Source organism: Oryx dammah, unplaced genomic scaffold (genome assembly GCF_014754425.2).
Source record: "Oryx dammah isolate SB20612 unplaced genomic scaffold, SCBI_Odam_1.1 HiC_scaffold_28, whole genome shotgun sequence".
NCBI classification, from domain to species: Eukaryota; Metazoa; Chordata; class Mammalia; order Artiodactyla; family Bovidae; genus Oryx; species Oryx dammah.
Genome location: NW_024070212.1, coordinates 17,897,732 through 17,958,679, shown reverse-complemented (window position 1 = coordinate 17,958,679; position 60,948 = coordinate 17,897,732). Strand labels below are relative to the sequence as shown.

At 44.5% G+C, this 60,948-nt stretch overlaps 2 protein-coding genes across 2 annotated transcripts in view; both read right to left on the bottom strand.

Annotated features, from left to right (window-relative positions):
- Nucleotides 1-16,232: 16,232 nt before the first annotated feature.
- S100A10 (S100 calcium binding protein A10) lies at nucleotides 16,233-28,328 on the bottom strand. The gene is made up of 3 exons (XM_040230661.1): nucleotides 28,207-28,328; nucleotides 20,934-21,086; nucleotides 16,233-17,484 (listed from the first exon to the last, which is right to left on the bottom strand). Exons 2-3 carry the CDS (start codon nucleotides 21,063-21,065, stop codon nucleotides 17,323-17,325), a joined length of 294 nt encoding a protein of 97 aa, XP_040086595.1. The 5' UTR covers nucleotides 21,066-21,086; nucleotides 28,207-28,328; the 3' UTR covers nucleotides 16,233-17,322.
- A 29,570-nt stretch (nucleotides 28,329-57,898) lies between these two features.
- S100A11 (S100 calcium binding protein A11) overlaps nucleotides 57,899-60,948 on the bottom strand; it is a 4,967-nt gene continuing 1,917 nt past the window's right edge. The window contains exons 2-3 of the mRNA XM_040230643.1: nucleotides 59,243-59,395; nucleotides 57,899-58,216 (exon numbers count right to left, since the gene is read on the bottom strand). Coding sequence (XP_040086577.1) covers nucleotides 58,061-58,216; nucleotides 59,243-59,395 — 309 coding nt within the window. The 3' untranslated portion in view covers nucleotides 57,899-58,060. The remainder of the gene's footprint in view (nucleotides 58,217-59,242; nucleotides 59,396-60,948) is intronic.

Genomic DNA, 60,948 nt, shown 5'->3' with positions numbered 1-60,948 from the left:
ACGAGTTGGCTCTTCACATCAGGTGGCCAAAATTTTGGAGCTTCAGCTTCAGCTTCAGCATTAGTCCTTCCAATGAATATTCAGGGCTGATTTCCTTTAGGATTTATTGGTGTGATCTCCTTGCAGTCCAAGAGACTCTCAAAAGTCTCAAACACCACAGTTCAAAAGCATCAATTCTTCAGAGCTCAGCCTTGTTTATGGTCTAACTCTCACATCCACACATGACTACTGGAAAAACCATAGCTTTGACTATACGGACTTCTGTTGGCAAAGTAATCTTCTTTTTAATACGCTGTCTAGGTTGGTCATACCTTTCTTTCAAGGAGCAAGCATCTTTTAATTTCATGGCTGCAGTCACCATCTGCAGTGACTTTGGAGCCCCCCAAAATAAAGTCTCTCACTGTTTCCTTTGTTTCCCCATCGTGACAGAACTGGATGCCATGATCTTTGTTTTTTGAATGTTGAGTTTTAAGCAAGCTTTTTCACTCTCCTCTTTCACCTTCATCAATAGGCTCTTTAGTTCCTCTTTGCTTTCTGTCACCTGCATATCTGAGTTATTGATATTTCTCCTGGCAATCTTGATTCCAGCTTGTGTTTCATCCCGCCTGGCATTTCACATGATATACTCTGCATATAAGTTAAATAAGCAGGGTGACAATATACAGCCTTGACGTAATCCTTTTCCAATTTTGAACCAGTCCATTGTTCCATGTCCAGTTCTAACTGTTGCTCCTTGACCTGCATACAAGTTTCTCAGAAGGCAGGTAAAGTGGTCTGGTATTCCTCTCTCTTTAAGAATTTTCCACGGTTTGCTGTGATCCACACAGTCAAAAGCTTTAGAGTAGTCAATGAAGCAGATATAGATGTTTTTCTGGAATTATATTGCTTTTTCTATGATCCAGTGAATGTTGGCAATTTGATCTTTGATTCCTCTGCCTTTTCTAAATCCAGCTTGAACATCTGGAAGTTCTCAGTTCATGTACTGTTGGAGCCTGACTTGGAAAATTTTGAGCATTACCTTGCTAGAGTGTGAGATGAGTGCAATTGTGAGGTGGTTTGAACATTCTTTGGTATTGTTTTTCTTTGGGATTAGAATGAAAATTGACCTTTTCCAGTCCTGTGACCACTGCTAAATTTTATAAAGTTGTTGGCATATTGAGTATAGCACTTTTACACCATCATCTTTTAGGATTTGAAATAGCTGAACTGGAATTCCGTCACCTCCACTAGCTTTGTTTGTAGTGATGCTTCTTAAGGCCTGCTTGACTTCACATTCCAGGATGTCTGGCTGTAGGTGAGTGATCACACCATTGTGGTTATCTGGGTCGATAAGATCTTTTTTGTGTATTTCTTCTTTGTATTCTTGCCACCTCTTCTTGATATCTTCTGCTTCTGTTACTGCTGCTGCTGCTAAGTCACTTCAGTCGTGTCTGACTCTGTGCGACCCCATAAACAGCAGCCCAATTGCTGGAATATGGGAAAACAATTGACTTTTTTATATTAACCTTGTATCCTGCAACCTTGCTATAATCACTTATTTATTTTAGGAGATTTTTTGTCAGTTCTTTTGGATTTTCTACATAGATGATTATGTCATCTACAAACAAAAAATTTTATTTCTTCCTTTCCATTAGCTAGAACTTCCAATATGATGTTGAAAAGCAGCGGTGATAGGGGAAATTTTTACCTTATTCTTGATCTCTGTGGGAAAGCTCCATGTTTCTCAGCATTAAGCATATTAGCTATAGAGTTTTTTGGTTGATGTTCTTTGTCAAGTTGAGAAAATTCCCCTCTATTCCTAGTTTATTGATAGTTTTTGTTATGGATAGGTGCTAGATTTTTATCAAATGCTTTTTCTGTATCTACTGATGTGATTAGTGATTTTATTTTTCTTTAACCTGATTTGGTAGATTATATTACTTGTTTTTTGAGTGCTGAATCAACCTTGCCTATCTGGATAGATTTCCTTTGGTCATTGTATATAATTCTTTTTATACGTTGTTGAGTTTGATTTGCTAATATAGTTGGCCCTTGAACAGTATGAGGGTTAAGGGCGCTCACCGTTTCCCCAGTCAAAAATCTGTGTTTAAATTTATGTAGTCAGCTCTCTGTATCTATAGCTCCACATCTATGGATTCAGTTGACTGTGGATCGTGTAGCACCATAGCACATATCTATTAGAAAAAAAATCCATGCATAAGTGGACCTGGGCAGTTTAAACCTGTGTTGTTCAAGAGTCAACTATATTTTGTTGAAGATTTTTGAATCTGTGTTCATGAGATATATTGGTCTGTAGTTTGTTTTCTTGTAATGCTTTTGTCTGGTCTTCTTATTAGGGTAATGCTGGCCTCCTGAAATGAGTTAGGAAGTATTCCCACTGCTTCTATATTCTGAATTGGTGTGTTTCCTTACGTATATGATAGAATTCACCGCTGAAACCGTCTGGGACTAGTGCTTTTAGGTTGTCTGGTTCCGATTCTTGCTCTGTCTTTTCATACTGTATTTTTTGGTTTTTAGTTTGTCTTATAATTCCTTCTTGATACCCAGATATGATGTACTAGGTAAAAGGAAATAGGCCTTTAGTAATGTAGGCTTCCCTGGTGGCTCAGATGGTGAAGAATCTGCCTACAATGCAAGAGACCTGGGTTGGATCCCTGGGTTGAGAAGATCTCCTGGAGAAGGGAAGAGTATTCCTGCCTGGAGAATCCCCTGGACAGAGGAGCCTGGGGCCTACAGTCCGTGGGGGTCACAAAAAGCTGGACCTGACAGTGACTATCACTGTTATTTTCCACGTCGTGGTAAGATGGGGGCGGGGGAGGGGAAGCAGTCTGTAGTCCTGGTTAGTCTCAGTCTCTCAGTGAGCCTGTGACCCAGACTGTGAACTCTGCACGCACTTCCCAGGTCCCTCCTACCTCCCTTCAGGTGGGACAGGGCGGCTGGAACAGGCTGAAGTCTAGCATTTCCTTCTCTTAACTGTGGAAGGCTAGAGTCCGCTAGAGATGGGTGTTTCCCTTCCCTCAGGTCAGTTAGGCTCTGAGAAACCCCAGAAAACTCTGGTTTAATGGTTTTTTTCTGAGGACAAATCTTGTTAAGAAAAACAGAATACTCTGGCATATTTCATAACGGTCCTGTTTCTCTTGCCCCTGCTGGAAGCACTTTGGGATTTTTCTCCAATATTCACTGTGAGAACCTGGTGGAACTTCAGGGGGTAAACGTTTAGAAGTGTCGGGGCCTCCCAATGCCTGGGCCTCCTTGGAGTTTTTGTCTCTCAGACTTGCCCACATCGAGCCTCCAGGAGTTTGTCAGTTACAGTTCAGAGTTTCCTATGCTGACACTGATTTTTATGGACTTTTCTGCTGGAGTCAGTTGTGATTCTCTATATTCTCCTATTGACCTATCCAATTTGGGGAGTAGTGGTTTTCCCTGTGACCCGACTTATCCCATGGATCTAAGAAGAGCTGTTGATTTTTCAGTTAGATCAGCTTTTTACTTGTTAAGATGGAGTGGTGACTTCCAAGCTTCTTACATGCCAGACTGTGAAAGTGAAAGTGTTAATTGCTCAGTCGTGTCCAACTCTTTGCAACCCTATGGACTGTAGCCCACCAGGCTTCTCTGTCCACGGGATTTCCCCTAGGCAAGAATATTGAAGTGGGTTGCTATTTTCTTTTCCAAGAGATCTTCCCAACCCAGGGATCGAAGCTGGGTCTCCCACATTGCAGGCAGATTCTTTACCATCTGAGTTACCAGGGAAGACACATGCCAGACTGGAAATTCATAATTATAGATTTTATGCTGAGTTTGAGAGGGCTGTGGTACATCCAAGTGGGGTTGTTACTACATTGCTAGTAACTGAATGGGAAAGGAGGTGTGGTAAATAAAATTACCCAAGGCAGAGTTAATGTGGGAAAAGAAGAAGGCCTAGGCAATATCCTTAAGAAAGATCAACATTTAAAGAAGAAGAGGAGATGCCAACAAGGGATAATATGAATAAACCTGAGAGGTAGGAAGAAAATCAGAAGAATTTGACCTTGTGTAACCCAAAGGGAGAATGTTTTAAAAAAAGGAATAGCCAACAATAGTAAAGCCTGCTGAAAGGTAAATATATTAAAGGCTAAAAATTATCTATTGGAGGGAGCTTTTTGGTAGATTAATTCAGTGAAAGCATTTTTGGTAGAGTGGTGTGGGTAGACCAGGAAGAGTTGAGAAGGAGGAGGTGAGGAATGAAATATGGATAAGAGGGAGTATTTTTACTTCTAATAGGAAGACTTAAGCACATAAACATTGATGGAAATGAGTGGAATGAGCTGGTAGAGGGAGTGATGGAAGAAGATATAGAAAAGAGTGGATGACTGTTGGAGTGGAATTTCTTAGAAGTCAGGGAGGATCTGAGAAAGCAAAACACAGGAGGAGGGATTAACCTTAGAGGGGAAGAGAGATATCTGGACTATTTTAAAAGGAGAAAGACAGGAAGGAATCAATGTGGGTTATATATTACGTCATTTAGTCATCATAAAACTCTCTGCTACTGCTAAGTCACTTCAGTCGTGTCCGACTCTGTGAGACCCCAGAGACGGCAGCCCACCAGGCTCCCCTGTCCCTGGGATTCTCCAAGCAGGAACACTGGAGTGGGTTGCCATTTCCTTCTCCAATGCATGAAAGTGAAAAGTGAAAGTGAAGTTGCTCAGTAGTGTCCGACTCCTAGCGACCCCATGGACTGCAGCCTACCAGGCTCCTCCGTCCATGGGGTTTGCCAGGCAAGAGTACTGGAGTGGGTTGCCATTGCCTTCTGCAACAAAACTCTCTAGGGGTGGATATTGTTTTCCCCAATTTTTAAGTTACCCTGGAAAGTTAAATAACTTGCTCAAAGTCACAAAGGGGAACCTAGGTTGCTTTGAACTCAAACTATGATGCTCATTTGCCTGTGGTATATATAAGCTTAAGTTCCCCATAGGAAGTGCCCTGAAAGTGATTAAAATTTACTTATGCCTTTAATTAATGACTTTATAAGTTAGAATGGAAAGAACTTTTACTGACACAAATATGCAGTGTCATTTGGTAGAGATTGAGCAAGAGAGGCTGCCTTTAATTAATGTTTGACCAACTTGGTGCCAAAGGTCTGACTTTTCTTCTTGAGCAAGACTTTGCTAGAATGAACAGTCTAGCAAGAAATACCAACATGTATATTTAATATAATTATCTCCTTTATTCCTAACAATCCTGTCACTTGGATATAATTGGGTCTATATTACAAATGAGAATACTGAAGCTCAAAGAGGTCAAGGAGCTTGCCAAAGCCACAGAGGAGGTGGTGAAGTAGAGCTGAACCCAAGTCTTTCTGAGTCCAAAGCTCTTGCTCTTTCAACAGAGTTACTTCATGTAGCTTGAGGGTAGGGAGGGACCTGCTGGTTGGAAGATGAATTATGTGGTTTTGTAATAACCCCTGGCATATAACTGGTCCACCAAGATTTTATCTTTCTCTTTTCAGCTACTTAAACTTACGCTGAGCAAAAGTTGTAAGGCTAATAATAGTCAATATTTATCGTAATCTTAGAGCAACCCAACAAGGTAGGTTCTATTATTGTCTCCATTTTACACAGGAGAAAACTGAGGCACAGAGAGGTTGAGTAACTTGCTCATGGTTACAGAGCCAGAATTTGAACCCAGTGTGGACTCTAAATAATGATATTGCCTCGCAGGCTGGGACTGTTGGTCTCTAATGAGGCGAGTGGATGTCCCAGGTGGTGCTAGAAGTAAGGAATCAGCCTGCCAGTGCAGAAGATGCAAGAGACACAGATTCAATTCCTGGGTCGGGAAGATCCCCTGGAGTTCAGTTCAGTTCAGTTGATGAGTCATGTCCGACTCTTTGTGACCCCATGAATCACAGCACGCCAGGCCTCCCTGTCCATCACCAACTCCCAGAGTTCACTCAAACTCATGTCCATCAATTCGGTAATGCCATCCAGCCATCTCATCCTCTGTCATCCCCTTCTCCTCCTGCCCTCAATCCCTCCCAGCATCAGGGTTTTTACCAATGAGTCAACTCTTCGCATGACGTGGCCAAAGTATTGGAGTTTCAGCTTTAGCATCATTCCTTCCAAAGAACACCCAGGATCAACCTCCTTTAGAATGGACTGGTTGGATCTCCTTGCAGTCCAAGGGACTCTCAAGAGTCTTCTCCAACACCACAGTTCAAAAGCATCAATTCTTTGGTGCTCAGCTTTCTTCACAGTCCAACTCTCACACCCACACATGACTACTGGAAAAACCATAGCCTTGACTAGACGGACCTTTGTTGGCAGAGTAATGTCTCTCCTTTTCAGTATGCTATCTAGGTTGGTCATAACTTTCCTTCCATGGAGTAAGTGTGTTTTGATTTCATGGCTGCAATCACCATCTGCAGTGATTTTGGAGCCCCCCCAAAATAAAGTCTGACACTGTTTCCACTGTTTCCCCATCTATTTCCCATGAAGTGATGGGACCAGACGTTTTCTGAATGTTGAGCTTTAACCAACTTTTTCACTCTCCTCTTTCACTTTCATCTAGAGGTTTTTTCGTTCCTCTTCACTTTCTGCCATAAGGGTGGTGTCATCTGCATATCTGAGGTTATTGATATTTCTCCCGGCAATCTTGATTCCAGCTTGTGCTTCTTCCAGCCCAGCATTTCTCATGATGTACTCTGCATAGAAGTTAAATAAGCAGGATGACAATATACAGCCTTGACGTACTCCTTTTCCTATTTGAAACCAGTGTGTTGTTCCATGCCCAGTTCTAACTGTTGCTTCCTGACCTGCATATAGGTTTCTCAAGAGGCAGGTTAGGTTGTCTGGTATGCCCATCTCTTTCAGAATTTTCCACAGTTTATTGTGATCCACACAGTCAAAGGCTTTGGCATAGTCAATAAAGCAGAAATGGATGTTTTTCTGGAACTCTCTTGCTTTTCCATGATCCAGCAGATGTTGACAATTTGATTTCTAGTTCCTCTGCCTTTACTAAAACCAGCTTGTACATCTGAAAGTTCACGGTTCATGTATTGCTGAAGCCTGGCTTGGAGAATTTTGAGCATTCCTTTACTAGCATGTGAGATGAGTGCAATTGTGCGGTAGTTTGAGCATTCTTTGGCATTGCCTTTCTTTCGGATTGGAATGAAAACTGACCTTATCCAGTCCTGTGGCCACTGCTGAGTTTTCCACATTTGTTGGCATATTGAGTGCAGCACTTTCACAGCATCATCTTTTAGGATTTGAAATAGCTCAACTGGAATTCCATCACCTCCACTAGCTTTGTTCATAGTGATGCTTTCTAAGGCCCTGTGAATTGACTTCACATTCCAAGATGTCTGGCTCTAGATGAGTGATCACACCATCATGATTATCTGGGTTGTGAAGATCTTTTTTTGTACAGTTCTGTTGTGTATTCTTGCCACCTCTTAATATCTTCTGCTTCTGTTAGGTCCATACCATTTCTGTCCTTTATCAAGCCCACCTTTGCATGAAAAGTTCCCTTGGTATCTCTAATTTTCTTGAAGAGATCTCTAGTCTTTCCCATTCTGTTGTTTTCTTCTATTTCTTTACATTGATCGCTGAGGAAGGCTTTCTTTTCTCCTCTTACTATTCTTTGGAATTCTGCATTCAAATGCTTATATCTTTCATTTTTTCCTTTGCTTTTTCATCTCTTCTTTTCACAGCTATTTGTAAGGTGTCCCCAGATAGCCATTTTGCATTTTTGCATTTCTTTTCCATGGGGATGGTCTTGAACCCTGTCTCCTGTACAATGTCATGAACCTCCATCGATAGTTCATCAGGCACTCTATCTATCAGATCTAGGCCCTTAAATCTATTTCTCACTTCCACTGTATAATCATAAGGGATTTGATTTAGGTCATACCTGAATGGTCTAGTGGTTTTCCCTACTTTCTTCAATTTAAGTCTGAATTTGGCAATAAGGAGTTATGATCTGAGCCACAGTCAGCTCCTGGTCTTGTTTTTGCTGACTGTATAGAGCTTCTCCATCTTTAGCTGCAAAGAATATAATCAATCTGATTTCAGTGTTGACCATGTGGTCAACTCCCCTGGAGTAGGAAGTGGCAACTACTCCAGTATTCTTGCCTGAAAAATTCCATGGACAGAAGAGCCTGGTAGGCTACAGTCCATGGGGCCACAAAGAATCGGACATGACTGAGCACACATAGAAATTAGACTTGACTCTCAGATCTGTTTTTCTGACTTCTTCCCTGTCTTAATTTGACTAGAGATATAAATTTTGGAATCAGACTTAGGTATGAATCACAGCTCTACCACTTAAAACGTTGTGTGATCATGGACAAATTACTTAACTTCTCTGCCACTCAGTTTCCTCATCTGTGATATGGGGACAATAATAATACTCTATTCAAAGAGTTGCTGTGAGGATTGAGACAAAGCATTTTAAGAGCTCAGCAGAATGCCTGGCCAGTAGAAATTGGGCGATAGGTGGTACCTATTCTTATCAATAAGTTATAAAGTTGACAGTAACAGGCAGGATTTGAGTTCAGTTCTACTTGACTCCAGAGCCCCCAAAATAAGTACTGTATCAAGTACCTCCCAAGTGTTCTCATCACAGCCTTTGCAAGCCCCTCCCCCAGGCTTCTGTGGTGTTGTCAATGGACCGCTCAATCTTCTGTCCACTTAAGCATTTCCTTTGACCCTTCCTCTTGCTGTTCCCACTATGATGAGTAGTCAGTGATGAAAAGGCAGAACCAGACTGAGAGTTGGAGGCCAGTGAAGGAGGGATAAGAAGACAAAACATGGTTGATGAAGTGTAAGTTGAAGGCATAGGAGTGGCCAAGGTCACACACCTAAGCCCTGTGTTGCTGACAGGTCCCAGCAGGAAATGTGCAAAGCCGATGGGCTAATGCCAGGTCCAAGTAAGGATGTGGTTTAGACAAATGCTTCTATATAATGATTTGTTGTAACTGGGCTTCTTTTGAAAGTCTGCCACCCTAGCCCCCAGCCCCAATAGGTTAAGCTTGCATAGATTTTGAAGGTGCATCTAATACTTCTATTTTCTGTCCATTTTAATCAGTCATTGAGTTCTGTTGCATTTTTATTTATTTATTTGGCTGTGTCAGGTCTTAGCTGTGGAGTACAGGTTCTTCATTGTAGAGAAATCCTTAGTATCCTGACCAGGGATTGAACCCTTGTCCTCTGCACTGGAAGGCAGATTGTTAACCCTAGACCACCAGGGAAGTCCTAAGTCCTGTTACATTTTTAAAAGACTTTTTGAGTGTGTGTTCTGGCCCCTTAATCTGCCATCTGAGAATGCCTGGAGAGGGTGGTGCTCCCTAGGAAGCTGCAGTCATGTAGAAGTTTCTAGATTTTACAGGGTGGTCTGAGAAAACAGATTAGGGAGAATCTATGTTAAGGAAGGAAGTCAAAGTTGTTCTTATGCAGAGAGTGGGTTTGCCCCAGTCTTAAAGCTGAAGCAGGCTGTAAATAAGAGCATAAACAAAGAAGTCAGACATAGTGGAGATGGGAGATTGATGAGCCTAGAGGGTCAGGGCAAATGGTGGAGGTCTAATGACAGAAGGGGTGTAAACATCTGAAAGATTGCCATGTGGAGGTGTTTGTATTACTTGGGGTGAGCCTAGCTGCTCAACATAGATTTCTCAAGCAGGTCCTCCAAAGTGCTGGTCATAGCAGAGAAAAGTAAACACCTGTGTGTAGAAGGAAATTTTCTTAGAAGTCCTGTGTTTTACAATGATGCTCTGTTTTAATATTTAAAAAAATTTAAATGACACCATTAAGTGAAGTGGGCACTCCAGAAGAGTGCTCCCTACTTAAGCTATGACATATTACAATTTTTTGACCAGGCTGTGTGGCCTGCAGGATCTTAGTTCCCCAACCAAGTATCAAACTTGTGTCCCCTGCAGCGGAATCATGGAGTGCTAACCACTGGGCCACTAGGAAAGACCCTAAGCTATAACTTGAAGAAACTTTGTCATTTACCTTCACCCAAAATCCCTGGCCATAGTGTGAAGAAGCACAGGTTAAGGGGCTCCTTGAAAGTGAAAAGTAAAAAGTGAAAGTATTAGTCACTAAGTTGTGTCCGACTCTTTGCAATGCCATGGACTGTAGCCCATTAGGCTCCTCTGTCCATGGAATTTTTCAGGCAAGAATATTGGGTTGGGTGGCCATTTCCTCCTCCATGGGATCTCCCCCATCCAGGGATCAAACTGGGGTCTCTCGCATTGTGGGTAGATTCTTTACCATCTGAGCCACCAGGGGATCCTTGCTGCTGCTGCTGCTAAGTTGCTTAGGTCATGTCAGACTCTGTGCCACCCCATAGACAGCAGCCCACCAGGCTCCCCCATCCCTGGGATTCTTCAGGCAAGAACACTGGAGTGGGTTGCCATTTCCTTCTCCAATGCATGAAAGTGAAAAGTGAAAGTGAAGTCACTCAGTCGTGTCCGACTCTTAGCGACCCCATGGACTGCAGTCTACCAGACCCCTCTGTCCATGGGATTTTCCAGGCAAGAGTACTGGAGTGGGGTACCATTGCCTTCTCCCAGGGGATCCTTAACAAATCCTAATTACCTGCTGTTCATTGTATGTATACAATGTGAAGAGTGGCTTTTGAAGAATAAATTCTTCTTCAATTCCAATACCCATCCTCGATTTAGATGTCCTTCTATCTATGTGCACCCACCTCATTCTTACATTCTTGCCTCAAGTATACTAGCCTTACTCTTTAACAAATCTTACTCTGATTATTACAATATGCACTTAACAGCTTAAAAAAATAATATTAAGCTTTCATTATTAGAACAATACAGGTTTACTAAAGATAGGAAAGTTCTTTGAAATATTTTTTAAAAGCAGAGAATTTCATTAATTCTTTGTATCTCTACATGCACTCAAGTTCTAATGATGCAAAAGAGCACATAAATATTCTCCTTCCCAGTTCCTGTTCCCCCAGCCATCCTGTTCTTTCTGCAAAGCATCCAGTTTCATCAGTTTCCTGTATATTCTTTTTGGATATGTTTTTTGCATATTTAAGTAGTTGTATGCATATATTCTCCCCTGTTATTTCTCCACAAGTTGTCATTTAATAGACATATAGACAGACAGACGCCCATTGTTCTGTATTTTTTTACTCTAATACTGTGTCTTGGAGACCATGAGCACATTGAAATCTTCCTCAGTTTTTCATGACAGTCCAGTGAGCAGTAGACTGTTAATCAGCAGGCCTCTGGGCTCTCCCACGTCTGTCATTTGCATCACATCAATTGTGCGGAAATACCACTCCCTTGTTCTCATACCTTGATCAATCCGACCCCCAACCCCATTAGCGGTGAGGAGGTCCATGCCCTGCTCCGTCTGACAGCACTCCCGTCCCAGGTTGCAGCCCTGCCAGGCTTCTCACTGTTCCTTCTTGCCTTGTCCTCATTTTCTGTGTGCTCTTCTCTGCTCTTCCCAGCCTTCCTTGCCTCAAACGGATCTTCCTCTCTGTCGTTTCTGGCCAGAGTGCTTCCTCCATGACACCCCTAGCCCTCAGAGCTAACCACAAAATCTGCCTGCAGTGTGGGAGACACAAGAGACGTAGGTTCAATCCCTGACTCCAGCATTCTTGCCTGGAAAACCCCATGGACAGAGGAGCCTGGTGGGCTACAGTCCAGAGGGTCACAAACAGTCAGACATGACTGAGGGATTAAGCACACAGCACACACACACTGTCTTGTCACTGTGATAGGAACAGTGCTTGCTCCACCAGTCTGTAAACGTTGTAGGCCAGTGACCACATTTTCTTTGTCATTTACTATTTCCTGAAGTGCTTTAAATCACATCGTTGAAGGGAAATTTCAATATTTGTAAAATTCGTAAGAAGGTCAAGAAACTGGGCTCTGTGCGCTGACTCATCCAGGATGGGGTAGGGCAGAATGCAGTCCTCCCTGCAGAGACCAAAGCTGAATCACCTCCCTCCTCCTTCTAGAAAAACAGGCTTGAGGCTAAGTGCTATTAGTGCTCATCAGAGCCTTGATGGATGTGCCCAGAAGAGCTTGAAAGGAACAGGCTGAACTTTTGCAGGAAGAACCCACAATGCAAGGGCTAGTCATTGATTAGCTGCTGTGCATAATGTAACAGATAGGATTTTTACACTGAGCAGTACAAGTTCTGTGTCTGGAGAGTTAATTGATATTATTCCACTTTTGGTCAATCTTATTGACAGGATGATGTAAAAATGTTAAAACTTTAATAATAACAGACTATTTTTACTTTTACATAACCTCTTCCAGACTTTGCCCTAAAAAAATATTGGATAGCTGCAGTCAGAATGAACATACCGTTTTTCAGATAAATGGGAATTTGGGTGGGAAACAAGGTGACTTCATGTTCTATGGAGATGGCTTTCTCACCCAGACCTTATGACTCCATCTTCTTGATCATCTCCCTCTCTTAGTTTTGGCTTCCCAGGGGGCTCAGTAGTAAACAAACAAAACCCGATAATATGCCTGCCGGAGGAGACATAGATAGGAAATGTAGGTTTGATCTCTGGGTTGGGAAGATCTCTGCAGAAGGAAATGGTAACCCACTCCAGTATTTTTGCCTGGATAATCCGATGAACAGAGGAGCCTGGTGGGCTACAGTCCATGGGGTTGCAAAGAATCAGACACGAATAAGCACACAACACTCACTCACTCACACTCTTGGTTTTGGCATGACATGTCAGAGCTCAATTTTTTTCCTTCCTCCTCTGTTCTCAGAGTTAGAGAAAGATAAATAAGAGTCCCCACCCTGCTTTATCTTTTGTAAACTGGAATGTGACTGGAATGTGAGAGCTGGAGGAAAGTGAGAGCTGGAGGAAAGTGGAACATTCTTAAGAACACATTTTCTGCTGATTACCTCCTTTTAAACAAGAGGCTCATCTCTGTCTCCCAAAGGAGTAGACATAACTGAGACCTTAGATTTTTGGAGTTTTTCATCCAGTGACCTCATCCACCACACTTCTCATATCATTTAGTATTTCCCAGTTGTCATTCACTTATCACTCCCTACCTTTCCGGTGCTACCTATGTGTACTTTCTCACGCGATACACTCCATTCTAGGCCTGCTGGACTATGCATGGCCTCCTCCCAGGTGTTTGGATGTTTCTTTGTGCTATCACTGCCATGTCTGGAGATGCAACAGGAGTGGTTAAAACCTTAGATGGTCTAGATTCAAATTCTGTCTCTACCACTTATCAGTTTGGTATCCTGGTCAAACCACCTGTAAAGTAATAGCACCTGCTTCATAAGTTGGGAGGTGTGTGTGTGTGTGTGCTTGGTCATATCTGGCTCTTTGCAACCCCATGGACTGTAGCCCACAAGGTTCCTCTGTCCATGGGATTTCCCAGGCAAGAATACTGGAGTGGGTTGCCATTTCCTTCTCCAGGGGATCTTCCTGACCCAGGGATCACAATGAGTTAATATTTACAAAGCACCAGAACAGAGCCTGGGTTGTAGTAAGAATGTTATTATCCGAATTTCTTCTAGTCTTTGAAGACCAGATAAGATCCTACCTCTTATACAAAACCTTCTCTGATTAATCTTGCTGAGCTCACAATGATCTCTTACTCCTTTGAATATTATAACGTGTGATATTTAATTTACTGAAACAGCACCTTGATACAGCTGCAGAATAAAAAGGAAGGAAGAGGAAGGAAGGAAAGAAGGAAGAAAGAAGGATAATATCTGAATTCAAATCTTGACATTGTAACTTACTGTGGGACTCTGAGGGAGTTGCTTGAGTCTTGGTTTTTCCATCTGTAAAATGGCTATTTAATACCATAACAGGGTTATTATGAGGGCTAAGTAAGATAATGCTTGAGAAGTATCTTATACACATCTTGACTCATGGTAAACCCTCAATAAATACACATGCTCTTTTTAAAAATATTATTTAGAGTTTTGTTTCCCAGATTATAAAAGTAGAATTGTTGTAGAAAATGTAGATAACGTAGCAGGGTATAGAGAGGAAAGTTAAAATAACCTCATAAACTTCTTTGTGGAGACAATTTCCCTAGACAGTAACTCCTACCTTGGAAATTAAAACACAGGTGGGTATATTTCCTTTGGTCTTTTCCTGTGAGTGTGTGCTGACAGACATACGTTAAAAAGGGAAGAATCCCATTATAAACCAGTTTTACCGTCTGCTATACTTTATATAGGCAATTCTCTGACTTATTTAGTGTTCTTCACTCATGGTTTTCCTGAGTCATATATTCTGTGTACATCTATACTTATTTAACCAAAACTGTATTGCTGGATGTGGAGGCTATATTGGAGTTTTAACTAAAGAATGCTGCATTATATACCTTTGCATATGAATTGTTGTCACTATCTTTGATTACTTTGTTATGAAAAATGCTTAAGAATAGAAATATTGGATCTAAGAAAACACATCAGAGGATCCTGGGGCCTTCTGCCAACTTTTGCCTCTTCTAGAATTTGTATAAATTACATTCTTGCCAAAAGTGACCAAGGGTGTCCATCACATCTCACCTTTGCCAATCTTTAACTTTTTGTCTGTTTTATCTGTTTACTTTAACAGGATTATAATCTCCCTGAGCAGGCCATGCTGCTTCTTTGTATCTACCACAGAACATTGCCTGGTGTCGTTCATATAGTAGCCCTCGTGAATATTTGCCAAATGACTGCATTTCTATTCACAACTATTCCTCTGTGGTTAAAGGGCCAGAGAAGGTACCAGAACAATCACTTTCAGATTGGTCAAATTGAGAGAGAAGTTTATATACTTGCCCTTGGTCTCCCACTGAGATGAGTAGAAAAGTATGAAGTCACAGGTAATTGGCTCATGATCAGAGGCTAAGAGAGAACATGAGTTGTTTTTCAGGGTCAGCTCTGCAGCATGTTTGAAACTGGCTTTCTGTACTGCTATCCATTCTTCCTTCACAACTGGGTGTGGAGAGGGGCGGGATCTGCTTTTACAGCTTTGCTGTGTGGCAGAATGAAGGGAATTTTCCAGATAGTTCCTTTTGATGGCTGTTGGCACAATTGCAGCTTTGCCTCTGGGAGCCATTAGGCTGTGGCCCCGAAAACCTGGATAGCTGTTTCAGCAGGTCAGATTGTGAGAGCCCTGTGTTTTTGTTGGCATGGAGAGCCATTTAGGATTTCAAACCATGAATAGCCTTAAAATTTTCCCTGTTGTAGCTCCCTACTAAGTGCTTTGAGTAGTGGGGCTAAAGTGAGGAAAACTGTTATTGTCTCTTTTCCCTTCCAGTCCTCCCCTCATAAATGCACACCCCAAATATAGTGACCCAGATGATTTCCTGGCACTTTTCTGAATGTCAGAGTTTCTGAGGCCATCTTCTGGGAATAATGCATTGCTTTAGAGATCCACTGTGAAGATGAATGATACCTCCTCTCCCAGCCCCAGAGCCCTCTCTGCTGGCATAGTTCTCTTTTCAGGTAAAGAGGCATAGAGTGTGAAAGCTTGCTATAGACTTGGGGACATCTAAGCGCATAATATCTCTGTGCTAGTTTCACCTGCCCATTTGCAAGCTGAACACCAGTTTTATAATGCCCAGTAAACAGTTGCCCCCAGAGGCAAGTGGTATAAACTAAAAGGGTAAATCCAGGCTGATACACATTCTCATGGAGAGTTTGCTTTACCAGGAAGGGCCAGTGTGCTCTTCTATTCCCTGTAGCTCTCAGTGGTTTCCATAGAGCAAGTATCTTTAAACTATAGATTGGAAGACTTCTCTTAGAATTAAGAATTGTCACTGTGGCAGATGTAGTGGACTAGCATGCCAACTCCTAGTGTGTAGAGGTTGGAAAATATAAAGCTTTATTTCCTAGATTCCCTTGCAGTTTGGGTTTTGATGGGATTGAGGTTCTGCTAATTAGATCCACTTCTTTGAGACTTGGATGCGGGAACCAAGTCACATGTGGAAAGAGCCATATGTGGCAGTGTCGAGCCATGGTTGTGTGGTTCTGGAGCAGCTAGCTTTAGCAACGGCTTCCCAGCTCAGCAGGCAGCTTCCTGAGCTAAGCAGCTCCCTGGGTGGCCCCGATCTATGGCACGGATTTGGGAATCACTCCTGGAGTCACTTCCTCAGCTAGCCAACTCCCCTCTTCCATTTAATATCTTGTAGTAAATCCCTCTTTGTAAACCTGCTGACATAACTCTGTAGCTGCAAAGCTATCCATTGTCTTATCTTGTTCTTTTATTGGCTGAGACAAAATAAAATGATGGAATTTGACCTTTGACCTTGATTTCATTACAGATATCCTTTCACCAAAGATAGTTTTGGACTATCCTGTTCCCTTTTACATGCTTTTCCTGGTGATAGTGGATGACCTTACATTGAACTTTTTCCCAGAATTATGTCAGTTGAACTGTTTAATTGGTACAATTCCATGTGCCAATTCATACCTCATCTTTCCATAAAGAATATTATATTATTAATAAGTATAGCTGTTTAATAATAGCTATGGAATGCATATATGCTGAAGCTTGTAACAGACACAGAAAGGATTAGGAGAAACACTTTGCTGTTTATCAAGACATAAGTACGGGCATATCAATTTCAACAAAACAGCACTACCCTCTTATATAAATCATGGCTACGTTAATTCTAGACATTACAATACAATCATGGCATCTCATGACAACTCAAAAAATGTTAATGCGATATTGTTCCTGAATTATCACACTAGTCTCTGATTTTAATTAGTTGTCTAATGGACTTATTTTTACCCTAGTTTACTGAAACATTGCTATGAAAAATGGACTAAAGATATTTCAGGCATACAGGGTGCTGGTTGGAAAGGCACTGATTTAACTGGGCAGGACTATGCTCAGAAATTATAAAGTTGGAATATATTCCTGAAGTGCGTTCTTTTAATCCTTGAAGGTTTTGTCCTTCAGCTAGACACAGCTACAAGGCAGGTCAATTTGAGAAGTTAGACTGCAAGCCTGAGTGGAGAATGCTTTCTCATCTTGCAGATTCTGTGGAAAGAGCTCTGCCTCATGCCAGATGCTCAAGGACATGTAGGAAAAAGCATTTCTGAAGAAGGAATAAGCATTCTGTCTGCAATTCAGAACTAAAAAAGGAGTTTGTTTATTGAGAGCAAGATGATGCAAGCAATATAAAAATCAAAAGCTTATCTGGCTTTAATTGACTTTTCTTTCTCTGCTTCTCAAAATGGAGTTGGATTTTATTTGTACATTTTCTATGGGTCCCATCTGCTCAGAAATCCTTATACAGGGGAAGCTTGGGGCAGATTCCTTAAGTGACCCTTTATGAGAATTCTTATCAGGGTGGGAGTAATTACTCAATGCTGCCTACTTCTTCCCCTTCTGCTTCATGTGTACTACAAAATAGTCATTGCATGCGATGGTGAGCCCAGCGATTAGCGAAAAGAAGCTCTGGAAGCCCACTTTGCCATCTCGACACTGGTCCAGGTCCTTCATTATTTTGTCCACGGCCAGAGGGTCTTTTTGATTCTGAAAAAAAGAACAGAAGCAAGAACCGTCAGTCAGTGGTTGCAGTGACGAGCTTCTTTGATTTGTTCTGCTGACTACTGTCTGTATAATCTCCTCATTATTTGAATTCTTGCTTTAGATCACAGTGATATTTGGAGGTCTTCTAAACGTACTTCTCTGCTTTGAGACAGCATTTCAGTAAATTCATATTTATTGCAGGCTAGGAAAGAGGTTTCCATGGCATTCTTTTATGTAACTCAGGGACTAGAAACAGTCTGTTTCTAGAAAGAGGAGATATAGTGCCAGAGAAGGGAGATCCACGACTCTGAATTCTCAGTCCACTTAAAATCTGACCTGCTTTACTCACAGTCCAACTGTTACCACAAATTTTTTTTCTTTTTTTTTTTAAATTGGAGGATAATTGCTTTACAATATTGTGTTGGCCTCTGCCATACAAATTATTTTGAAGGTATGGACCATGGAGTTAAGTGTTAAGTTGCTTAGTTGTGTTCGACTCTTCCCAAAGCCATGGACTGCAGCCCGCCAGGCTTCTCTGTCCATGGAATACTCCAGGCAAGAACACTGGGGTGGGTAGCCATTCTCTTCTCCAGGGGATCTTCCTGACCCAGGTATCGAACCTGGGTCTCTTGCACTGCAGGCAGACTCTTAACCATCTGAGCCATCAGGGAAGTCTGTTACCACAGTTTTTAAATTTACATTCTCTTAACAAATTTTCATTCCTTATAGCATGGTCAAGTCCTTAAAAAAGAAACTCCTCATGAAAGACCTCATGAGATGACTTGGGGAGTAAATTTCAGATCTTTGTCCTATGGATTTTGAGGCAATGCTAACGATACCCTGGGATGGGTTAGATTTAAAGAGGAAAGGCAGTTGGTCCTCTTTTCTTGGCACAGCTGAGGCCAACCTAGTGTGACTTAATATCATATTAGGCAGGTGAGTAAGTCACATACCTTGGCGGACCTTCATGTGACAGCTAAGAATTGAGGCTGGACTAGAGTGTCTCTAAAATTGCTTCTGTTCTTAATGAGTTGGCCAATCTATGTCATACTATCCTCTTTGCTGGATGTTTTACATTGGATGTGTTTCAAAAGTAGAACGTGTGACGGAGTCATAAAACTCCCCACAACTCTCAATGCCTTAGCACAAATGCATGGAACTGGAATGAACAGGTAAGATCCCTTTTGTTTTTTCTTTTCCCTTGCTTTCATGGGTAATTGGTTTAATCACTCCTTTTCATAGTGTTGATGCTTAGAAGTGGGAAAGTGTAGTTTCTCCTGTAGGGTCCATGCCATCAATCAAAAGTAAATATGGCCATTTACAGGTATTAAAGGGTTCAGGGGGACTTTCCTGGTGGTCCAGTGTTACGACTCTGTGCTTTCAATGCAGGAGGGTGGGTTTGATCCCTGTTCAGGGAAATAAGATCCCACATGCTGTGTAGTACAACCAAAAAAAAAAAAAAAAAAACCCACTAAGGGCTCAGGTAAAGCATTTATGAATCCTGTTGACTGCATACTTGAGTAAGGGAACTGATACACACTGTCTCAAGTGTGGTGGATGTTTATATAAACTGCGCTCAGAAACCCTTTAAGGTTAGCAGCAGCATTTCCAACATGCTCTAAGCAGTCAACTATAACCTGTCTATGCAGCTACCTCCCTCTTTTGGTGGGTTTCAGTTAATTCTGGTCTCAACCCCAGCTTCCTGGCTGTGGTCACAAGCAGTGCAATTTGGATGACATAAGGGATCAGGTTTAGAAACAAAACACTCTGTCAGTGTAGCCAGTGTGGGTGTGCCTGGAATTATGACCCCATGCTTAGAATAAAATTGTACTGCCGTGTTCAAAACTGTGTTGAACACTTTATCGAACCACAAAGCCTTTAGGAAGGGTCTTTGTCTCATGTGATAGTCATCCTGGCTTCTAACTTATGTAGCAACACAATTAACGAGTGTTTAGAAGCAGACTGAGAGCTTCTTTGTGTGATGGGCAGGTTTACAATGAGCACATTTTGTCCTTGAATTTTATGCTTGCCTAGAAGGATCACAGAAAGTGAAAGTGGTCTTGGAGATAATCATGTCCAGCCTCTCATTTTATAGAGTGCCTGAACTGAGGCACAGAAAGCTGAAGCAACCTTCCCAGTGTTAGTTTGGGTCCTGGTTTGGTTTGTATCACAGAACTGTAAGAAAGCAGAGCACCAGTGTCCTCTAACTCATTCTAGGATAGCACTGTGGTATTAAATGATTTCCATCTGTTTATCTGACTGATACTCATAACCTATAAATCATCGTGTACTCTATAAAACCTCATGTTTACTGAATCAGGAGTCAGGGGCTTAACTAGTGCTGTTTACCATGCAGATGACAAGAGGCAGGACTCTGCCTTTTACCATCTCCTCTCCAGTGGTTCAGATGGTAAAGAATCTTCCTGCAATGCAGGAGCCACAGGTTCGATCCCTGGGTCAGGAAGATCCTGAAGATCCCTCCAGGGGAAGTTTGTCCCCTGGAGATAGGCATGGCAACCACTCCAGTATTCTTACCTGGAGAATTCCATGGACAGAGGATCCTGGTAGACTACAGTCCATGAGATCACAAAGGGTTGGACACAGTTGAGTGACTAACACTTTCGCTTTCCCTTCACCCTTTATGCTGCTGCTAAGTTGCCTCAGTCGTGTCCGATTCTGTGTGACCCCATAGACAGCAGCCCACCAGGCTTCCCCATCCCTGGGATCCTCCAGGCAAGAACACTGGAGGGGGTTGCCATAGGCTAATGCAATGTTCCACACCAAGTACAGTACTGATCCCTTTAAGTGACTCCGGTTGTGGCACACAGAGAAGGGTTTGCATTTCAATCTAGTAGCGCAGGCATAAACTCAAACTGTGCGCCTGTGTTCTCATCGCATTATCAACGTGAAAAGCAGTTTTTTCCGGAGCGATGCTTGGCTCTCATTCAGCAGACGCTTGACACCATTCGTTTAGAGGAGTGCTGGAAAAAAGTGTGAAAGTCTTTATCTAAAGGGGTTTAATTTAAGAAGGGGGCATCAGTGGATGTGACCAGGACGGGGCACCTCCAGCGCCAGGTTTGTGGGCCTGAGGGCAACAAGGCAGCCTGGATGATTTCTCTGGTGAAAGACCTTCTTTCCTGCAACTCTGTCTCAGTGGACACAGTGACTCCAGACGGAATCATTCTGACACCTCGTATTGTGATTTGTGTGTAGTCTCAATTCACTTCCAAACTGTAAGTTCCTCAAGAGTAGGGGCTATATGTCTTCTTTACTATCTGTTTCCTCCCATAGTATCTTACAAACAGGAGGCACTCAACAACGTTTAATAACTAAATGAGTGAAAACACCTTTCTAGTTGTGACTTCCACAGGGAAAGGCTAGAAAGAGGGAGGGAAAGGAAACAGGGCCCAGAAGCATTATAACTGATTCTTCCTGAGCCTTTCAACACTTACTTCCAAAAATCCAGGGAACTCCTTTTCCATGAGTACTCTGAGGTCTTCCTTTGTTAAGTAACCTTTATCACCTGCAAATTTGTGAAATGTGAACATCATGGTTTCCATGGCGTGTTCCATTTGAGACGGCATTTTGGTGAAGTCTGTTGAAACCTATTAAAGGATGGAAAGAAACAATATACATTAACTCTAAAAAATTTTATTCATTTATTTATTTGGTTGTACTGGGTCTTAGTTGCGGCAGGCAGGCTCTAGAGCACACAAGCTCAGTAGCTGTAGACCCACACGGCTTAGTTGCCCCAAGGCTACATTAAGGGACATGAATTACCAGTCTTTTGAGAATGACTGGAAGAGCTCAGCCATTCAGTCATTTTCCAATTCACCCCAGGTTTGGGGCCTTCCTCCTGCTGATGGAAACAGGCACTTCAGGTATTGGTGCTCTGAATGAGGGGTTTTATCTAGTTGCCTGCTAAGTTTGCATAATGAAGAATAAAAACTCTGATCATTTGGAAAAGCAAGATCAGTGCCCCTTCGTTTAACTGACAAAGCACCTACTGAGAGAACAGATGTTTCACCACTTCTCTTGGTGGTGGTGGTGGTGGGCACTGGTAAGTGGGACTCTTCCATGTGAACATGGCTGAATACCAACAGCCACAGTCAAGCGTCATTAATAAAAGAACTTCAACCCTCCACGCTTCACTAGACCTTGCTTGGTCTCATTCTAGGTTTTAGAAATCTGCTTAATGAATTTCATCTTCTGAGCACTTTTTTTTTTGGGGGGGGGCCACACAGCATGGCTTGTGTGATCTGTGCTCCCCGGCCAGGGATTGAACCCAGGCCACTTCAGTGAAAGTGAGGAACCCTAACCAGTGCATCGCCAGGGGATTCCTTGTATTCTTTACTAAAGTTCTGAACTTGTTACTGATTGTAACAAAGTTATTTGCATCTTTGTTACTACATCAGTTACAAGCTACCAAAGCCTTGAGAAATGCAAATACAAGCTACCAAATACCAAATACAAGCTACCAAAGCCTTGAGAAATATAAATACAAGCTAAGCTACCAAATACCAAACACAAGCTACCAAAGCCCTGAGAAGGAAAAAGTAACAGTGTATATTAATCACTTTGGAGATCTGACATATTTTTGGCAGCACTAGACAGAAGAGCTACTCTCACAGTCTGAGGTGCAGTGGGAAAGGAAGAGCTTTTCATTGTGAATAGCTTAAAAGAAAGGAAAGGATTTGTCAGATCATTATATTCAGGTAAAATAATCGGGGGGCATTTGTCTCATCAAGGCCCAATGCCTGGTACTTAAGAGGAGCCCAGTGAATTTTGCTTAACTGGAAGGCATGCTTCAGCAAGAACAGAGTAGCTTTGGCTTACACCAACTAAAATCACTACTGGATAGGAAATAGATGAAATTGAATCGAGACTAATATATCACTCAAAAAAAAAAAAAAAAAAAAGGTAGAAGGCAGTGGCAACCCACTCCAGTCTTCTTGCCTAGAGAATCCCAGGGACGGGGGAACCTGGTGGGCTGCCGTCTATTGGGTTGCACAGAGTCAGAAACGACTGAAGCGACTTAGCAGCAGCAGCAGTCCCCAAACTTTTTGGCACCAGGGGCTGGTTTTGTGGAAGACAGTTTTTCCACAGATGGGGAAGGGGGACGGGGGATGGTTTCAGGATGATTCAAGAGCATTACATTTATTGTGCACTTTATTTCTAATCTAATGCCATCACTGATCTGACAGGAGGTACTGGTCCACAGTCCCAGAGGATAGGGACCTGTGGTTTAGAGCAGTGGTTGAAGGGGAGGCTGGCATCTTCAGCCACTGGAAGAGTCTCAGTAGGAACTGGAGACATGCATTCATTCTGGTTCCTGTTGCTGACATATGCATACTCAACAGAGATCCCTAAATGCTATCTTTTACCGAGGAGAAGGTGGAGCTGGTGAACACGAGGATTGAGCAATTACACTTTGAGTCGAAAGTCCTACCCCTTAATCCCCAGAAAAGTACAGGAATCAGCATGCCAAAGAATGTGCTACTCTAGAGAATACTATAAGCCAGAATCTGGCGTGATTCATCTGGAAGACTTCTTATGGAGAGAGCAGCAAATTCAAGGTCTACTGGGGGATGAATTCCAGAGGACTCACATCCTTTCTCCTCCCTCCTGACACAGCCAGTATCTGGCTTCACGTGGCAGTGGCTTAGAGGGAGTCGGCCTCGCCTGGATTAGCTCTGCAAGTCCAGCAGCATAAGAGATAACAAGAGCACTGAGCCGAGTGAGTCACCTTTGGGAGAAGATTGGCATCCCACTTCGGTTCTCAGGAAATATTTCAGGAAAGGAGTCAGCCACCACAGAAGTTTAAAAATACCTGTGCCCAAGCTCTACGGCCAGAGCACTTCACAGTCAATGCCCAAAGAGCTCAGAAGCTGATCTGGCTGTGGGACACCTCGTTCACTTTCTTCACAGGGTAGAACAGAAGGAAAATGCGGTGCAAAGCCAGAGAAGAAAGGGAATGCAGCATGAAAAGGACCCCTAAGACAGGAAACAAGCTACTTCAGGAGCTTCTAAGAAACACAGGCTGTAAGCTGAGGAAGTCCTGGCCACCCTTGAATATCTTCTTCAAGAGAGTGAGGCCCTCCTTCCTGGAGTGAGCACTCAGGTCTCAGGACACTCCAAACCCAGCCAGGGATGGTTCGCGCTTACTATGGACTGTGGGAGCTTTTCTGCCCCTATTGGATCCCCCTCTGCTATTTACTTAGCACGTGGGCTGCGGGCACAGCAGCCAGCGCAGACTCCCAGTTTGTTCCCTAGTGCTTGTACTCAGTAGGTAAGTCACGTCCAACTCTTTGTGACCCTGTAGACTGCAGTCTGCCAAGCTCTGTGTCCAAGGGATTCTCCAGGCAAGAATACTGCAGTGGGTTGCCATTTCCTTCTCCAGGGGATCTTCCCCACCCAGGGACTGAACTTGCCTCTCCTGCATTGGTAGGTGGATTCTTTCCCACTTGAGTCACCTGAGGAGCCCGTTTGTTCGGCAGACCTTTTGCAATAAGAATGCAGAACAGGGGGTACTCGGGAGATCTAAGGTTGTGGAAGCAGAAATAGGTTTGAAAATCAGAGATGACCACCCTCTCATCAGTAACCAGGGCTCCTGAGGGCACAGACCAGAGCTAGGAGCAAGTCATTCGGTTTTGAAGGGGAAGCCAGCACACTGATTTTAGAGTAAGATGAAGGAAAAGGGGAAGATGTGATGAACGCTATTCTCTTGGCTAGTGGATGGATCCTCCAGTTCTTCCAGAGTGTGGTGGTAGCCCTACTGAGCCAGCCCGCCAGGCCCTCCCATCTTGGGCGTGGCTCACCCGGGCTGGGCAGATGGATTGGTTGCTAAAGCAGCAGTTCAGGAACTTGAATCTGGCGTTTCCATCACTGCCTCCGCCCCACCGTGTCCAGTTCTCCAGCCACCCGACAAGCTCCACCCCCAGGTAGGAGTGGTACTCTAGCTTCTGGCTCGGAAGCACTTCTACTGGATGGCCTTGGGCTGAGACGCAGCGGCATCCTCTCGGTTCCCCAGCCTACTGCCATTTCATCATTTATCTGCCTCTCCATCATCTATTTAAGTTCTTATAGGGTAAGGGCTATCGCTCAGTTGTGTCAGTCTGTTCTGTCTGGAAACCACTAAATAGTGGTATAGTGTTGCTAATGAGCAAATGAATGAATCAAACAATTCCCCTGGCTGGAGCTGAGGTGCAGGTGTGATTACCCTGGGCTGAAACCCTGGCCACTGGAGCAGAGCAGCAGGTGAGGGCTGGGAAGGGGCTGGGAAGGGCCTGGAAAGGGGCAGTCAATGAATGAACAGTAGAGTACATTGCACAGTGTAGGAGAAAATGGTGTGTCCTGCTAAACAGGTCTGGTCACCCAACACTTTTTCTCTAGTTTTGGTTTATCCCTCTTGATTGCTTTCTCACTGTGAGCTCCACAAGCTCTAACTACCTCATTGTTGGTCACTCACGTGTTTACTGAAATCATTTTATTGTGATGTCTGTGTTTCTCCTATACAGGTCTGAAGACTGGATGCTCACATGTGTTTCTTTGTGTAACTGTTTCTTCAGAAGAAAAATTCTGGGCTCTACAAATTTAATTACAGTGGTGGGAATTCAATTTTTGCTGTACCTACACTGAGCATCTACTTTGCATGACTAGGCTCGTGTGGGCCCCCTCTCCACAGCCCCCACCCCCATGGTGTTTGACTTTGGGGAGTTCACCAGCTAAGGTCATACTATTTTAAAATATGTCCTGAAATCTAGTTAACTGTGCTTCTGTGTCTTTCTCCACTGAACTGTGGGCTCCAGGAGCAGGGTCTTAGAAGCCAGCACCCTGCCTTCAGAGTCTGCTCAGTGAATCAGTAAGAAGGAAACTGACAATAATATAAATTTTGATCCTTCTGGGAGTAGCAGGGAAGTAGGGGTCCTCCTTAGAAAAGTGTCTGCTCCTAAGCAATATCAAATGTTTGCTCTGGACCCATGCCCAGATCTAGGCCATAATTTCAAAAAGGAGATTTCTAAAGAGCAAGAAGTCTGATCTCTTCTGTGTCTTGTCCATACCCTAGTTTTCTTACAGCCCACCCAAAAAACAATTGGCAGAATGTTAGTAAAAACAAACATGTTATCTAAAATGTGTTTTAGGTGTCCTTCTTTTTGATGATTTTAAAAAGAAAAAAAAGGGGGGTGGGGGAAGGGAGGTGGGATCGGGAATTGAACCCCAAAGGCATTCTTGAATTTGATCCCTAAAGGGAATTCAGAAAAAGTGAGTTGAGGCAATGGATCTAATTCAGGCTGTCTCTCCCACCTTTCACCAAACATAAAATTTTCCCATTAAGAAAATGAGCAGCAAAATAAGAGTTCCAGATACAATCCTATAGGAAGAACTCTGAGGCCTTCCTACCCTAACAAAGTATATCCAATTTTCCTTGAAGAGTTGTCAGGTATCAGCCAGAACTGGCAAACAACAGCCATTGTGACAACAGCTATTCAATCCATTGTTGGATTAGGTGGTAGTTATTTAATAAAGGGCTAGGAAGTGCTGAAAATTGTTAAAAATAAATTCATTCTTTTTGCTTTTGACATGAGATTCCTAAATTGTTGAGTTCCAGAAAAATGAGAAGCTTAAGACTCTAAAAAGATCAGCTTTCCTAGCAGTCTGAGTGCTAATCTACACTTTATATCTCTGAAAGGATTCCATTGTTTCCTTCAACTTTAAAAGACTGGACTGGATCAAGGCCATACCAAGTGGGTAGTGCTCTAAAAAAGTCACAGGGTTAGAGCTGTCTGTGGAAAGCAAAGAGGCACTCAGTCTCAGCTCCACCCAGCCCAAGGCCTGACCTCACTGGAGAGTAGCTGCTGGAGAGGTTGGCCAGGTGCCAGACATGGGAGGCAAGGGGGCCATCTGATGTTGTATGCAGGAAAAGCCGGGGAAGAGCATCGCCTAGAAATCAGAGTGCTTTATGCCCAGAAGACCATTAGGAAAATCTGAAGAAACAAAATAAGAATCTCCAAATGGTGGATCAAGGACCACAGTGAAGAAAGTAGCTTCTGGCTGTCAAGGGAGGAATACATCACTTGGAAGAGATGATTAAACAGAAACCAGACAGGAGTCTGTGGGGGCAGGGCTGAGGAAGAAATTTCAGATGAATTGTGAACTCATTTCTGCCCTAATGCCTGGCATCACCTTTTGCAATTTGATGAAATATGCTGGAGGCAAAGATCACTGACAGGGTGTTTCCGTGGGCCTGGCCTCACCTGAAGGGCAAGATATAAGTCCACTGCTGCAGTTTGAAACTCATGCTGTAGGGGAAAAAGAATCTGCAATAACTGCAAACCTCTCAATGGGAAGCGCTACCTCCCAAATAAAGCTGAGGCAGCCTGCCAGTGGGCATCCAGGCCGATAACTCAGCAGCTGAAACGCCATGACCCTACCAATCTAACTTGTCCTCAACCACAGTTCAGTCAAGAAACCTCTCCTTCAGATGGCCGGCCTGTCCGGGTGTGACTCATTTCCTCTTGGAAAATGCCCTCTAAAATGGCACAGTTCCCCTTTTCCTTCAGGGAGTGTTCTGTCTGAACCATCTGCAGAGAGAGTCTGGAACCATCCAGGCCACACCCACATGGTCTCACAACTGAGTCACAGGCTTCCACTAGGAGAATCCGGGAGCCCTTTGTGCTAACCACGCCCTGCAGAAACCTCAAGGGAGGGAAGCGGGTGGGCTTAATGTATTCCAGAGTCTGGACCAGGGCTCCCGTGGTGCCTGGCACAGGGCTAGCTGCTCTGCTGGCCCCTCCACCCTCGCCCAACAAGGCAGATTCCGGGTTTCAGTTAGGTGGAGACCGCCCGAGGCTGGAGAGTGCGGTATTCAGGTCTGGGGCGAAGCACCAGTCCTTTGCCAGGCTCAAATTGTGTCCAGGTACCAACAGCTCATTTTACTGGGCCAGGTTAATCTGGGATGTTAGATCCTTCGTTAAACTTGCTCTTCCTCTATCTCTAAAATATCAAGAAGGGAATCCTTTCAGTACAAAACCCACTTCAGTGGTGGCTGAAGGTGGTGGCTTCCCCCTACCCACTCAGCAAAACTGTTTTATAAGGAAAACAAATAGGGCCTTCTTCCCTCCGCTGGTAGAGAGAAACTTCTCGTCCAGCAGACAAATAACAGGAAGCCCAACCTTGAAGCTTCGAGGAGAGGGACAGAGGGGTGTCCTTTAGGGAGAGAACCCGCCAGCCCTCTCCGAGTCTGCACGGGCCGTCCACCTAGGAGGCTACGAACATCTGGACAGAAGTCAGCCTGCAGCCGGAGCCCACAAAGAAACAAGCCGGCCAGGACAGGGGGCCAGAAACAGGGTTTCGAGTAACTGGGGAGACTAGTCGAAAAGCAGGAAGGGGTGTAAAGAAAGATATACCGAAAGGTAGCAGAGAGCAGACCCCGGGGCACCGACACCGAAGTACTGGTAAAGGCCAAGTTGCTCCCTCCTCTGGGGGTCCGGGGGGTCGCGCCGGGGAGGGACAGGGGAGGTGCTCGCCCACCTGGGGTGTGGCCCAGAGCTCGGGGAGAGGATACCCCCGCATGCCCAGCCGACGCCCGAACACCACCGTCGTCCCACCCCCACACCTGGGACGCCCGGTGAAGACCGCCTGGCGAGCGGGAGCCGCCGATGTGGGGATTTCCCCGGGCGCGGGCTGTGGGGCCGGGGACGCCCGGGACCGGCGGGCAGGACTCACCTTGGCGGGAGGCGCAGCGGGGAAGCTCGGCTGGCGGGGACGCGCGGCCAGTGAGCACAGCGCCGCGGGCAGGGCGCCTTAGTACGTGGGGGTGGGGGCGCGGGGGGAGGCAGGAGGAGCCTGGGCGGGTGTCAGGGCCTCGGCTCACCCCACCTCTTCCCCTCCCTCCTCTTCCTGCCCGCCTCCCTCTCCCCCCCACCCCGCCCCGCCACACTCACACCCCGGGCGCAGCGCACACACCCTTCTCTCGCTATGCGGAGTAGCCTCGCTCCAGGCCTCCACCCGCCCCCAGAGAGAAAGATGTAAACTCTTCCTGCTCAAATGCTCTCGAATATTTTCGTGCCCTTCCTCTCGGGTTTGCTTTTAGCGAGTTAGTGTGGAAATCAAAGAATCCAGTCGACCTGCGGGTGGGGCGCGCTGGCCCAGAACCAGATCGTAAGCTCCTCGTCTGTAAACTACAGGTCTAGGAATTATTTTCTAGATGATATTGTAGGGAGGGCCACCTGACGCAAAGGCGTCAGACTTGGTTTCAGATTAGACTCTAAGAGGTAAATTGGGAGGGTTCCAAGGCCTGCGAGGGGTCTCCATCTCACCCGCCGCCCGGCCTACGGGTTGTTCTCGGAGAAGCCGAGTTCACTACCCGCCGCAGTGAAGGGGGCGGTGGTGCTGTTTGGCTTTTTAGCTCCAGGGCCTTACGAACCTTTGGTTGAACTGGAAATTGACCCCTCTTAGCGTGCGTGGCAGTTGGTCTAGCGTTCAGTTTCGGCTGTAGTTGACTATTAAAACCTGTTTAAGAATCTCCTTTTTTTCCTTTTTTTTTTTTTTTTGTCCTGAAATTGGCCTGTTTGGTCCTCAAAGCACTTCAGAAGGAATTTAGAGAAAACCTAAGGGTTTCCTAGCTGGTGCTATCCACTCCGGGAGGCCCCGCCCCCAACATTTATTTTAATTGTGGTTCAGGGTTAAATGCAAACTACTAGCAGCTGTTGGTGGAAAAGGGCCCAGTCCCAAGTCTTGGGTTTTCCTTTGTTCCCAGGGGAGGTCCTGGGAGGAGTGAGTGATCTCTGAGGAATGAGCAGTCTTGGGGAATCCTCCAAATGCCTCCATGTGACTAATCTGAGCTCTTGCCAGGAAAACTCGGATTTCAGTTCTCACTCCACTGAGTTCCTCAACCCTGGTGCTGAACGTTCAAGGGGGCAGTTCTGCAGTCTTCCCATAGGCTTCCTAAGCTCTTCCTAGGCTGTTGGCTACAGTCAAGAGTGGAGAAAATTCTCGATCCCTTTAGTTTCAGGAAAGATGCAACTGGATTTAGAATGAGAACACCTGAGTTCCTATACTATGCACCCCTTGATTCCTTCATTTGATTTGCAATGTTAGGAATGCTTAGTGTATGTACTCAGAGAAGGAGATGGCACCCCACTCCAGTACTCTTGCCTGGAAAATCCCATGGACGGAAGAGCCTGGTGGGCTGCAGTCCATGGGGTCGCTAAGAGTGGGACATGACTGAGCAACTTCACTTTCACTTTTCACTTTCATGCTTTGGAGAAGGAAATGGCAACCCACTCCAGTGTTCTTGCCTGGAGAATTCCAGGGACAAGGGAGCCTGGTGGGCTGCCGTCTATGGGGTCACACAGAGTCGGACACGACTGAAGTGACTTAGCAGCAGTTTATGTACTAGGGCCTGGGGATTCGGAAATCAAAGAATCAGTCTGTCCCTCAACTTCAAGCTTTGTTGGAAGATAGATTAGCAAACAAAATCCGCTGAGCTCAGTGAATGGTAGAGGATGCTATCGGACACTGTGAGCATTGAGGAGGCATCTCCAAGTCCCCATGGAATTATCACAGAACAATTCCTGGAGCAGGAACATTTGATAGATGTTTTAAAGATAATATTTACCATGACTTTTAAATTTGATTGTAAAAAAGGTGCTTTCTTCTTGTAGAAGGTTTGGGAAATATACCAATGTATAAGGAGAAAAATAAAATCACTTGTAAATGCATGGACCAAAGGTAAACATTTTTATGTATTTCCTTTTTTTTTTCATATTTATGTGGTTGCATTGAGTCTTTGTTGGGCCCAGTAGTAGTCCCATGACATGTGGGATCTTTCTGGACCAGGGTTCAAACCCATGTCCCCTTCATTGGCAGGCAGATTCTCAACCACTGGACCACCTGGGAAGTCTTGGGTAGTAGTTATTTAGTGAAGGGCTGCTGCTGCTAAGTCGCTTCAGTCGTGTCCGACCCTGTGCGACCCCATAGACAGCAGCCCACCAGGCCCCTCCGTCCCTGGGATTCTCCAGGCAAGAACACTGGAGTGGGTTGCCATTTCATTCTCCAATGCATGAAAGTGGAAAGTGAAAGTGAAGTCGCTCAGTTGTGTCAGACTCTTAGCGATGCCATGGACTGCAGCCTACCAGGCTCCTCCGTCCATGGGATTTTCCAGGCAAGAGTACTGGAGTGGGGTGCCATTGCCTTCTCCGAGTGAAGGGCTAGGAAGTGCTAAAATTTGTTAAAAAAATAAGCAAATTCATTCTTCTTGCATTTGATATGGAATTCCTAAATTATGACATTGATTATAAAATTATGTATTCTATTTTTGCTCCATAACTTCTCATTACTATTTATATGTCATCAAGAGCATGATTGTTCATTTACTCATTCCTTTTTATTTTTTCACTCAACAAATTACTGCAATTGACTCTTTATATCTGAGAGTTCTTCATCCTCAGATTCAACCAACTATGGATCAAAAATATCCAGAGAAGTAATATCATAAATGTCCAAAAAGCAAACTTGAATTTGCAACAATTTTCATATTTTACAATTGCAATTTTGCATATTTTGCAGTCTTTACAATTATTTGCATTCTATTAGATATTAAAATGAACTTAGACTTATAAAACGAACTTATGGTTGGGGTCAAAGAAGGGATAGTTAGGGAGTTTGGGATGGTCATGTACACCCTGCTGTATTTAAAATGGATAACCAACAAGGACCTACTGTATAGCACAGGGAACTCTGCATGATGTTATGTGGCAGCCTGGATAGGAGGGGAGTTTGGGGGGGAGAAAGTATAGGATGACTGAGTCCCTTCCCTGTTCATCTGAAATTATCACAATATTGTTAATCGCCTATACCCCAATACAAAATAAAAAGTTAAAAAAACAGCAAAAAAAAAAAAGAAAAGTAATCTAGAGGTGATTTAAAGTACACCAAAGGTTGTGTGTAGGTTATATGTGATACTGTATCATATTATGTAAGGGACTTGAGCATCCATGGATTTTGGTATGTGGGGAAGTTTCTGGAACCAGTACCTACAAGGATACCAAGAAACCACTATGTTTGATTACATTGTAGCTCCTTTACTTTCTTCTCTGGCTTGCCAGCCATACTCTCAGGGCTCCTAGCTCTTAGTTCCAAGACAGATGGAACCTGGGTTTCCAAAGCACTGTGCTAAGTGCCGAAAGGATAGTGGTAGGAATGGGTGCAGGATGGACTTCCCTGGTGGTCTAGGGGTAAAAAACCCACCTGCCCATGCAGGGGACGTGGATGGGTCCCTGGTCTAGGAAGACTCCACACGCCACGGAGCAACTGAGCCTGTGTGCCACAACCGCTGATCCTGCACTCCCTAGAGCCTGTGCCCGCAGCAAGCGAAGCCACCTCCATGGGAAGCCCGCAGAGAGCAGCAAGAGTAAGCCCGTGTGCAGCAACGAAGACCCAACGCAGCCAAAAGTAAGTAAAGCATTTGAAAAATGGTTGCAGGTTAGACACTATCTCTGCCCTCTTGTGACTTTTTTTTTTACTCTAGGTACTGGTAGATCCGTAAAGCTCTAAGTACCTGCCATGCCTTTCATCTCTCTCTAGGAGAGGTGGTCCCAGGCAGTTCTTTCTCCAGAAGGTGATTATCCTTTATAAACCGCAGGTTAACAGAGCCAGCTGTTTCCTGAGTGACAGCTGATCAGACCAGGGACTAGTGCTTGAGGCAGAGCTGCCCACCAAGGATGGTAAGGTGGTAGGGGGTTGGGGGGAGATGAGGGGAGAGGAGCAGAATGATTGGCCACCAGAGGAATGGGAACAGATTGGAGACAATGTGGAACAAAGAGGAGGTGGTATTCATGTTCTCCACCAGGCCCATCGCACACTCCAGCGTAGGAAATGCTGGGAGTAGGGGATGTGTTCTACTAATGAGGCAGTATTGGGTATTTTTCCCAGTTCTCCATGTCACATAGCAATTAAACCCACTTCCCAGTGGTTCTCAACTCTTGCATTTGTGGTTGCAGCAAAGAGGGCATGATGTCCACCAGAAATGTGTTCTTCCTATCGCAGTGTAGAGGTGTTGCTGAGAAGAGGCTTCTGAGCCAGAGATTACATGCCTAGCACCTCTTGCACTTCATGTGACTCAGTGACTAGTCATCAGCAGAATGGGGCTGGAAGGGATGGGTGTCACCTGCAGGCCAAAGGGGGTAAGAGATGACTTTCCACGTTCATTTTCTCCATCTTCTGAATTCTAAAATTCTAGGGGTAGAGGAGCCACAGCTGGAAGGAGCCCAAGTCCCTGAATCACCGAGTGGAGGAAAACCACCAGCTAACCAGGAACATTTTCATCTGACTAGTTTTGTGGGTGAGAAGGAACCTCATAATTTGGGTATGTATTTGTTACAGCAGAACAGGGTGGCATTTTTTTGAACACTAGTATTTTGGCAGCATACTCAAAAAGATTAAGTGGCATGTATAGTAATCACACTATTAGACTGGTCACATTTCAGCATCATGGTGGCAATGTTTAAGGAGACCCTTTTAGCGCCCTGATCACTCTCAGATACTCAGGAGACAAAGTTCTGGCAAGTCTGGCAAATGCATAGTTTGTTTCTTCATTTGCATCAAGTTGTGCCCGGCACTGCACGGAAACTATGGGCAGCAAAGCTCAACATTCTGTCTGCTCAAACATGGTACTGACGGTTTGAATGGTAGTTGTAACAAAAGGAAACTTTACTCATCAGTAATCACAACAGTCCTCTACAGCAGTTCAGTTGAGAACTATCAGTTTACAGTTGCCTGGTCAAGACTTTTTGCTAGCAACCCCCCAAACAAAACAACAGGAACTTTCCTGGTGGTCCAGTGGATAAGACTCTGCACTTCCAGTGCAGGGGTCACATGTTTGATCCCTGGTCAGGGAACTAAGATCCCACATGCTGAGCAGCTGGGAAAAAAAATAAAAAATAAAACAACAGACCTCCCCCCACCTCCGTGGTGTGTGAAAGTGAAAGTCGCTCAGTTGTGTCCAACTCTTTATAGTCCATGGAATTCTCCAGGCCAGAATACTGGAGTGGGTAGACTTTCCCTTCTCTAGGGGTTCTTCCCAACCCAGGAATTGAACCCAGGTCTCCTGCATTGCAAGTGGATTCTTTTATCAGCTGAGCCACAAAGGAAACCCAAGAATACAGGAGTGGGTAGCCTATCCCTTCTCCAGTGGATCTTCCCGACCCAGGAATCAAACTGGGGTCTCCTGCATTGCAGGTGGATTCTTTACCAGCTGAACTATGAGGGAAGCCCTAAATAGGGGAATATAGTTTGTTAAACATTTCCCATATTTTTTGACATTTAGGTCATTAGCAGTGTTTTACTGTCATAAGTAATAATTAAATATAAAAGGTCTGCTTTTGAATAAATAGCTTTGCCCACATGTTTATTTTCTTAGGAAAGATTCCTACCAGAGACTGTCCTTTTTCTTTGTTTACATGGATCTTAAAGGACAAGTAGGGTCTAGCCACATTCTATGGGGGCAGATAGGAGGGAGAAGCACGTCCCAGGGCATGGAGTTGTGAGGTATCCTGTTTGTTCCAGGAATGGCCCCTGCACAGGGAGAATGCAAAGTCCCTGAGGGCCTTGGAGGGGGGGATGCGTCCCAAGAGGAGGTGTGTTTTTTGGGGCACCTGGTTTGCTTTGCTTGTTACTGAACCAGACTTGCATCTATTTTTGCCCATGGGTAGTAAAGTCAATCTGCTGACCCCAGGTTGTAGCAGAGAAAAGTGCAGCATTTATTGTAAGGTTTCAAACAAGGAATTCAGGGCAGCTAATGCTCAAAAAACCTGAACTCTACCATGGGTTTCAGGGAAGCATTTTTTTTTTTTTTAATTTACTTTTAGTTGGAGTATAATTGCTTTACGGTGTTGTGTTCGTTTTTGCTGTACAACAATGTGAATTGGCTATATGTATACATATATCCCCTCCCTCTAGAGCCTCCCTCCCCCCATCCCCCATCCCACCCATCTAGGTCATCACAGAGCACCAATTTGAGCTCCCTGTGCTATATAGCAGTCAGGGAAGCATGTTTAAAGGCAGCTGAGGGAAGGGAGTCACAGGGTGTGTGATCAGCTTGTGCACAATTCTTTGTTTGATGGTGAGGTAATAGGGTCATGTCACAGGGGTTAACATTATCAGTCCTCTGGGGGCTATGGTGCTCATGGTCATCAAGCAGCTAATGCCTTTCATTGCTGGAGGGGGGAGGGGGGCAGCGGGTTTCAGCATCTGTAAAACAGTTCAGGAAATGTGCATCAGATACTGTTATCAAGGTACTTCACAGAGGAACTAAAGATTCTGTGAGTGTCATATGGCTGACTCACTGTTTAACTTCTTATCAGTTCTCCTGCCCCAACCACTGTTTTTGCCAGTATGTGTTCACGTCCTTTCAATCCTCAATTCTTGAGCTTTTGTGACTTTTGTGGCTTTTGTGAGTCAGGGGAGGCCTGGGAGGCGACAGCTATTCTACAAACACGAGGCAGACAGAGGACATGGTGGGGGGAAGGGGGTCTGTCCCAGGAAAGCCCTATAGGGTCCTGCTTGGTTATTGCTAAAGAATTTGGAGCTCGTTTCTAAAGGTAACAAGGAGCCGCCAAAGAATGGCTTACCAGTCACGTGGCTCTGGGGAAATCGTCTCACCTCTGGGAAAGTCATTCACTATTCAGAACCTGAGTCTCCTAACAGTTAAAATAGGGATAGATACTCCTCTTCTGGGGTGATGACAAAGAATGAAGGCATCCGTTTGGCCCTGGCATGCAGCAGTTTTCAGACAGCAGATCAGCTTCTGTGTGATCCCGCCTGGCAGAGAAAAAGCTTTAAGGAGGCCAAGCTGGGCTGTTTTGTGGCCCAAGGTCTCTCATGTGGGATCTGTGGGCAAACATCTTTGAGACTTCCTTCTGGGACACTGGGAGAACTCTACCAAGGCTGTACTTCCTGGACTAACATATCTCTTGGAGCAGCAGAAGCTGAAGTTCTGTATTATTATTATTATTATTTTGTTTTTGTAAATTTATTTATTTGACATGTACGCACTGCTTTATTTTTTATTTTTGGTTGAGCTGGGTCTTGGTTGCTGCATGCGGGCCTTTTCTCTAGTTGTGGGGACCAGGGGCTACTCTCTAGTTGCAGAGCACGGGCTTCTCATCGTGGCGGCTTCTCTTGGGGCAGAGCACAGGCTCTAGATGCATGAACTGCAGTAGTTGCGGCCCAGGGGCTCATTATTTGTGGCTCGTGGGACCTAGAGCACGCAGGCTCAGTGGCTGTGGTGTGTAGGCTCAGTAGCTGTGGTGTGCAGGCTCAGTGGCTGTGGTGTGCAGGCTCAGTGGCTGTGGTGTGCAGGCTCAGTGGCTGTGGTGCACAGGCTCAGTAGCTGTGGCACACGGGCTCAGCTGTGCCGAGGCTCGTGCGATCTTCCCGGACCAGGGATTGAACCTGTGTTCCCTGCATCGGCAAGCAGATTCTTATCCACTGCCCCACCAAGGGAGTCCCTTATTATTCTTTATTATTATTTTTAAAATAATTTTATTTAGTTTCGGCTATGCTGGGTCTTTGCTGCTGCATGGGCTCTTCTCTGGCTGTGGAGAGCAGGGGCCACTCTTTGTTGCAGAGTGATGGCTTCTTGTTTCGGTGCTTTCTCTTGCTGGGGAGCACCGGCTCTCGGGTATGTGGGCTTCCGTAGTTGCGGCTCCTCGGCTCTAGAGCACAGGCTCAGTAGTTGTGGCATTTGTGCTTAGTTGCTCTGCTGCATGTAGGATCTTCCAGGACCAGGGATCGAACCCATGTCCCCTGCATTGGCAGTTGGATTCTTATCCACTGCCCCACCAGGGAAGGACATTATTATTATTTTTAACACAAGAGAACTCTTAGCTTGGGGTTGGAAACCATCTGCTTTTTTCTATCGGTTAACTGCAAATTCTAATGATTATAATCTATTAAATATTTTCTGCTAAGTTGCTTCAGTCGTGTCTGACTCTGTGCAACGCTATAGATGGCAGCCCACCAGGCTCCGCCATCCCTGGGATCCTCCAGGCAAGAACACTGGAGTGGGTTGCCATTTCCTTCTCCAATGCATGAAAGTGAAAAGTAAAAGTGAAGTCACTGAGTCGTGTCCAACTCTCAGAGACCCCATGGACTGCAGCCCACCAGGCTCCTCCATCCATGGGATTTTCCAGGCAAGAGTACTGGATGGGGTACCATTGCCTTCTCCTATTAAATATTTACAAAGCACCTATTAATATCTGGAATGTTCCTGAATGGAGACATGTCAAGAACAAGACAGACAAATTTCTGCCCTCATGGGCCTTTCATTCTAGTGGGAAAGGCAAATAAATACAGGTAAAACGAAACTAATATAAAATTTGGTAAGTTGTGAGGTGAAGTTGAAACTGAATGATTGAACTGACTAACTGAATGAGTGTCTTGTTGGGAAAAACAAGGGGCTTAGTGAGAGAAGAATTGAAGGAGAAAGTCAGGGAAGACTTCACTGAAGGGGGGATACTTGAACTCAGAAGAAAAGGAACTATGGTTGCAAAGAGGGGACGGACAAGGACGAAGCTTTCTGGGTGGAGGAAAAACATATGTAAAGGCTGGAACGTGGGGAGGAGTTTGGTCTGAGATGGGAATTGAAAACCCCTAGCGTGCCTGCAGCGAGAGGAGCAAGGGGGAGGGGAACTGGACCTTGAGAGAGTCAGTTGGGCTACATGACACAGGGGTTAAGAGCACAGGCTTGGGGAGTGAATCATATTTTCTCTGCCGCTCATTAGCTTTGTGATCTTGAACATGTCAGCAACCTTTCTAAACCTCAGTTCTCATCTGGAAAATAGACTCAAAAGAAATCCCAGCCTCCTAGGAATATTGTGACTAGAAATGAGTAAATACTTCTCAGAGTGCCTGGCACATTGTAAACGCCCCACTCCTGTTAACTGTAATTATTATTAAGTGGAGGATGGGTTAGAACCAGACAGACTTGTGTTGAAATCTGACTTGCTGCATGATTGCTTTAGGCCGTGGGCAAGTAAGTCTCCGTGCTTTCTGTTTCCTCACCCATAAAATAGACTTCAAATTCCTTCCCTGAGGGGTGGGTTAATATGATACGAAGTGATTTATGTGCAGCCATCCTGAAGGTGGGAGCCAACCTCTCAAGATCTTTTAATTATTTTAAATTATTTTCCTGAATATATCCAGTCTCTTTTTATATTTTCATATATACATAAAGTTTATTATAACTTATTAGCACAAGCTCAGAAGAGAATGACTATCTCAGTTCAGTTCAGTTCAGTAGCTCAGTCATGTCTGAATCTTTGCGACTCCATGGACTGCAGCATGCTAGGCGTCCCTATCCATCACCAACTCCTGAAGCTTGCTCAAATCCATATCCATCGAGTTGGTGATGCCACCCAAACATCTCATCCTCTGTCTGCCCCTTCTCCTCCTGCCTTCAGTCTTTCCCAGCATCAGGGTCTTTTCCAATGAGTCAGTTCTTTGCATCAGGTGGCCAAAGTATTGGAGCTTCAGCTTCAGCATCAGTCCTTCCAATGAATATTCAGGACTGATTTCTGGTTTGATCTCCTTGCAGTCCAGTGACTACCTAACAACTTACAAAAGGAACTCCTCACACTAGAAAGTCCAGGGCCAGAGAATGATGAACTGACTCAGAAATGATGGTCTTTTGTGATGAAAGAATGAGAGAATCATAAGGCAGTGTAAGAAGTGAGGTTATGTAACAGTTTCAAAGGAAGCCCTGGAGATTCCAGATCTACATGTCTCTGAACGCAGGACCCCTTGAAACTTTCTTCAAATCCAGGTCTGCTGAGCTCCTCAGCAGGATATTATTCATGTATGGTATCACACTAGAAACCCTGGAAAGCAGGGAAATTTCATAAGCAGCATCAATTCTTCTGTAAGTACAAAACCTAACATGCACCAGGACGGTTGACAAGCAGGAACCAGTTGGCTGTAGCACTGTTGTCTCTGAGCTGATCAAGGTGACGGTTTTCAGAGGACTTGCCCTCCAGCAAAGAGGTCTTTCCTCCTAAGGAACTCAGTCCTGAGTATTCACTGGAAGGACTGATGCTGAAGCTGAAACTCCAGTACTTTGGCCGCCCGATGCAAAGAACTGACTCACTGGAAAAGACCCTGATGTTGGGAAAGATTGAAGGCAGGAGGAAAAGGAGATTGTTGGATGGCATCACCGACTCGATGGACATGAGTTTGAGCAAGCTCCGGGAGTTGGTGATGGACAGGAAAGCCTGGCATGCTGCAGTCCATGGGGTCGCAAAGAGTTGGACACGACTGAGCGACTGAACTGAACTGAATGAATACCCTCCAGCAGGAGTGGCCTGATGTTAGGGAAATTAAAAAGATAGTCTTGTTCAGGCTTCAGAGACAAAGCAGAGTAGTCCTCTGACCTTGCTTCCATCCAACCTGGACACTGCCCTGACTGTGAATGCCCTGACTGCCTGGTGTGAGCGCAAACTTTGCGGCACCATAGATAAGAATAAAAATAGGGGATGGATCTTGATACTGTTGAGCTCCTGGAGGGGGTCTGGCCAATCATACCCTGGGCTTAACAACATTGAAAAGTGAAAGTCACTCAGTCCTGACTGGCTTTTTGTGACCGCCATGAACTGTAGCCCACCAGGTTCTTCTGTCCATGGAATTTCCCAGGCAAGATCGGAGTGGGCTGCCATTTCCTTCTCCAGGGATCCAACCGGGTCTCCTGCCTCAGAGGCAGATTCTTTACTGTCTGAGCCACCAGGGAAGACCAGATAAGGTAAAGATAGGGGACTGAGACTGTTGAGCCCTTGGAGGGGGTCTGGCCAACCATGCCCCGGACTTAACAACATTCCAAGTTTTACACAACAAACAGCATTAATATGAAACCAGAGCTGCAATTTGCTCATAGATTGATGATGGTATCAGTCTATGTCTTGGCATTATAAGCGGGAACCCTGAACGCCAGTCTTTGAAGTCTTACCTGCAGAATGGACAAGCTGCCTGGGACCGTCTCCTAATTGGGACTCCAGATGTGCTGTGTCAGGGGACTTCCCAGCACTGTTTAAGTCTGGATGTTGGTTAAAACCCAATTTTGTGGTATATCCTGTGCTGTCTCTATTTCTGTTTTCTTTTAGTATATTGAAAATAAGCTAGATAATTCTCTAGTAAATACTGATATTATTTATTTGTATATAGTGAGTGGCTTACTTAGTTAACAGATCCTGAGACCTGAGTGAAAACTTTCTGCAAAACATCTGACTGTACACTCAGCTTGGGTAAAGCTGAAGTCCAGGCTCTTTTTAAACACTCAAAATAGAGACCTTACTAAAACCTTAGTAAAAATAAGTCATACACTTGTGGGTCTGCCTATGTTATGTATTGGGGCAGCCAGTAGAAAAACACCTGGGAATTATAGCCTTTCTCTTCCATCTTCTAGTCATAAGGGGCTTTGATTTTCCAGATCTCTTCAAAGGAAGAAGAAAAAAGGATGCTATACTTTGAGTTAGTAACCAGACCAGAACAGAAACAGCAGCTTGTCTGGATCCCAAGAATGCTTGGAGTTGGGGGAGAATTCTGCAAGGTAGGCTGAGGTCTGCCAGTCTCACGGGTAGTAACCTTTTCTTTATTGAAACTTACGAGGAAGTAGTGTTCCATACGAAAATTCTGGGGGCCCTATGGAAGGGGAAGTTATTTAAGCCCCAGATACTCTCTGCTCGTAGAGGATACTGAAATGTGACTTGAGGGTCTCAGAAGTGTGACTACAGAAGTATGACTCTGTGGGGCCCTGGTGACACAAACCCCTTGTGAGAAGCTGGCTACTTGGTGTGAACTGACGCCTCAACAATATTAGCGAGCAAGTAGCTTGGGTTTCCAGGCAATCCTGTTTCGGGGCTGGAAGCAGCTAGGGGAAGCTGCTGCGAGGCACTGGGGAGATCCAAGCTTGGTGGAGATTTGTACTTGGAGAGGGTGTGTCCTTGCTTCCTAGCCGATGCTGTGGGACCCTCTGGTGGTTGCACAGTGAGTAGCTCTGCAGTGAGTTTGCTTTCTAAGGAAATGGCAGCCCATTCCAATATTCTTGCCTGGAGAATCCCAGGGACAGAGGAGCCTTGTGGGCTGCCGTCTATGGGGTTGCACAGGGTCGGACACGACTGAAGCGACTTAGCAGCAGCAGCAAGTGGACCTGGCAGGGTAAGGAGCAGGAAACCGTGTCTAGAAACCCAAGGTTTGCAGATGGTGCTGGGAAATGTATGGAGCTGGCTTGAGGTGGAGGCTGTGATTTAGATGGGGACTCTGCCCCAGTCTCTCATGTCTTTGATAGCATTTCTCAAGGCTTGAAAAGTAGGAACAGTAAAGCTCTGTGTCCATGATGCAAACAAACAAGTGAACAACAACAACATAAAAATAGAGGTATTAGGTTGAACTAGTGTTTGGTGCTATTTGGATAAAAGTCTGAATTATGACATAGAATTCAAGCAGTTTTATTGGTTGGCTTTTAAGTGAATTCATTCTAACAGTTTTGAGCACAGATATTCTGAAAGCCTAGATATTGGAGCATAGACTTCCTGGTAATCAGTGGGGTTATCTTTGGGGGTCTATGTTGGTCATAGCATATAAAAAGAAAAATGTAATCCAGGTCATGCTTATTAAAAATTAGCTTAATAATTTTATAGTCTACAAAGCTCTGTCTCAGGGTTTATTTTAATTGTTCTTTAAAATCACCCCAAGAAATATTTTAGATCAATTAGGATTATAGTAATTTATTTTTTCTTTTTTATGTGTATTTATTTTTTATTTTGGGCTTCCCTGGCAGCTCAGCTGGTAAAGAATCTGCTTGCAACACAGGAGACCCTGGTTCAATTCCTGGGTTGGGAAGATCCGCTGGAGGAGGGATAAGCTACCCACTACTGTATTCTTGGGCTTCCCTGTGGCTCAGTTGGTAAAGAATCTGCCTACAATGCGGGAGACCTGGGTTTGATCCCTGGGTTGGGAAAATCCCCTGGAGAAGGGAAAGTCTACCCACTCCAGTATTCTGGCCTGGAGAATTCCATGGAGTGTATAGTTCATGGGTTTGCAAAGAGTCAGATTCTACGGAGCAACTTTCACTTTTTAAAAATTTAACTTATTTATTTGGCTGCACTGGGTCTTAGTTGCAGCATGTGGGATCTAGTTCCCTGACCAGGGATTGAACCTGGGCCCCCTGCATTAGGAGCATGGGGTCTTAGCCACTGGACCACTAGGGAAGTCCTTATATTTATTTTTAATAGGAGGATAATTACTTTACAATGTTGTGTTGGCTTCTGCCATACAGCAGTGTGAATCAGTCACAAGTATGCATATGTCCCTTCCCTCCTGAGCCTCCCCTGCTACACCCATCCCATCCCACCCCTCTCCAGTTCAGTCACTCAGTCGTGTCCAACTCTTTGCGACCCCATGAATCGCAGCATGCCAGGCCTCCCTGTCCATCACCAACTCCCGGAGTTCACTCAAACTCATGTCCATCGAGTTGGGGTTTTCACAAAACACTGAGTTGAGTTCCCTGTATTATACTGCAGTTTCCCATTGGCTGTTTACACACATGGTAGTATGTGTATTTGACTGCTACTCTCTCAATTCGTCCCAACATCTCCTTCTGATGTACTCTATGATTATAGTAACTTAATGCAGTTTTCAGTTCAGTTCAGTTCAGTTCAGTCGCTCAGTAGTGTCCGACTCTGTGTGACCCCATGAATTGTAGCACAACAGGCCTCCCTGTCCATCACCAACTCCCAGAGCTCACCCAAACCCATGTCCATTGAGTTGGTGATGCCATCCAGCCATCTCACCCTCTGTCGTCCCCTTCTCCTCCTACCCTCAGTCCCTCCCAGCATCAGTCTTTTCCAATGAGTCAACTCTTCGCATGAGGTGGCCAAAGTATTGGCATTTCAGCTTCAACATCAGTCCTTCCAATGAATACCCAGGACTGATCTCCTTTAGGATGGACTGGTTGGATCTCCTTGCAGTCCAAGGGACTCTCAAGAGTCTTCTCCAACACCACAGTTCAAAAGCATCAGTTCTTCAGTGCTCAGCCTTCTTCACAGTTCAACTCTCACATCCGTACATGACTACTGGGAAAAACCATGGCCTTGACTAGATGGACCTTTGTTGACAAAGTAATGTCTCTGCTTTTCAATATGCTGTCTAGGTTGGTCATAACTTTCCTTCCAAGGAGTAAGCGTCTTTTAATTTCATGGCTGCAGTCACCATCTGCAGTGATTTTGGAGCCCAGAAAAATAAAGTCAGCCACTGTTTCCTCATCTGTTTCCCATGAACTGATGGGACCAGATGCCATGATCTTCATTTTCTGAATGTTGAGCTTTGAGCCAACTTTTTCACTCTCCTCTTTCACTTTCATCAAGAGTCTCTTTAGTTCCTCTTTACTTTCAGCAATAAGGGTGGTGTCATCTGCATGTCTGAGGTTATTGATATTTTTCCTGGCAATCTTGATTCCAGCCTGTGCTTCCTCCAGCCTAGCATTTCTCATGATGCACTCTGCATAGAAGTTAAATAAGCAGGGTTACAATATACAGCCTTGATGTACTCCTTTTCCTATTTGGAACCAGTCTGTTGTTCCATGTCCAGTTCTAACTGTTGCTTCTTGACCTGCATACAGATTTCTCAAGAGGCAGGTCAGGTGGTCTGGTGTTCCCATCTCTTTCAGAATTTTCCACAGTTTATTGTGATCCACACAGTCCAAAGCTTTGGCATAGTCAATAAAGCAGAAATGGATGTTTTTCTGGAACTCTCTTGCTTTTTTGCTTTACATATATTATCTTTTTTTAAAATATTTCTTTATTTATTTGGCTGAACTAGGTTTTTTTTTTTTAGTTGGGGCACTCAAGAGCTTTGATCTTTGTTATGGCATGTGGGATCTAGTTCCCTGACCAGCGATTGAACCCAAGCCCCCTGCATTGGGAGCTTAGAGTCTTAGCCACTGGACCACCAGGGAAGTCCCTACATATATTATTTTTAAGTCTCACAAAATCCCTGTAAAATAGATGCCAAGTCTGTTTTCAGATGAGGAAAGGAAGCTCAGAGAGGTTGGATAATAAATTCCCTTAGGGGATATTGTATGGCCCTATAAGAACCCAGATAAGCCTAATGTCAAAGCCTCCCTTTTGCCACCACCCATCCCTGCTTTTCTTTTTCTTTGGGCAGAGCAGCATCAAGGGCAGCTGCCTAGGAACAGAACCATAGTCTAGCCAGGAACAAAGGGAATGTTCCCAAATAGCTCTGATAGGAGGTAGTATGTGTGGCCAGTGTTGCATGGGGTATAGACAGTGAGACCAGCAAGAACTTGGAAAAGCAGTCTCCCTCTGCTAGGATCCTTAAGAATAACTCCATGGAAGATAGTTTTTGACAAGAGTCTTGAACGTTGGGTCTCTATCCCATTTGCTAGGTATCAATGGGGCATGTGGAACAGGTACTGAGAGGAGGACAGTCCAAGGGGAGGAATAATATGAATACAAGTATAGAGGAGCGAATGTGCGGGACACATCTGGAGAAGCAACAACCAGAAAAAGGGTTAAGGTGAGGGATAAGGGCTAGATTTTTGATGCTTTTGAGTTCCAGACTACAGATTTAAATTGTAAATACAACTATACTACAGGAAGAAGAACCACTGACCACTGGGGGTGGGGGAGAGTGGGGGCCAGAAGGTGACAGGTGAGGCTGGTGATGATACAGGCCTGCACTGGAATGGTGGTGCTAAGAGTAGGCAGGAAAGTACAGATTTGAGAAAAGTCTGCAGAAAGAGTCCTCAGGGCAGCCGCTACTGAGCTGCAGGACATGAGGAAGAGGAACAGTCACGACCACCCAGAACTGTCCAGCCTGGGCACCCGGAGTATCGTGGTGCCTGCCCAGTGCAGACAGGAAACATTGGCTTGGGAAGGAAGGTGATGAACAAACTACCAGTGGGATGTCTAAGTGGGAGCGACCTGCTTTGTGAGCTGTTTCAGTTGTCTGCCTCCCTGGGCATGGCCCTCTGGCTCCCTGGGCATGTTTCATGGTCAGGCCAGGGTCTGGCAGGATGTGATGAGAACATCACACTGGTATTTGGGAAGCTGTGCAGCTGCTCGGCTGGGTGCATTAGGGAATGCGTGGATGAAAGCGACATGTTCCCTGTGCTTGAGGAATTCACCCCCCTTCGAGGAGATGGACAGTATAGAAGAGAGCAAAGAGGGGGCAGAAGGTAGATGTACTGACTGGTTACAGAACCAGCACCCTCAAGGTTCTGGTCATATATCATCTTCATTATAAAGCCTCCCTGAGTTCCCCTGCCCTCACAACTGGGGGCCCTCCCTTCCATCTCATGGCCCTCATTATAGCATCTAGAAATTGTACACTTGTTTGTCTCCCTCAGCACCTATGGGATCCTTGGGGACAGAGGTTTGTCTTGGCATGTTCTGTATTCTGAACAGAATACAGTGAATATTGACCCTCGGTGGGTGTTGGCAGGAAGTGTAAATCATGGGTCATCATGGGCTGCTGAAGGAATTCCCTGGTGGCCTAGTGGTTAGGATCCTGGGCTTTCCCTACTGTGGCCCAGGTTGGATCCCTGCCCAGGTAACTGAGGTCCCACAAGGCACACAGTGCAGACAACAAAAACTTGAATTGCTGAGAGGAGTGGTCCTGGCTCAGAATGGCATGTCCGAAGGTTAAGAAGGGCTTTCCTGGTGGCTCAGTGGTAAAAAACCTGCCTGCCGATGCAGGAGCCTTCATTCAGCCTACATGACCTTCCCTGAGTTCCAATGGGCAGATTCAAGCAGTTGTTAGTTAGGCAAGGGAGGGTATGCAGAGAAATAGACAATCAAGAGCAGCCTTGGGGCAAGGTCCTGCTTCCCCATCAATGGACACACACAACAGTATCTTCAAGCTATTTTGCAGATACTGAAACCTCTTCCAGGTGGGAGAAGTTAATGATTAAGAATGGTAGGCTGGCCACAGGCATGTAGACCCCAGACTAGTTGACTTGAAGACTGACGATGCTGACTCCTACTTAGCTCACCACCAACCCATCAGAACAATGTCCACAAGCTGATTATGCCCTCTTTGAACACTTATTATAAAACTAGTCGCTATCTTCCCCAAGCTGGGACACATGGTTTTGAGAGCATGAGCCCACAGTGTTCCTCTTTGCCTGGCAAAGCAATAAAGCTGTCTTCTTCTACTTCACCCAAAACCCTGTCTTTGAGATTTGATTGGACATCCATGTATAGAGAAGCTGAGCTTTTGGCATCATTCTTATGAAACAACTGTCCAGCTACTTGATCCAACATAGGGTGATGTACTTTTTTCTTGTTCATATTTAATGAAAGTAGTTGAGGTAAATTAGAAAGAGGATTAGAAAATTGGGGTTTGAATTCTGGTTCTTCCATTTGGTCTAGGACCTGGTCCCACATGCCAGGGGGCAGGCACCAGCCCCAACATCCCCTGGACCCCAACCCCATTCACCAGCCGGCAGACACCAGCCCCAGAGCCACTGCAGACCTGCAGTCTGCCATGGCAGGACACAGCCAACTCATCAGCAGGCCAGAACAGGCCCTGGGAGCTCCCTAAGCCCTGGCCCTCTCTACCAGCTGGCCAACATGGCCAGCAGGACCCTCGACCAGTGGTCCTGGGATCTGGCTCCACTGGATATCAGCAGGCTGATGCCAGCTTCAGGACCCCCAGGGCCCTCTAACCAGAGACCCCTGGGCCTTGACCCCACTCACCAGCAGGCCAACACTGGCACTGAAATACCTTGAACTCTTCAGCCAGCCACCCCATGATCCAGCCCTACTCACCAGTAAGCCAGCACTACCCCAGGGGCCACCCCCCACCCCAGCCTGGGGTTCTGCCGCTGGCTGCCTTGTGACCCAGCCCATCAATCTGCAGTCAGCAGCCGCCTCCACACAAGGCTGGACCTGGCAGCCCACTGGACCAAGGTCCAGCCGTGCCTACCAGATTGTCCACGGTAGTCTGCCGCCACAATAGAAGGATCCACGCAGCCCACATAGAAGGCACCCCTAGAGCATGTAGCTCTGGTGACCAGAAGGGAATGTGCGGCCGGAACTCATAGACATTTCCTACAAAAGGCAACATCTCCAAGGCTGAGAAATAGAACCAACCTACCAGATACATAGAAATGTAAACAACAAATTAGGCAAATGAGGCACCAGAGAAACGTGTTCCAAACAAAGGAATAAGACAAAACTCCAGGAAAGCCAAGTGAAGTGGAGATAAGCAAGCTATTCAATAAAGAGTTCCAAGTAATGACCATAAAGTGATCAAAGAACCGGGAGAAGAATGGATGAACACAGTGAGAAGTTAGAAGCTTTAAATAAAGAGTGAAAACATGTAAGTAAGAACTAACAGAGATGAAGAATACAATAACTATAGCAAAAAAGAATACCCTAGAAGTAATCAATAGCTAGATTAAATAATACAGAAGAATGAATCAGTGAGATAAAAGATAGTAGTGGAAATCACAGAAGCTGAATCGAGAAACGAAAAAAAGAATAAAAAGAGATGACAGTGTGTGTGTTAGTCACTCAGTTGTGGCCAACTCTTTGCTGCCCCGTGGACTGTGGCCCACCAGGCTTCTCTGTCCATGGAATTCTCCAGGCAAGAATACTGGAGTGGGTTGCTATTGCCTTCTCTGGGGAATCTTCCCAACCTGGGGATTGAACCAGGTTTGCAGGCAGATTCTTTATCATCTGAGCCACCAGGGAATCCCCCAAAGAGATGAGGACAGTTTAAGGGACCTTTTGAAACACTCAAGTGCACTAATAGGGGTCCTTGAAGGAGAAGAGAGAGAGTGAGGGGCAAATAATGTATTTGAAGCCTTAATAGCTGAAAACTTACCTAACCTGAGAAAGGAAACAGATGTTCAGGTCCAGGAAGCACAGAGAGTTCCAAACAGGATGACCCAAAGAGGACCACAGCAATACACAGTGTAATTAAGACGGTGAAAATTAAAGACGAAGAGACACTGTTAAAAGCAACAAGGGAAACACAACAAGTTCTGTACAACAGGAACTCCCATAAGGCCACCAGCTGACTTTTCAGCAGAAACTCTACAGGCCAGAAAGGAGTGGCATGATACAATTAAGGTGATGAAAGGAAAACACCTACAGCCAAGAATGCTTTACCCAGCCAGCCTCTCATTCAGATTTGATGGAAAGATCAGATGTTTTATAGACAAGCAAAAACTAAAAAAGTTGAGCACCACCAAACCAGCTTTACAAGAAATGTCAAAGGAATTTCTCTAAGCAGAAAAAGAAAAGGTGCAACTAGAAACGTAAAGATTATGAAAGGAAAAAAAAAAACTGGTAAATGCAGATACATAGTTAAGTTAGTAAATCAATCATGTACAAAGCTAGTAGAAAGGTTAAAAGACAGAAGTAGTAAAATCATCTGTATCCGCAATAAATAGTTGCAGGATATATGAAACAAAAAGATATAAAATAAGATGTCAAAAACAATTCATGGTGGGTGGGGCGTAAAAATATAGGGTTATTAAAATGCATTTGAAATTAAGAGATCATATAGCTATACAGAGAGATCATATGTAAGATGCATAAATAAATCTCACGGGAACTAGGTTCTCCCATTCATTAGCTTCGAGACTCAGAACAAGTCACCTAACAGTCTGAATTTGTTTTTTCATCCTCAAAGTAAGGATAATAAGAACAATATTTGGGAAGCCCACAGCATTTTAAATTTTATTTATTTTTGGCCTTGCTGAGTCTTTGTTGCTTTGCACTAGTTGTGGCAGGCGGGAGCTACCCTTGGTTATGGTCCATGGGCTTCTCACTGCAGCGGCTTTTCATGTTGCAGAGCACAGGCCCCAGGCTTCAGTCATTGTGGCTCACGGGCTCTAGAGTGCAGGCTCAGTAGTTGTGGGGTATGGGCTTGGTTGCTTCGTGGAATGGAGAATCTTCCTGAACCAGAGATCGAATATGTCCCCCCGCATTGGCAAGGGGATTCTTATCCACTGTGCCTCCAGGTGAGCCCACATGTGGCATTTTGCAAGTCATTTTTGTATATCCATCCAGAAACTTACTGAGTGCCAGCTACATGCCTGGCACTATCTAAATGCTGAGAATATAGAAATAAAGATTGTCTCTGCTTGGGGAACCCCAGTCTATCAGGGAAGGTGGGTAGAACAACATGTGAGGTGTATTGTGGCCAGCATGTCTCTGGTTGTTGCACAGAGCAGAGAGCTGAGATGGCAGAGCTGGGAGAGGCTTCCTGAAAGAGGCAGCCACTGAGGCTAACTTGAAGGATGAGTCAGAGGAAGGTGGGGGGATGAGAGAGTAGGGAGAAGTGTCTAGAGAACTACAGATGATTTGGAAGGTTTTGTGGGCATGTGGAAAGTGTATTCAGAGGTTGTCGGAGATCAGGACACAGAATCTGCAAAGGGCCAGATCACAAAGAGCTACTGGTGCTGAGTGAAGAGATCTGAACTTTATTTTGAATACTGTGAGAATCATTGTGAACTTAATACTTATATACATCCTTCTGATTATAAAAATAATCTGTATCCATTGATAGAAAATTGAAAAATATAGAAACATATAAATTTAAAAGAAGGGGGGGACGTCCCTGGTGGTTCAGTGGTTAGGACTCCATGCTGCTACTGCAGGGGGCATGGGTTCAAGGGGTTCAACCCCTTTTCAGGGAACTAAGATCCTGCATGCTGTGTAGAGCAGCCAAGAAAGAAGGGAGTGTCCAGAGATCACTGTTGTTCATGTTTTAGTAAACAGACTTGAAAGCTTGTGTGTATGTCTCCTATATCCTGGCTACTTAAAATGTAGTTCATGGACCAGAAGCAGCGGCGTCACCTGGGAGCTTTGTAGAAACGCAGAGTCTCAGGTTCCACCCCAGACTCAGGGAATCAGAGTCTGCAGCTGAGTGGAGTGAAACTGCATACAGTGTGTTCTGAAGTGACTCATTGGTAGTGAAGGAGTTTAGGGAGAGGACGAGCCACACTGGTCAGAGTGGGAAGAGAGGCTTCTTAGAAGGCAGGAGACTTGGGGTCAGTTTTGTAGAATATGTGGAATTAGGCCAAACAGAGGGGAGGGAAACAAACAAATGGCTTAGTGGTCAAGATAGGGTTTGGAAGTGTGTTAGTCAGAGTTCTCCAGAGGAACATAACCAAAAGGATATATGGGTACAAATAGAAGGAAATTAATTATAGCAAATGGCTGGTGGAGGTGATGGAGGCTGAGAAGTCCCATGATACGTTGTCTGCAAGCTGGATACGTTGTCTGGGAAGCTGGTACTATAATTTAGTCCAAGACAAAAGGCTCAGGAATTCAGAGGACAGATATTGTAAGTCCCCGCCTGAGTCTGAAAGTCAGAGAACCACAAGTGTCAAGGTCAGAGAGCCGGAGAAGTGGGCGTCTCAGTCGGAAAGGGTGAATTCGCCATTCTTCTCTCTTTTGTCCTACTCAGGCTCTCAGGGATGGGCTGCTGCCCATTCACAGTGGGGAGGACCTTTTGTTTTACTCAGTCAGCCAATACAAATGCCAGTCTCTTCCAGAAACACCCTCATAGCACACCAGAAATGATGTTCTATCAGCTATCTGGGCATCCCTTTTGCCCAGTCAAGGTGGCACATACGATTAACCATCATGTGGAGTCAGACAGAGTTGGCCTTGCCTCTCATTTGCTGTGAGACCTGGGGAAGGTTCACAGTCTCTCTGTGCCTTAGTATCTTACTCCATGAAATAGACATTAATAATTGTGATCATGTTATAGGATTGTTAAGAGGAATGATTGTTAAGATATAATGTATGTAAAGTCCCAGGTGGCACCATGGTAAACAATCTGCCTGCCAGTGCAGGAAATACAAAAAACTTGGGTTAGATCCCTGAGTCGAGAAGATTCCCCTGGAGGAGTAAATGGCAGCCCACTCCAGTATTCTTGCCTGGAAAATCCCATGGACAGTGGATCATGATGGGCTACAGTCCATGGGGTTGCCAAGAGTCAGACATAATGCGATTGATGCATGCAAAGCTCTTAGATACGTGGTAAGTACTTAATAAAAGTTAATAGCTATTAGAATTGTTACCATCAATGCCAACAGTAAGCATATGGCATTTAGGACATGGAAGACACTCAATAAATTTAAATTGAATCATGTCAAGTTGAATTCCATGTGAAGGAAGAAATAGCAGAGGTGCAGAGGTAGTGGAAGGCCTGACGAACCAGGTTGAAGAGCTTATTCTTGTTAAGAATGCAGAAATATAGACCAACATGGAGTGCTAGTTGAAGTGTGACCGATTATGACTTTCACTGATGGGAGAAACTATAGGGATGTAAAAGGAGAAGGTCAAAGGCTGAGTTTGAGTCTTTAAAAAAAAAAAAATCCATTTATTTGGCTGTGCCGGGTCTTAGTTGCAACACACTGGATCTTAGCTGTGGCATTGTGGGATCTAGTTTATGATCCAGGATGGAACCTGAGCCCCCTACCTTGGGAGTATGAAGTCTTAGCCCTTGAACCATCAAGATAGTCCCTGAGTTTGAGTTAAGGTACAAGGAAAAGAGTTGGCAAAGGAAACAAAAAGGATGAGAGGTTGCTAAGAGGAAGAAGGGATCCTTGAAAAAATGTCTGGTGCAAGAAATGTACTAGATGAGCTAGGAACATTTTATACCAGGAAGAAGGAAGTTATCAAAGACTACTGGGGCCATGTCATAGGGACTTAGGACCCAACTCAAAGGACTCCCACTAGCCAAACATGAGACAATATGAGCACTGATAAGGAGGATAATGGAAACATAGGTAATAAGCTTCAATCCAAGAGTTAATAAAATGATACTAAATAGCTACAACAAAACAATCCCGCTGGTCACTTTTAGAAGATGCTATGTAATGATTCTAACACCAGCTACTACCTGTGGGTTTCCCCTCCACCCCCATGCTGCTGCTGCTAAGTCACTTCAGTTGTGTCTGACTCTGTGCGACCCCATAGATGGCAGCCCACCAGGCTCCCCCGTCCCTGGGATTCTCCAGGCAAGAACACTGGAGTGGGTTGCCATGTTCTTCTCCAATGCATGAAGGTGAAAAGTGAAAGTAAAGTCGCTCAGTTGTGTCTGACTCTTAGCGACCCCATGGACTGCAGCCCACCAGGCTCCTCTGTCCATGGGATTCTCCAGGCAAGAGTACTGGAGTGGGGTGCCATTGCCTTCACCAAGTAATTCTCTGGCACGCTGGGTGTCCTGTGAGTTAATGCCGTTCTGACACTGGCTCAATGAAGACTGGGTCAGACCCCAGAGGTGAAGGGCTCAGTCCTACAAGACTGCTTCCCTCCCCTCACTTCTTAGCCAATTGAAAGTCCAGGTTGTCACCTGTGCTTCTGACTGACTGGCTATAATTTGGAGGTTCCCACGACCTCCTCCTTGGGTGTCATCACTTTGTTACAGTGGCTCCCAGAACTCAGAGAAACATTGTATTTATTAGATTACCGATTTGTTATAAAATAATATGGCAACCCACTCCAGTATTCTTGCCTGGAAAATTCCATGGGCAGAGGAACCTGGCAGGCTACAATCCATGGGGTCACATAGAGTCGGACATGACCGAGCAACTAACACACACACACATAACTCAGGAACAGCCAGGTAGAAGAGATAAATAGGGCAAGGTTTGTGGGAAAGAGCCCAGAGTTTCTGTGTCCTCTCAGAGCCTTCCCCTCTCTCTTTGGGTTCACCAGCCCAGAGGTTCTCCAAACCCTGTCCTGTGGGTTTTTATGAAGAGTTCATTACATAGGCATGATCGATTAAATCGTTGGCCACTGCTGATTGAACTTAATATCTAGTTCCTCTCTCCTCCTCAGAGGTCAGTACAGAGAGACCAAAATTTCCAGCCATCCATTCAGGAGGTTTAATGGTGATGAAATGAGGAGAGGGTCACTTGGGTTTATGAAACCACCTCTGCCATGGACTTGATGTTAATGTACACCTTCTGTAACTTTCACCTTTGGTTTTCTTCCTCTGTCAGAAGTGAATGTCTTTGTGGACTGGACTTGCAACGTTCCTGAAGTCATCTTTGTTTGGCATTCCTACCACAAGTTCTGGCAACTCCATACATCACGTTTAAAGATCACGTTGACACTAAGCCACTGTGCGGAAGAAATACGGATCTGGCAAGAGCAACATTTCTCTCTGCGTGGGCTGCATTCTCAGCTGAGAGAGGTGGGGCGAAGACCCAGGGTTACCGTCGCTCCTCTCCGCCCTCGCTGCCTTTTCTCGCAGGGTGCTTTCTACACTGAGAGCCAGTTCCCAGCCAGCACAGACTTGCCTTCCTCTCTGAGTCTTCTTTCTTGACTGTGGCCATCCAGGAATGCTTTCACTGGTGGCTGAGGGAGATTTAGGAGATTAGGGAGAGCCAAGAAACAAAGCATGAATTATTGCTCTTGCTGTACAGGTGTGGTCCTCCCCGACTCTGCTCAAATTCCCAAAACCTCTCTCACCAGGTTTGCGGAGAATACAATAGGGTTGTTGTGAGGTGGGTGGGTGCAGTGAATCAGCGAGGTCTCCATGAGGTGTAGCAACGTTCAACTTCATGGTCCTTTATATAGTTGCATAAATTGCCACTTTGCTTGATCTTTGCTTGATTTTTTTCTTTTCTTTTTTTTTAAATTCTTCATTTGATTTGGCAATTTATATATTTCACTTATAGAATCTGTATTTGCTTCTTTTTTTTTCCTTCTCCATGTACCCCTATTCTTGTTTATGTATCTTACTTCCTGCCTTTATTTATTTGAATATTTTAAACATTCTCATGTTCAAGTCAGTTCCACATTGCTCTCTCTTTACTTGGGTGCAAAGTTTCTTATCTGTTACATATATTGATAGTCCTGTGTGTGCAGTATAATATTTGTGAGCTCATTTTAGTGGGATTTATCTTCTGTGGAAATCCCCCCAGTGGCTGGAGTTGTTTCCATGAGGTGGTTTGCATTTCCCTGGGGTTTTATATTGTGATTACTGCTCTAGAGCACTTTTTAACCTGGGAATTCTGTACAAGTGTGTGTTTGAGTCCCATGCCTCCAGGAAGCACAAGTGTGGCATTTTGTCCTCTCTCAGATGACCTTGTTCCCCCTATGGCTCATTCTGTTTTTTCTGGGGTGGTGAGCTGAGGTTCTCAGTCTTCGTCACTGTTAGGGCATCTCTTCAGTGGTTTATCTCCTTTAGCTAAGAGCTTGGTCCCTGTTCTGCAGTTTGGGTTCACATGACCTCAGTTCTGGCACAGTTACAGCTATGCATTCCTGTTTTGCTTTGGGGATCTAGACATTCTTCTTTCTGATTTTTCAACTAAGTATTTAAACTATTTTTTTGGAGGGGGTTCCATTTTATCTAGCATTATTCAGTAGGAAGGGGCTTGCTGTATCTGCCCTATCCCCATCTTGACAAAAGTCCTAACATCATGACCCAAATCTTCCTAAAAAGGAATGGATCTTTGCTTGATTTTTTTTTCTTTTCTTTTAAAAAAATTCTTCATTCGATTTGGCAGTGATTTTTTGGATATGATATTAGGAACACAGGCAATAAAAGAAAAATAGATACATTCAAAATTAAAGTTACAGTTTCATCAAGATTAAAAACTTTTGTGTGTCTAAGGACACTATCAATAGAGTGAAAATGCAACCTACAGAATGGGAGAAAATATTTGCAAATCATGTATCTGATAAGGGATTAATATACAGAATATATAAAGAACTCCTACAACTCAGTATAAAAAAATATCACACAACCCAATTAAAAAATGAACCAAATCACCAAATTGTATACATTAATTATGTGCAGTTTTTTGTATACCAATTATATCTCAGTAAAGTTGGGAAGAATGGGCAAAGCACTCAAATGAATATTTTTCTAATGAAGATATTTAAGTGACTAATAAGTACATGAAAAGATGCTCAGTATCACTAATTATTAGGGAAATGCAAATAAAAACAATGAGATATCATTTCATGCCCATTAGGTTAACTATTAAACAAAAATCAGAAAATAACAAGTGTTGGTAAGGATGTGAAGAAATTGGACATTGCTTGTCCATTGCTGATGAGAATGTAAAACGGTGCAGCTCCTGGGGAAAATGGTGTGGTGGCTCTTAAAAAATAAAACGTAGAATTTCCATTCCTTTTCTTTTCCTTGTGTGCATGCTCAGATGTGTCCGGCTCTTTTGGACTGTACGGACCCCCATGGACGGTAACCCACCAGGCTACTCTTGGTAGGATTTTCCGGGCAAGAATAGTGGAGTGGATTGCCATGCCATCCTCCAGGGTATCTTCCTGACCCAGGGAGAGAACCTGCGTCTCTTATGTCTCCTGCATTGGCAGGCAGATTCTTTACCACTGGTGCCACTGAGAACCACATCTGGATGTATAATCCAAAAGAGTTGAATGCAGGCATTCTAACATATATCTGTACACCCGTGTTTACAGTAGCATTATTTTGAATAACCAAAAGGTGAAAGCAATCGAAGTGTCCATTGTTGGGTGAGTGGATAACAATGTAATATATATATATATATGTGGGCTTCCTTGGTAGCTCAGTGGTAAAGAACCTGCGCCAGTGCAGCAGATGTGGCTTTGATCCCTGGGTTGGGAAGATCCCTGGGGGAAGGAAATGGCAACCCACTCCCTTATACTTGCCTGGGAAATCCCACAGACAGAGGAGTTGGGGGGCTACAGTCCATGGGATTGAAAAGTCCCATGGACATGACTTAACAGCTAAACAACAAGCATACAATGGGATATTATTCAGCCTTAAACAGGAAGGAAATTCTGACATGTGCCACACATGACATGGATGACCCTCGAGGATGTTATGCTAAGTGAAGTAAGCCAGTTACCAAAAAAAAAAAAAGGTATGATTCCACTTATGTGAGGTATCTGCAGCAATAAAATTCACAATGACAGAGAGTAAAATGTTGGTGGTCAGGGATGGGAGGAGAGGGGAGTGGGAGTTATTGTTCAGTGAGTATAGGATTTCAGCTGTGGGAGATGGAAATGTTCTGGAGATGAATAATAGTGATGGTTGCACAACAGTGTGAATGTACTTAATGCTTCTGAACTGTATACTTAAAAATGGTTAAAATATCAAATTTCATGTTAGGTAAATTTAACCACAATAGAAAATTTCAATATAAAATAAAAATATATATTAAAAAATATCTATCTGCATGTTGGCACTTTATCCTCAACTTGTCTCACAGCAGTAACTGTGTAGTACAGAAATACTGATCTCACCTTTCTACGATGTGATGGATATCCTCTTTGCCCCTCCAGATTCACTTTCTATATTTTTCTGCCCTGCTCAACCTTCCAGTTGGGGTGTCCCATTGGAGGCACTGCTGAAGATCAAAAGGCGAGAAGAGGGATATATTGGTATGTATCCCCCTGGCTCCCACCTTCCTCCTGTGGTCTGACAGTAACTGTATTTCTATAATAAAGGCCACAGCATCTGTGGAGACCCTCTCCCTTGCCCATGGTTCTTGCTAGCTTCCAGTAACTGTTCCCTGCCTTGCCCAGTCAGACCTATGGTGGTAACAAGCTTCCAAATTTTGCTAGTCCCTGGTGCTTTGCCATCACTTGTGTTTCTCTTATCCCTGAACACACCTTGCTAAGAGTCTCATTAAACTTTCTTCAGTGACCCTGGTGAACATGCATGTTCCCCGTGGGAACTGACACACACACAGTGTCCCATGTCAGATGTTACAGCAGTATCTACCCTTTCAGACCCACTATATGCCGGGCACCACACTAGGTATTAGTGATGTGTCGTTTTGCTCGGGCAGTTTCTTGACTTTTTGCGACCCCCTAAAGGTGGCCTGCCAGGCTCCTCTGTGCGTTTAACTAGGTCCCTGTTGTTGAGTTCAAAGTCAAGTCTGGGAAGACAGACGAGCAAAAGCACTATTACAATCCAGAGTGTGACAGAAGTGAGAATCGAGTGCCATGGATGCATTGAGTAAGAGCATCAAAACCAGCTGTGGGGAGGGGAGGCTGCAGGGAAGGCTTCTTGGGGGAGATGACACTCTAGAGAAGGAGAAAAGGTGGGAGGGCTTTCAGGGCAGCAAGAAGAGATTACGAAGGGACAGAGGCACAGCACTAGTTATCAGTTCAGGAGTGTTTGGCAAGGCTAGAGAGCAGCAGAAATGAGGCTGGAGAAGGGGGTCGGGACACACCATGAAGGCCCTTGGGTACCCCAAGATGACTGTGGATTTCCTCTTGCATGTTAAGAGGAATTAATGCTTGGTTTTAACCAAGGCAGTGACACCATCAAGTTTGCCTTTAAAAACCGTGGGTAGAGAAAGAAGTGGAAGAGATCAAACAGGCAGGGAGAAGAAAAAGTTTACTGAGAAATGGTAGAGGCTGTCTTTTCTGAAGGGTAGAGACTAAAAAAAAAATAGTTAAAATGGGTATTCATAAAAATGATATTTTAAATATTTAAACTTATATAGCAGTATTCTGCTATACTGCCTTTCTTGCATAAATCACATTCAATAAATTTCAGTTCCTTTAAAATTTTTTAAAATTTATTTTAGGCTATGCTGGGTGTTTGTTGCTGCACAGGCTTTTCTCTCCTGTCAGGGAGAGGGGCTAGCTCTAGTTGCGGTTCACGGGCTCCTCACTGTGGCGGCTTCTCTTGCTGCGGAGCACAGGCTCTAGGGTGTGCGCGATGCAGTGGCTGTGGCTCCCAGGCGCACTAGTTGCGCTGCACAGGCTTAGTTGGTCTGTGGCATGTGGGATCTTCCTGGACCAGTAATCAGACCCATGTCTCTGCACTGGCAGGAATATTCTTTACCCCTGAGCCACCTGGAAGCCCTAGTTCCTTTTTCTAAGTGGAGGAATTTAAAGATACTTGTGAGGCACTCTGAAGAAATGAGGCTTTTCGATTTTTGCGGTTTTTCACATTTGTTTATAGTTGTCTCAGCTACACTTACATCAACCACAGTGATCTCCAGTGAATTTCCCTAATCAAGTTTTTGAAAAGAATTTGGCTTTCAGAAAGATAATTTTTTTTTTGGTACTCTCATAGCCCTTTGTTTATCCATTTATTGTTTCCCTCAACTAAAAGTAACCCCTGTGAAGGCAGGACCTTATCTGTCTTGCTGACTGTATCCTTGGAGCCTATGACAGTGCCTGTAGTAGGGTTGGACAGACACTTAATGAGTGAATAGTGACAACAAGTGACATCTATCAGGCTGAGTAATTTAGAGATGATTCTGTTGGTATCATGAGTCATGATTATGGATACACCAAAGATACATTTTTACTATTTACTTTGCAACTTCTAGTAACTGTTCCCATCAATCTAATTTATATTCCTCCCAGTCTTTCCCGACTCTTACACAAATTTACTGACTCCAGTGTGTGTTTTAAAAAACACTATTGTTTTATTACTAACAGGAGTGGCCTGCCTGGGTAGGTGGGTGTGCCGGGCTCAGGGTATATGGGGGCTGTGAAGAGCAGATAACTGAGAGGCTGGAAAGAAAGGAGTGGGTCTGGAGGCCAGGCCCAAAGGCTCCTCCAGTTTACTTCTGGCCAGAGGCAGACTTAACAAAGGATTCATGGCAAGCAATGGCCAGGCCACCAATAAGATTAAGAAATTCTTGGAAATCTAGCTGCCCATCAGAGTTGAGGTCCAATTTCTTCATCATGCGGTCAAGGACACCAGGGTCCTTCTGGTTCTGCAAAGATGACAATAATAATGACATGATGACATTAGTACCTTTATATTGTTCTTTCTAAAATGCTTTTAAAAATGTTGTCACATTTTATTCTCTCAAGAGTGTGAGGCACAGGGTAGGGGTCACTAATTTTCCCACTTGTCAGACATAGAAACAGACTCAAACAGATGAAGTGACCGGCCTAAGCAGAAGACCTAGGGGTCAAATCAGCTTTTTTTTCCTTCTAAATTAACCATTTACTTAAAAAAGAATTTTTTTTTTTTGTCTGTGCCTCATAGTCTGTGGAATCTTAGTTCCCCAACCAGGGACTGAAGCCAGGCCTCGGCAGTGAGAGCCTGGAGCCTGAACCACTGGACTAACAGGGAATTCCCTCAAACTCAGATTTTCTGGCTCCTAGTCCAGGGTTCTTTCTGTTACATTTGAGGATTACTCAATTTTGTAAAATCAGTGAAAAACTTTTTCTAAGTGTCACATGCAACTCCAATATACAAACTACATAAAAGTGGAGTGATCTGAGGTAGAAAGAGGACAGCAGCTGATACAGGGCCTCATCCTCCACGCATCCTAAACCCCAACACCTACACACACTTACACCCACTGGTTACATAGAGCTACTTAATTAACTTAGAAAATCAGTCTGTTAATTGCTACTGGCTGCCATATCAAGTAGTGCACATATAGAATATTTAGAATAGTATTTCCATCACTACAGAAATTTCTTCTGAACAGGGCCACCCTAGTGGCTTTGGGGTGGAGGAACAACATTTGAAAACTCTTCTATTATTCCATTTACCATTTTGTAAACCATCTCCTTAAATGAAAAAAAAAAAATCAGTGTTCCCTATGTCATGTATAGTTTGATAACTCTAACATTTAGATCACATGTTATTCAAAAAAGGAGAAGAAAAGGTCCTTTAATAGCCATTCAGAGCTCACTCAGCCCTGGGGGCTCAGCTGCTGTCCTTCATTCCGAGCCAGGCGTTCTGCCAGGGTCTTGTAGTTTGGGGTGGGGCCTGGGACCAGTACCTTTGTGAAGGCACCCAGCTCTGTATTCATGAAGATTAGGAACTCGGCCTTGGAGAGTTTGGTGTTGTTACCATCCCTTCCAGCATGCTTCTGGAAAACAGCAATCAGAGACTCGATGCACCGTTCAGTCTCCGTAGGGCTGGATACTTTTGCCTTTGCGGGGGAAAAAAAAATCAGGATTCAGACAAGGGGAGGATATCAAGAGCTGGGTGCTGGAGAACACGCCAGAGGATCTCGTCTCTTCATTTTGGGTCAAAGCAGTTTCCTAAAAGACTGGTCATTGTTTAGGGGCTAAGGGGTTAAGGCAACCACAGAAAGTCACATTCGGTGAGCTTCTTCCCCGTATCGCCTCCTGTTTATTCCAGGTGAAAATGCTGGTATACTTGAAAGCAGTAAGCTGCCTAGATGAGCATGACGTGACAGGGTTTACTGATACTTTTAGAATGTGTGGGGAAATATATGCATATTATATACCCACAAATATGCAACCCACCAAGCATTGTGTATAGATTAAAAAATTCCCTATTTCCCAAAAGTATATATAGAGGTTATTGTGATTAGTGAAAGGGCATTTCTTTTTAAAGGAATACTGAATTCTCAGGACTCATACATTTTCTAGAAGGAAACTAAAAGTACAGTTACCCTGAGGCGTGAGAAGGGAATTGACACGGCAGAGCTACTTCTAGAATCTCAGCCTCCAGTTGCTTCCTGCACCCTTGGCCTCTGCTTCTTCTGTTCCCAGATGCCACTAATTCCCACAGGAAAAGCTAGTGGAACTTCCCTGGTCACTTCAAACCAGAAGGTTGACATGGGGGCTCTGATCAAGGTGGCCACTCACACAGCTCCTACGGCATTTACGGAGCTGAACCACAGGTGTGGTTGCACCAGAAGGAGCAGGAGATTCATTTCCTGTTCTGGGCTCTGCTTTCCTTACAAGGGAAGTCTTCAAGGAAATTCTGTCATATTCTGCCTTTCATTCCCAGCCAGCTCCTGGGGCCCCAGACATGAGGAACTCATGGGCTCCCCCTGATGGATAAGAGCAGGAACTGAAGACTTTCTGGAAAACTTGATGGCCACACCCTTCCTTCAAAGCTTTATCTTGCTTTGGAGGTTAACAATGATGGTGACTTTCCCAATGTAGCACTTATCCTGTTAATTTGTTCTTAGGATGGACTCCCTGGAGCCCAGAGCTGGAGGCTTTCAGGACGCATGATTTACATGCTAAGAAGCACTGACATGCATAGCTGCCATTCTCCTTCCCTCCTTCAGTCTCTCCAGGTGTTTTAACTGCCTAGCCTGCTGCTCACTGCATCCTGGAACATCTATAAAGCCCTTTCTGGAGGTGGGTTCTAGAGAACTCTATAGGAGATGGATTATTCCCCAACAGTCACGTTGTCAGGACTTTTTCTTTAAGAAAGAAAAGTGTTGGCAGCCTCAGAGTTTTGGTGAGAAACAAAATACCACAGCCTAGAAACATGTGTTTGCACAACAGCTTTTCTTATCAGGACTGCAATCTCAGAGGGTAACTAACACATCAGAGTAGAGGAACAAGGTTGACTGGGAGGGCACACCAGATAGGGTAGAACGTTCCAGGCTGACGAGCCAGGGCTTTGTGATCTTTTTCTAGACCTACGGAAGTATCCTCTGACCCTTTTCTTTGTAGAATTCAGACTGCTTTCATTTTCCAGTTTCAATGGCTTTCTGCT

What these genes read in the sequence shown, in the direction of transcription:
- S100A10 (XM_040230661.1), bottom strand. Translation starts at nt 21,065, where the DNA reads ATGCCGTCTCAAATGGAACACGCCATGGAAACCATGATGTTCACATTT. An exon ending in AGTTCCCTGGATTTTTGGAA is followed by an intron (nt 17,485 to 20,933) that starts GTAAGTGTTGAA and finishes TCTTTTTTTCAG; the next exon opens with AATCAAAAAGACCCTCTGGC.